The sequence below is a fragment of the Thermobia domestica genome, chromosome 8, assembly GCF_964235325.1.
Source record: "Thermobia domestica chromosome 8, izTheDome1.hap1.1, whole genome shotgun sequence".
Classification (NCBI taxonomy): domain Eukaryota; kingdom Metazoa; phylum Arthropoda; class Insecta; order Zygentoma; family Lepismatidae; genus Thermobia; species Thermobia domestica.
In genome coordinates this window covers 62,684,795-62,756,883 of record NC_137461.1, presented here as the reverse complement: position 1 = coordinate 62,756,883, position 72,089 = coordinate 62,684,795, and the positions used below count along the sequence as shown (strand labels likewise).

At 36.5% G+C, this 72,089-nt stretch overlaps 1 protein-coding gene across 1 annotated transcript; it reads left to right on the top strand.

Annotated features, from left to right (window-relative positions):
• Window positions 1-22,760: 22,760 nt before the first annotated feature.
• Nufip (nuclear FMR1 interacting protein 1) lies at window positions 22,761-67,449 on the top strand. The gene is made up of 8 exons (XM_081768541.1): window positions 22,761-23,625; window positions 27,912-28,103; window positions 34,887-35,149; window positions 36,324-36,448; window positions 51,541-51,705; window positions 53,064-53,243; window positions 55,124-55,680; window positions 66,265-67,449. Exons 1-8 carry the CDS (start codon window positions 22,864-22,866, stop codon window positions 66,484-66,486), a joined length of 2,466 nt encoding a protein of 821 aa, XP_081624667.1. The 5' UTR covers window positions 22,761-22,863; the 3' UTR covers window positions 66,487-67,449.
• The last annotated feature ends 4,640 nt before the right edge of the window (window positions 67,450-72,089 follow it).

Below are 72,089 nucleotides of genomic sequence, written 5' to 3'. Positions count from 1 at the left end.
TAGTATTTAATCTTTCTTTGTGTGTTGACTAATTAAGAGTTACCGCAATTTGGAAGATGTCCGAGAAAGCCTGTTAAAAAAACAAACTAAACGTTTAATTGAAAACACTTATCGAACCAAAGTTGCAGACAAGAAAAATATTCGATCATAACGCCGCTGCAGGCGTCATATACTTAATTCGGTCTAAATTTGTCTTGAAATTGGCACTAGAGCAAAAGAAAGCTTCCTGTCTGAAAGTCGTGACATGAACTTATGACAATGGTATAACCTAGAGCTCCTCCGTGGCTAAGCGGTTAGCGTACGCGCCTTTGCCGCGGGAGACCCGGGTTCGATTCCCGGCGGGAGCTCATGTGGTTAGGATTCCACGTTAATCAGTAGGTCCACGTCTCATATAGCCTCGCTGCTGAACGGGACGATAAACTCAAAATCAACTCAATGGTATAACCTAAGTTTGTTTATGATTTTCCGAGGCATCCAAAATTCGAAGTTCTAGGTACATGAAAACAGCTTGTCTTCGTATTATTGTATGGTTCATTTGTCTGTTCTTTATACTTAGCTATTAACGCTTCAAGTCATTGGTCATTGGCCATTGGAACATAGTTGAGTGATACAGAAGCTGAAGTACCAAAAGCAATAAGGTCGATATTACTATTATTATGGATACTAAATTCGACCTTATTGCTCCGATAGCAATTTCCAAAAATTGTCGAACTCACTACAGCATTTTAAAAATAAAAGGGCCAAAGACATTGCTGGCATCATAAGTAATCCTTTCTAATGCAAACTAACGTAACATTACCTAACTTTAAGTGAAAATTATGGGAGAAGCAAGTCGCACAAGTACGGTAATGCATTCAATTGAAAAGCAATCCTTACATGGCAACCTTCCATATTTCTTGCTTCTTGCTTAAGTACCAACAGCAACAAGGTCGATATTACCATTATTATGGATACTAAATTCGACCTTGTTGCTGTTGGTACTTAGGCTACTGTGTCACTCAACCTGTCAATTCTAAAACAGTCATGCGCAAGAGAAACCAAAATTAAACTTTTTATATTTTAATTCAGTTATAATCCCACAATAGAATGCTAAATTCATTTTCTGAGCAAGAGAAGAACAATTAAATAAAATTTGGAAGAGAGAAAAAGAGAAGTTGTAAGTTATAGGGCGGGCAACCTACAGATTCAGAGCAATTAATCTCTTCCTGGTTATGGGCCTGATTATCACAACAGCCAGTAGGCTGTGGTTCACGATCGATTTGTAACGTTAAAAGTCAAAATTTCAATCTTAAATTACCCTAATGTACTACACATGTTAAGCTCAAACGAGATATGTATTGTGACAGACGCTCATTGATATCATCGTTAAACTTTGTCCGAGGGATTGTACTTTTAGTTCAATATTCTTCAAAGGACATTCAACGAACAGCGAAAGGAAATGATGGATATTTCAAAACCAAATTGTGATTAATTAATGAATTATTTATCTGTAAAACTGCTATGTAATTTCGTCTTTGAAATCGTTGCCAAACACTGAGGTCAGCTAGCATTCACAATTCAACGTGTAAGATCATGCATTGACAAATATGATGACAGAAGTGGATTTCAGAGGTTCACGTCTTTACGTATTTCACCACGAGTATTGGAAGTTCCATAACCTTGCTTCGAGTCAAGTAACAAAATTACTGGGATTTTTGCAAAGTCAAGTCAGTAGTATCATCGAAGACCTATCAGGAGGAACACCTTGTTACCAGTGTGGATCATATTGTTTATCTAGACGACATCAATAAGCAGAAGGTGTGTACCTGTTTCATATTTGTCAATGCCTAGTCATGAGTCAGTGCTTGGGAAGTTTCAAATGGACAATACTGATCAAAATTACACACATTAAACACATTCCCCACAAATCCTATCCTTCTATTTCAATCGAAAAGATTAATAACAAATATTGGTGTACAAAATTATCGATGTCTAGATTATTAAGAAAGTTTGGTTATCACTATGACACTTCTTACATATCTCCCGTTCTATGTAAATAATAGATAACTCATACCACAACCGCAGTATATTTCTGTATACATTAAGTACAACCTCTGAAAGTGTCATAGTGATTGATAAGATCAAAAGAGAATAAGGTGGCGGGAAAAAATTGGTCCAAGTCATTTTTACTTGTTGTAGGTATCAGTCATACAAGTACAACCAAGTTGAGTGGTTCGGCAACTGTTCTCCAAAATGTAGCTCTCCATCCAGATTTATTTTTTTGTGGTTACTTCATTATATATATATATATATATATATATATATATATATATATATATATATATATATATAGATAGATAGATAGATAGATAGATAGATAGATAGATATAGATATAGATATATATATATATATATATATATATATATATATATATATATATATATATATATATATATATATATATATATATATATGTCCTGCTTGTTACGCAACCGATACATATGCAGAGAGTCAATGTAACTTGCATATAGGGAAGGCTATTTCATAACTTTCTGAATATATAACTATCTGATAACTATAAGGACCTATTTTCCATCAGTATTAAATGAAGAAACATTGACTAGTAAGGAAACCATAAAGCTTAAAAAGCATAACACAATATTCCCCTCATGGTTGGTATCTTATCTCTGGTTGTGACAGTTACTTTTATGTATACAAGTTTGATATTTTTAAGAGTATGATAAAGCATAATTTTCTAAAATAAAGCGTAAAGTGTAATGCTTGATTTCCATATTTGAGAACTGTGTTACTTGCTACAAAAGAAGAGTTTATTTAAAATGGCTTAGTAAAAAGAATGCTTCAAAGATAGAAACCACTTGTCAGTTGCTTTCATACGGAATTATGGAGAGTTCAGACTAGACAGTGTCCCCGTAATTTTTCAGTATTTAATTTATCTTCTGAAAGCAACAGCTGAATAAGATGACAATTTGAAACGAGTATCTTCTGGCAGTATTCTGAAAACGTTGTCGTAACTTCATTTTAGTATTTTCTGAAGTATAAGGACCGATAAATATAAATATTTGCCAAACCTGAAGCAAGAAATATGGAAGGTTGCCATGTAGTATTGCTTTTCAATTTAATGCATTACCGTACTTGTGCGAGTTGCTTCTCACATAATTTTCACTTAAGGTTAGGTAATGTTACGTTAGTTTGCATTAGAAAGGATTACTTATGATGCCAGCAATGTCTTTGGCCCTTTTATTTTTAAAATGCTGTAGTGAGGTCATGACAATTTTTGGAAATTGCTATCGGAGGATACTTCTATTTTAACTATCCAGTCCACGAAAGCATTAACAGTGCTTCTCTCTGTTGTCTAAAATGATAGAAACTTTTCACTCGTATAAATCTACATAGATCTTCATTTAAAGAAGAATATCTTGCAGTTTGCTTCCAGTCAGGGAGATATCAGCAATATTGGAAACGTCACAGAAGATGGCAAGAACGAAGAAGAAATATGAAACTAAAAGGAAAACAGTGAAAAGAAGAAAAGATTAGTTTGAAGTTATAGTATGGTTAAATGACTTGCGTCTATTCTACATTTACGAAATACAATTATTTGGAAATATCTGGTTTTGTGCAAAATTCACTATTCAAATTTTAATACAGAGAACTAGACATGTGCTTCTTAACTTTCACGTTTATTATTAAGTAAAGCATAAAATTCGTAAGATAATAATAATCAATATAATGAAACTTAAATAAATAACAGAAAAAGCTTATGGAAGCCCAATTTACAGCAGAATGAAACATAAATGTAGTTGCCCTATTGATTAGTGACAAAAAAGCCAATATCCCCGCAGCACATAATAATAATAATAATAATAATAATAATAATAATAATAATAATAATAATAATAATAATAATAATAATAATAATAATAATAATAATAATAATAATAATAATAATAATAATTCTCAGTGGCTCAGTGCTAGAGCGTTCACTTCTGGTACATGGGGTCCCGGGTTCAAACCCTGCTTCCGCCACGTGAACTTTTGGTGGACAAACACAGTGTGCGTGGGTTTCCTCGGGGTTCTTCCGATTCCTCCAACTTTCTTGATTCCATCATTTCATTTATTTCTCATCATCACCGTTTCCTTTATCCTAGCCGGCATAGCCGTGGGATGTAAAACTCAACAGGTCCATTTCATTTTTCAAATTATGCACATGAACATTGTATCATCTTGGCTTTATAAAACAATGTAGCATTTTTCGAAAATACAAGTATAGTTTCCTCTTAAATTCACCCTATCGCCTCTTCTAACACTATTATGCTAGTTTTAGTCGGAACCATATATCGTAGCAGAAATGCTGCCAAAAATCTTGTGTTATATTCTATGACATCAAAAGTAGCTATATAGTGCTTTACACGGTAGCATTTTGATAAGCATATTGTCGTGACGTAGCACAGGCACGTAGCCAAGGGGGGGTCCGGGGGGTCCGGACCCCCCCTTCGAGATCACAAATGAAAAAATTAAGGAAGGATAAAACAAAATGAAATGACAGAAAGAAGGATCAACGTTAAAAATTAAAAAGAAAACTACAGGAAGCTTTTGCTTACTCTTTCTTATGAGGAGATTTGTATCACTTGCAATATGGTGGCGAGGTAAGCGAGGTATTCTGGAAGAGTCAGGGAATTTGAAATTTCAAGAAAAGTTATGGAATTCTCAGAATTCCTGCTACTAGTCAGGGAGATTTCAAGCTTTCGAAAGCATAAGTGCCGTTGTGTAACAGCGTGGTCATTTTGAATCATAATTTTTCGTCATCGCATCCTTGCAGTATCAAACATGCTATTTTAAGGACAATTTTCTGTTGCTTCTTTAATCTGTCATTTAGAACCGACTGTAGTTGACGGAATAATAAAAACAAAAAATTATGTTGAAAGAAAGTTCTGTTAGCATTTGATTCAACAGAGAAAGGAACGCATATATTTTAAAACTAGTTGAATATACACATGCTTCGCACAGGGGCTGTATTTGGAAGTCAACGGCTGTGAGAGAATCACCATTGATCTCAGCGACCGCGAAAACTATGGATTTGATACTAATATCGGTCATTTTGGGCTATTTTTTTACATGTCTCGGTATCCACCCCCGCTGACTCCCGACCCGCATTCTTGCAAGTCATCGCTAATGGAAGTGTCACAATTGATTTCAGCAACCGCGAAAACTATGGATTTGACACTAATATCGGACATTTTGGATTACTTTTATATGTCTTGGTATCTTCCTCCCCCCTCCAGTGACCCCCGGCCAGGAGCCGAATAGCGTGAATTTGGAAGTTAATGCGACTGGAGTTTTACCATTGATTTCAGCGACCGCGAAAATATGAATTCGACACTAATAGCTCAAGTGGTAGAGCGTTGGCTTCGCATTCGGGAGGTCGTGGTTTCGAATCCCGCTGCCTACCATCCTGACTGAGGTTTTCCAGGGTTTCCCTCAGTCCTACTAGGCAAATGCCGGGATGGCACCTACTAAACAGGCCCTGGCCGATACCTTCTCAAATCCTTTCCATTGTTAATGTTGTTGGATATTCAATGTAAAATGGCCTCTGAGCTGTATCTGGTGATTGTTAAATAAATAAATAAATAAATTAAATATCGGTCATTTTCTAATACTTTTACATGTACCGGTAAACGCCCCCCTGAGACCCCTCTGGTTCGAATTTCGACAAAAACGTTTAACTCTAGAGTAGTAGTCCCCCCGTTATATTGAGCCGAGTCAGCAAAAATTTTTGTGACGTCATAGGTCAAAGGTCAATGACCTTGGCCCGGGGTCAATGACCGAGGGGTACCTAGGACCACCCCCTCTAAATTTTGGCAGGGGTACAATGGCCCACCCCTAAATTTTGGCAGGGGTACATAGGACCACCACCCTTAAATTTTGAAAATTGCCAAATCTAAAAATTTGGTATGGTAGGGTAGGACCATAGTATGTACCTCTATCAGTATTGGGGGTCTATGTCGTTCCCTTTCATGGGTAAAAAATTGCCAAAAATTCAAATTTCGGGGGTTTTTGACCTAATTTATCCCCTTGGATGAGGTGTTATTACCTTATATAGTTATATGGGCGTATACAGGGGTCCATTCCCTTTCATAAGACATGGGTATATTGGTGCACCCCTTGAAAAATTTGGGAGGGGTACCTTGGCCCACCCCTTAAATTTTGGAAATTGACCAATTTCAACATTGGGTATTATAGTACAGGACCCTAATATGTATTATGATAAATTTGGGTGGTCCACCTCGTTCCCTTCTAGGGGTACAAAATTGCCAAAATATAAACGTAAGCAATACGTAGTACCACGTGTTTGGTTTTTGGTCGATTTTATCCCCTTTGATGAGGTGTTATTATCCTATATAGTTATATGGTTATGTATAGGGGTCCATTACCTTTCATAAGATATGGGTATATTTGTGCACTCCTTTAAAAATTTGGGAGGGGTACTTTTGCCCACCCCTTAAATTTTGGAAATTGCTCATTTTACATATTTGGTATTATACTACAGGACCCTAATATGTATTATGATACATTTGGATGGTCCACTTCGTTCCCTTCTAGGGGTATCAAATTACCAAAATATAAAACGTAAGCAATACGTAGTACCACGTGTTTGGTTTCGACATAAGTTATCCCCTTGGATGAGGTCCTATTACCTTATATGGTTATATGGTCATGTATAGTGGTCCATTATCTATCATAAGACATGGGTACATTTGTGCACCCCTTTAAATTTTTGGGAAGGGTACCTTGGCCCACCCCTTAAATTTTGGAAATTGCCCAATTTAAACATTAGGTATTATACTACAGGACCCTAATATGTATCATGATAAATTTGGGTGGTCCACCTCGTTCCCTTCTAGGGGTACAAAATTGCCAAAAATATAAACGTAAGCAATACGTAGTACCACGTGTTTGGTTTTTGGTCGATTTTATCGCCTTTGATGAGGTGTTATTATCCTATATAGTTATATGGTCATGTATAGGGGTCCATTACCTTTCATAAGATATGGGTATATTTGTGCACTCCTTTAAAATTTGGGAGGGGTACCTTGGCCCACCCCTTAAATTTTGGAAATTGCCCAATTTAAACATTTGGTATTATAGTACCGGACCCTAACATGTATTATGATAAATTTGGGTGGTCCACCTCGTTCCCTTTTAGGGGTACAAAATTGCCAAAATATAAACGTAAGCAATACGTTGTACCACGTGTTTGGTTTTGACCTAAGTTATCCCCTTGGATGAGATCTACCTTATATGGTTATATGTATAGGGGTCTATTCCCTATCATAAGACATAGGTACATTTGTGCACTCCTTTAAAAATTTGGGAGGGGTACCTTGGCCCACCCCTTCAATTTGGAAATTGCTCATTTTATATATTTGGTATTATAGTACTGGACCCTAATATGTATCATGATAAATTTGGGTGGTCCACCTCGTTCCCTTTTAGGGGTACAAAATTGTCAAATTTTAGTACAACCACGTGTTTGTTTTGGCTCAATTTATCCCCTTGGATGAGGTCCTATTACCTTATATGATTATATGGTTATGTATATTGGTCCATTCCCTATTATAAGACATGGGTATATTGATGCACCCCGGGAGGGGTACTTTGGCCCACCTCTTTATTTTGGAAATTGCCCAATTTAAACATTTGGTATAATAGTATAAGACCCTAATATATATTATGATAAATTTGGGTGGTCCATCTCGTTCCCTTTCATGGGTACGAAATTGCCAAATTTTAGTACAACCACGTGTTTCGTTTTCACCTAATTTATTCCCTTGGATGAGGTCCTATTACCTAATATGATTATATGGTCATGTATAGGGGTCCATTTTCTATCATAAGACATAGGTACATTGATGCACCCCGGGAGGGGTACCATAGCCAATCCCTTAAATTTTGGAATTTTTTTAATTTAAGCATTCGCTATCATAGTACATGACCTCAATATGTATCATGATAAATTTGGGTGGTCCACCTTGTTCCCTTTCATGAGTAAAAAAAAAAATGCCAAAATATAAACATAAGCAATATGTTGTATCACGTGTTTGGTTTTGGCCCAATTTATCCCGTTTGATGCGGTTCTATTACCGTATATGGTCATATGGTCATGTATATAGGTTCATTTCCTATCATAAGACATGAGTACATTGATGCACCCTTTAAAAATTTGGGAGGGGTATCTTGACTCATCCACTCAGTTTTAGAAATTGTTTTAATATAAGCATTTGGTATCTTCGTACAGGTCTTCAATATGTACCACTATAAATTTGGATGGTCCACATCGTTCCCTTTCATGGGTAAAGAACTACCAAAAATCAAATTTCGGAGGTTATTGACCCCTATTTAGCACGTTATATGGTTTATTACCTTTATATGTTTATGTTCTCTTTTAAATTTGGGAACTATAAAATAACATAATTTGGTAAACGTTTTCTAGGACCCATTGGTGTTCCTCTTATGGCCAAATATTCAAAATTTAAAGGTTATTGAACGGCTTTATTATTGAATAACTACAGGATTTATTACTTTTTCATAAGACACAGGTGTATTTGTGTACCAATCTTAAATTTCGGGAGGGGTGCATTTCTTATTGTCATATCAATAATTGGTAATTGTTCTTAAAATTGGATAGTATTTCATTCATTGGGTAAATCATTATGATCACGTGATCAGTTATTGACCTATGATGGGATTAGGAGTCCAGGACATTGGTACATTTAAACTTTGTAGGATAATTTGAGAATGCGTCATTGGTATTGATTATTACAGCCAAATATAAACGTAAGCAATACGATGTACCACGTGATTGACCTTGATGAGGTAGTGTACAGGGATACATAGCTAACCTTATTGAATCTTATGACTCATAGTCTTAAGGGAATACATGCTACAACACTGGCAAAGTTATTGTTGATGTAATTTGATTGGTTGATCACTATCTTTCGTGCAATCTGATTGGCTGATCACTATCTTTCGTGCAATCTGATTGGTTGCTGATTTTCAAATCTTTGCTGCATTCAGTTTTAAGTTTTGTTTAACATTTAAAAATCTTGGTTTCGTTCAACATTTTGCACTCACTGATAAATATGATCAAAACCGTTTATTTGTTAATCGAATAGTTAAAAACCGGATAAAGTTTGACGGTTAACCGTGAAACGTAAAATTTTTAGTTTGACTTTTTTTGTTTGAAACTTTTTGTTTGAAAATTCTTGCTTTCAAATTTTTGTTTGAATTTTTTGTTTCAAAATTTTGTTTGACATTTTTTTTGACAACTTTTGTTTCAAAATTTTTTTGTTTAAAAATTTTTCGTTTGAAATTTTTGTTTGAAATTTTTCGTTTCCAAATTTTTTCGTTTAAAATTTTTTGTTTAAAATTTTTTGTTTCAAAATTTTTTCGTTTGAAATTTTTTGTTTCAAAATTTTGTTTCAAAGATTTTTGTTCTAAATTTTTGTTTCAAAGTTTGGTTTGACATTTTTAAAAGTTTGTGCACTCATTAGTAAAGAACCGGAACTGTTTAGAGCAAAAACCTTTGACAACATTGTGGTGCAATAGTACACGTCAGAACCTGGGGTTGTACTTGAAATGAAAAAACACAATTCATTGAAATGGATCATTTTATTACACTCCACATACATCCATACCAGATAGTGGTTCTGGATATTGTCGATACAATGTATTTTGAACTTCTTGCACTAGTTTGTCTTTAGCATATAATTTTAATTCCAATTGAAGTCTTTTAAGATCTAATGCAATATCAATTGGTGGAAACTCAATGTCCATTTGATCACAAATAAACTGTTTATCAATACAGGTATGCACCCACGAACGATGTTGACAACCATCACAATATCTAGATACATGTTGTACAATATGCATAACACATTTTTCAAAATAGTACTTTTTCAGGAATATACTAGCTTTGTTGCACACTTCCACTGCATGTTTCACACACTGAAATACGCTGATGAATTTGTTCCATTCAGTTTGTGTTAGATACACCATATTGCGAGGGACATTAGAATGTACTCTTTTTACGTAACAGCACCATCTTCTCTTCGAGGACTGTACGCAGCACCACTTCATGATTTGAGCCTAATGATTTGACTATGGTCACATTTAGCTCATCATGAAAATAATCGTTCATTTGGTCGATTCGTGAACATAATATTTGCCATTCTTCACAGGTCAGTTGTACACCAAATTGTTCTGCTTTGCCCAATCGAATCACAGGTTCAAATGTTCTAGCACTGATACCAATCATCACATGTTTTGTTTGAAATATATTTATTGGATAATAGCTTGCGAAGATGAACTCTTTATCGTTAGAAGTACACATCTTTCCTCCTGAAAAGCACTTGCTCAAATGATTTCGTGGGATGACACTGTATTTGCTGGTTTATAGTTATTGCTGACGTCATTGGTAAGGAATGTGCTGACGTTTGAATTCATGGTTTCATCACAGTTGCTGACGTCATGCTGACCAACCAAATTCATACAACTACGGCTGACGTCATTGGAAAGAAATGTGCTGATTCATGATTTCATCACAATGGCTGACGAATCTGGCTGTGTACTAAATTCAAGTTGATGACTTCGACCCAAGAATCCTTTGTAACATAAAGATACAGATCCAGTATTTAAGAAACGCAGCAGTTCTTCTTGTTTTGATGCTTCCATGGGTAAATATCTTGCTGGTAAAATTATATTCTTATCATTTTCAAGCTTCACTACGATTCTTAATCCAAACTTTGTAGGGATCATTTGGCTAGCTAAGATTCTATAAGGTACATTCTGTTGTAAATCAGTAATTTTGGTAAATGATTTCATCACATCACGTGTGTTTAGAAACTGCAGACAAGTAGCCATGATGACGTTATCATGAATACTAACTCCAACGATGATGCAAAACTGATGACGTTGCATTATCATGTTCTGACGTGCACCACAATGTTGCCAGAGGTTTTAGTTCTAAACAGTTCCGGCTAGTGCATACCTGTATTGATAAACAGTTTATTTGTGATCAAATGGACATTGAGTTTCCACCAATTGATATTGCATTAGATCTTAAAAGACTTCAATTGGAATTAAAATTATATGCTAAAGACAAACTAGTGCAAGAAGTTCAAAATACATTGTATCGACAATATCCAGAACCACTATCTGGTATGGATGTATGTGGAGTGTAATAAAATGATCCATTTCAATGAATTGTGTTTTTTCATTTCAAGTACAACCCCAGGTTCTGACGTGTACTATTGCACCACAATGTTGTCAAAGGTTTTTGCTCTAAACAGTTCCGGTTCTTTACTAATGAGTGCACAAACTTTTAAAAATGTCAAACCAAACTTTGAAACAAAAATTTAGAACAAAAATCTTTGAAACAAAATTTTGAAACAAAAAATTTCAAACGAAAAAATTTTGAAACAAAAAATTTTAAACAAAAAATTTTAAACGAAGAAATTTGGAAACGAAAAATTTCAAACAAAAATTTCAAACGAAAAATTTTTAAACAAAAAAATTTTGAAACAAAAGTTGTCAAAAAAAATGTCAAACAAAATTTTGAAACAAAAAATTCAAACAAAAATTTGAAAGCAAGAATTTTCAAACAAAAAGTTTCAAACAAAAAAAGTCAAACTAAAAATTTTACGTTTCACGGTTAACCGTCAAACTTTATCCGGTTTTTAACTATTCGATTAACAAATAAACGGTTTTGATCATATTTATCAGTGAGTGCAAAATGTTGAACGAAACCAAGATTTTTAAATGTTAAACAAAACTTAAAACTGAATGCAGCAAAGATTTGAAAATCAGCAACCAATCAGATTGCACGAAAGATAGTGATCAGCCAATCAGATTGCACGAAAGATAGTGATCAACCAATCAAATTACATCAACAATAACTTTGCCAGTGTTGTAGCATGTATTCCCTTAAGACTATGAGTCATAAGATTCAATAAGGTTAGCTATGTATCCCTGTACACTACCTCATCAAGGTCAATCACGTGGTACATCGTATTGCTTACGTTTATATTTGGCTGTAATAATCAATACCAATGACGCATTCTCAAATTATCCTACAAAGTTTAAATGTACCAATGTCCTGGACTCCTAATCCCATCATAGGTCAATAACTGATCACGTGATCATAATGATTTACCCAATGAATGAAATACTATCCAATTTTAAGAACAATTACCAATTATTGATATGACAATAAGAAATGCACCCCTCCCGAAATTTAAGATTGGTACACAAATACACCTGTGTCTTATGAAAAAGTAATAAATCCTGTAGTTATTCAATAATAAAGCCGTTCAATAACCTTTAAATTTTGAATATTTGGCCATAAGAGGAACACCAATGGGTCCTAGAAAACGTTTACCAAATTATGTTATTTTATAGTTCCCAAATTTAAAAGAGAACATAAACATATAAAGGTAATAAACCATATAACGTGCTAAATAGGGGTCAATAACCTCCGAAATTTGATTTTTGGTAGTTCTTTACCCATGAAAGGGAACGATGTGGACCATCCAAATTTATAGTGGTACATATTGAAGACCTGTACGAAGATACCAAATGCTTATATTAAAACAATTTCTAAAACTGAGTGGATGAGTCAAGATACCCCTCCCAAATTTTTAAAGGGTGCATCAATGTACTCATGTCTTATGATAGGAAATGAACCTATATACATGACCATATGACCATATACGGTAATAGAACCGCATCAAACGGGATAAATTGGGCCAAAACCAAACACGTGATACAACATATTGCTTATGTTTATATTTTGGCATTTTTTTTTTACTCATGAAAGGGAACAAGGTGGACCACCCAAATTTATCATGATACATATTGAGGTCATGTACTATGATAGCGAATGCTTAAATTAAAAAAATTCCAAAATTTAAGGGATTGGCTATGGTACCCCTCCCGGGGTGCATCAATGTACCTATGTCTTATGATAGAAAATGGACCCCTATACATGACCATATAATCATATTAGGTAATAGGACCTCATCCAAGGGAATAAATTAGGTGAAAACGAAACACGTGGTTGTACTAAAATTTGGCAATTTCGTACCCATGAAAGGGAACGAGATGGACCACCCAAATTTATCATAATATATATTAGGGTCTTATACTATTATACCAAATGTTTAAATTGGGCAATTTCCAAAATAAAGAGGTGGGCCAAAGTACCCCTCCCGGGGTGCATCAATATACCCATGTCTTATAATAGGGAATGGACCAATATACATAACCATATAATCATATAAGGTAATAGGACCTCATCCAAGGGGATAAATTGAGCCAAAACAAACACGTGGTTGTACTAAAATTTGACAATTTTGTACCCCTAAAAGGGAACGAGGTGGACCACCCAAATTTATCATGATACATATTAGGGTCCAGTACTATAATACCAAATATATAAAATGAGCAATTTCCAAATTGAAGGGGTGGGCCAAGGTACCCCTCCCAAATTTTTAAAGGAGTGCACAAATGTACCTATGTCTTATGATAGGGAATAGACCCCTATACATATAACCATATAAGGTAGATCTCATCCAAGGGGATAACTTAGGTCAAAACCAAACACGTGGTACAACGTATTGCTTACGTTTATATTTTGGCAATTTTGTACCCCTAAAAGGGAACGAGGTGGACCACCCAAATTTATCATAATACATGTTAGGGTCCGGTACTATAATACCAAATGTTTAAATTGGGCAATTTCCAAAATTTAAGGGGTGGGCCAAGGTACCCCTCCCAAATTTTAAAGGAGTGCACAAATATACCCATATCTTATGAAAGGTAATGGACCCCTATACATGACCATATAACTATATAGGATAATAACACCTCATCAAAGGCGATAAAATCGACCAAAAACCAAACACGTGGTACTACGTATTGCTTACGTTTATATTTTTGGCAATTTTGTACCCCTAGAAGGGAACGAGGTGGACCACCCAAATTTATCATGATACATATTAGGGTCCTGTAGTATAATACCTAATGTTTAAATTGGGCAATTTCCAAAATTTAAGGGGTGGGCCAAGGTACCCTTCCCAAAAATTTAAAGGGGTGCACAAATGTACCCATGTCTTATGATAGATAATGGACCACTATACATGACCATATAACCATATAAGGTAATAGGACCTCATCCAAGGGGATAACTTATGTCGAAACCAAACACGTGGTACTACGTATTGCTTACGTTTTATATTTTGGTAATTTGATACCCCTAGAAGGGAACGAAGTGGACCATCCAAATGTATCATAATACATATTAGGGTCCTGTAGTATAATACCAAATATGTAAAATGAGCAATTTCCAAAATTTAAGGGGTGGGCAAAAGTACCCCTCCCAAATTTTTAAAGGAGTGCACAAATATACCCATATCTTATGAAAGGTAATGGACCCCTATACATAACCATATAACTATATAGGATAATAACACCTCATCAAAGGGGATAAAATCGACCAAAAACCAAACACGTGGTACTACGTATTGCTTACGTTTATATTTTGGCAATTTTGTACCCCTAGAAGGGAACGAGGTGGACCACCCAAATTTATCATAATACATATTAGGGTCCTGTACTATAATACCCAATGTTGAAATTGGTCAATTTCCAAAATTTAAGGGGTGGGCCAAGGTACCCCTCCCAAATTTTTCAAGGGGTGCACCAATATACCCATGTCTTATGAAAGGGAATGGACCCCTGTATACGCCCATATAACTATATAAGGTAATAACACCTCATCCAAGGGGATAAATTAGGTCAAAAACCCCCGAAATTTGAATTTTTGGCAATTTTTTACCCATGAAAGGGAACGACATAGACCCCCAATACTGATAGAGGTACATACTATGGTCCTACCCTACCATACCAAATTTTTAGATTTGGCAATTTTCAAAATTTAAGGGGGGTGGTCCTATGTACCCCTGCCAAAATTTAGGGGTGGGCCATTGTACCCCTGCCAAAATTTAGAGGGGGTGGTCCTAGGTACCCCTCGGTCATTGACCCCGGGCCAAGGTCATTGACCTTTGACCTATGACGTCACAAAAATTTTTGCTGACTCGGCTCAATATAACGGGGGGACTACTACTTCTAGTCTGGAGCCTGAACCAAGGTATTCGTGACTAAAATTTGGTAACTCTCGGGCAATTTGTGTGGTTCCCAGGCCGCACACAGACAGACAAACACACAAACAAACTATTTTATTTATATTAGAAGATAGTTTACAAGACAGTATTCAGTATGTACTTTTTATAATAATTGAGGTCATAACGAAAGGAAAATGTTATATTTGAATAAACAGGAGAAGGACGTAAATATATCAAAATCTTTTTCAATACTTTTTTTTTATTATTTTGCTCGAAATTTCTTCATAGTTTACTAGCAGCGTTCACCCCGCTTCGCTGCGGTCACCCCGGAACGCAATAAACTTTGTTACTTAGATAATTTTTACTTTTTCGCTTTCAAGTGATATGATAAAAACCATAGAAGATTGCAGTAAATGTTAACATTATATCGCCTGTCATTTATGTTAACCCGCCCCGCTTCGCTGCGGTCACCCCGGAACGCAATAAACGTTGTTACTTAGATAATTTTTACTTTTTCGCTTTCAAGTGATATGATAAAAACCATAGTAGATTGCAGTAAATGTTAACATTATATCGCCTGCCATTTATGTTAACCCGCCGAGTGACACGGTCATGCGGGTTGCATATAAATACGTTTATTTTTACCTATGATGAACTAACAAAGGATTTGTACGTTATGGACACTTGAATGGTCAATTATCTCAAGACACTGGTAATTAAAAATTAAAGTGATATGATAAAAACCATCTAGGGTCCAAATCCTAATAACCCCCCAAAAATGAAAGAAATTGGTTCAGCCGTATTAGCGTGATGAGGGAACAAAGGATTTGTGCGTTCTCTTTTATATATAAGATTAAAATACTTGCCAACGTATCCTCATTTTATTGTCCTAACAAACCAATATATGTTGATAGTAAAGTAGTTTAGATTGGTCGAGCTCCTGGGCCTTCAGAATTTCATGTCATTCCCCCCCCCCCCGTTACGAAATCCTGGCTAAACGAACCAATATATGTTCCAGTAAAATAGTTTAGAGTGATCGAGCCCCTTTTGTGATGACCACAGTATTTCATGTCACGGACCCCCCCCCCTCTTCACGAAATCCTGGCTACGTGCCTGCGTAGCAAACAAATCACTGGAAAAGAGCGCAATTATGGCTCCGAAACTAAAGCGTGAGGTAGCTAAAGCTGTACTGGTTTTAACAACAGTTCTCGCCGGTTATATTAAAAAACAAACACCAGAAAGAAGTATGTGGGGAAAGAGTATCCCTACCCCAACTTATTTTTCTTTATTATAATTCAATTACCCACACAAAACAAAGAGCATGGATATTTGGCACACAATCTTTCGCTTCCTTTTAACACACCACGGCACTGCAGAAATGCTGGGGAAAATGCTACGAAATAGAGCAGGTTCAATCAACGAAAAATGCCATGGCATGGAAAATGCTATAGCATTTCCTACTTTACACGGTAGGGTATCGATGATACGATTTTTGCTACGAGAAATGCTTCCATCTAAAACTAGCCTTAGTCTTTGCGCTATTTATGCCTAAAGTTCAATTTTCTGCACTTTCCCGCGCTCATAACTCGGAAAGGATGCCATCTTCGATTTCGGTGTAATATACTATATATATATGCCGGTGTGTGTGTGTTGTGTGTAACAAGGGATGGAACCCACCTAAAAAATTGGGATTACATCACTGCATAAATCTATTTTTCTACATCGTACAGAAATACTTCTGCTGTGGAAATTAGTATAACACAGGAATCTTTATGCACTCATTCATTTTAACTTTAATATAGCCTTTATAGTTGTTTCACATTGTAAACATGAAATACTGGTTTCCTAAATTGTGAAAAAAAAAAAAATCCTCCTCCAGAATATCCTGCACAATTCTCTGTCACGTTCACCTCACCCATTTTAACCGTAAAATTCATGGATGTTATGGTAAAATTACTATTTTTGTAACGGACAATTCTTAATAAATAATAGATTGTATTCCTTTGTATCTCTACAATAACACAGTCTAGTGTTTGTTATATATCAAGTTTTAGTGGGTGTCTAACTTCTTGTGAACGATCAGACGATGTGAAGGATGGGAAAAAGGATTACGTTGTGAGCTTCGACTGAGTGTACTTCTGTGCTAGGTCTACAGCCGATTTTGAGTGCTCTTTAGTTTCGTTGTTCTCACATTATAGTGTCTTTGACTTGTGTTCTCTTCCTTTTATTTACTACGTGTGTGGTGCATTAGTGCAAGTTTTTTTTTTCACTTTCGTCGCTGCCAAATATGGCAGCCTCCTCTGACGGACATGTGCTCCAATCAACTAAGATGGATACTTCATCATCTACTAATTCTACTTCTCATATAACAACTGTGCCCTATGCACACACTACCAACAACAGTTATAAAAATCACCATCTAGGACCTTATGTCGTCCACGTGTCCTCCACGTCTGCCTTGGGCAAACAACATCCTATGAAGTTAGGTCGACTCTTATATAATAACAATCTTACAGATGTCACAGATATTCGCACTCTTGGCCCCCAGGGTTTAAAGGTCTTTTTTCGAACTGGCAAAGCAGCCAACGATTTCCTACAACATCCTTTATTAGCGGCACATAATTGGCGTGCTTATATTCCGAATTACGCCGTTTCATGTCAGGGTATCTTACGAGGAGTCGATCCGTCCTTAACGGACGATGAACTCATCACTGCGTTACGCAGTAGCGCTCCAATCTTACATGTTCGCCGTATGTTTCGTAAACGTTCTTCGTCTGATGTTTCTACAGTTCCCCCTACCTCTGACTCTTCTTTACCTCCAACATCCGATTCTCCACCTTCTGTTACGGATTCTTCCATCCCCACCGGCACAATTGTAGTCACTTTTGATGCCAACACTCTCCCCTCCCATTGCAACCTTTTCTATTTTCACCTTCCCGTCGAAACATATATTCCGAGACTCAAGCAATGTACTAACTGCCTTTTTTACGGCCATTTTAAGCAGGCCTGTCGTGGTAAACAATCTTGTGTTAGGTGCGGCCTACCCGGCCACCCCTTTTCCTCCTGCTCTGCACCTCCCAAATGTAAGCACTGTGCTGGTGACCACGTGGCTACCTTCCCTCAGTGTCCTGAACGCCTTATACAAATTCAAATTAATACTCTGATGGCTACAGAACATCTATCCTATACCGATGCCAAACGACGCTATTTAACCACGACCCCTGCACAGCGCTCCTTACAGGGAGATCCACTTCCCCATTCTACTTCGTCCTCCCTTGCCAATTCTAGCTTTACTCCGTCCTCTATCCCTACCTCCGCTTCCTTTTCATATTCAGCTGTTACTTCTCGGCCTTCCACTTCTCATTCTCCTTCCTCTCCTTCCGGTGTTAGAAAAAAGCGCTCTCTCAGTCCTCACTCTTCGCCTTCTTTTTCTGCCCGTCCCCCACCTCTTCCAACTGACCGATCCCCTTTAGCATTTTCTCCCCTTCCCAGTACTGTCACAGCTTTTCAGAAACCGTCAAATGCGGCAGATCCTATACCTTCTTTTTCCTCCGCTGTTTCGTCCATCCTTTCTATTTTAGAAAAATCGCAACATAAATTTTCTCCTCCCGACTATAAATCTTGCATCACCATACTCAAGCTATTACAATCACATTCACTATAAAATCATCTGGTTCCTGCTTTTCTACTCTCTTACAATGGAACATGAGGAGTTCTCGCAGTAAAATGTATGCCTTACATCACCTCATATCTCTATTTCATCCGTCTTTTCTCTTACTCCAAGAAACCTGGCTTACAGATTCCAACCGTTTTAACACCCCTTCCTACCATTGGCTTCATGATGTTCGCCCAGACGGTCGAGGGGGACTCTCTCTCGGCATTCATCATTCTTTACCTTACGTACTACACCCTCCTCCCATTCAATACCCAGAAGTTCAATGTCAAATGGTCACCGTTCACTCTCTCACCCTGGTTACCTCTACATTCCTCCTCACGTTCACCTTCCTGATCATCTCTGGCTCTATCTTTTTAATTTCCTTACTCCTCCCTGGATTGTGGGTGGCGACGTAAATTGTAATCACCTGTTCTGAGGGGCTCCTTTTTCCAACCCCGCTGGCTCTGCCCTGTATCGTCTACTTCCCACCTTACCCTGTACTCTTCTGAATACTGGTACTCCTACGCGTCTTCCCCGTCCCCGTGAACTTCCTACCGCACCTGATCTCACCTTTTGTTCTCCAGCTTACTCTAGCCACCTTACATGGACTGTTACTTCCGATCCCTATGGCAGTGATCACTTTCCCATCATTTTACATAACTCTACTTCTCCTTCCTTTTCATCCTCCTCCTCTATAGGTCGCCCATATTCTACTAACCTCGATTGGTCTCTTTATTCTTCCTGCTTTGCCCATTTCTCTCCCCCTCCCTCGTCTAGTGATCCTCTCCATCTTCACACTGCATTTTGTTCTCGCCTTTCTCAAGCAGTATCACACTCCCACCCTGATCCGTCTCCCTCCATTCGATCCTCTAATGTCCATTCGCCTTATCCTAAATGGTGGACTAGGGAATGTCAACAATGGATTTTCCGACGGCGTCAAGCCCTTAAAACATACCTCGCCACTCGTTCCTATTCCAATTTCCTGGTATATCAACAAACCCAAGCCACTACGACCGTATTCTTCAACAAACCCGTCGTAATGCCTGGCGCCAATTTTGTTCCAACCTCCGTTATGGTTCCTCTTTATCCTCCATTTGGAAATTTTACCGCTCCCTTCGTAACAAGACATGTCGTCCTCCCTCTGGTGAATCTATTTCCCCTCCCTGGCTTCATCAATTCCATTCCCAGTTAGTACCATCCACATGTCTCTTCCCTCCTCTCTGGCTTTCACCTCTATATTCTCCAGAACCATCAACCCCTATCCATCGTCCTTTCACTATGTCTGAACTTTCTCTCATCTTATCCCGCCTACCCAACTCCTCATCTGGCAAAGACGGTATACATTACCGCCACCTACAACATCTTCCTCCACTGTACCAGAACTTCCTACTCACCTTATATAATACTGTATGGTTTTCTGAACGAATTCCCCCTCAGTGGAAAGATTATGTCATTATCCCCATCCTCAAACCCACAAAACAACCAGGTATCGCTGAACATTATCGTCCTATTGCCCTCTCCTCATGTCTTTTAAAGGTCTTCGAACATCTCCTGAAACAACGCCTCCAATGGTTCTGTGAACACCACCTTTTATTTTACAAACAACAATACGGTTGTCGACTAGGCTCCAGTGTTTCTGACTGTCTGTCTGTTCTTATCTCTGATATTTGGCTTGCTTTTTCCCGTACCCAGTTTGTTTTTGCCGTATTTATTGATCTTTCTCAGGCTTATGACTCTGTTCCCCTTTATGATCTCATAGATATACTTTGGCAACAAGGCATCCCTTCGAAATATCTCCGCATCATTTACAACCTTCTGGTCCAACGTATTTTGTATCTTCGCCTCGGTTCCCAACTCTCTGAAGGTTGCACCACTTCTCAAGGTCTTCCTCAAGGTTCTGTATTATCTCCTCTTTTGTTCAACCTCTTTCTGGCCCCAATTCTTCGCCAAACCAGTAACACTGTCCGGGTTCTTTCCTATTGTGATGATTTAGTCTTCTATATTACTTCTCCCTCCCCACAACTAGCTATACCTCAACTCATTTCAGCTCTCACCACTTTCTCCACCTGGTGTTCTACACATGGCTTACGAATAAACTGGAACAAAACTTCCTTTCTAGTCTTTACTCGCAAACGCTCTCCCGCCCTACCCTCCCTTACTTTCACCGGTATCACTCTTCCTCGCCGTCCTTCAGTTAAATACCTTGGAATCGTTTTAGACTCTTCTTTACGTTGGACCCCCCATTATCATCTTCTACATCAAAAAACATCATCCTTCCTACGTTTAATTCGTTCTATTTCTACTTCTACTTGGTCTACAGATTTTCGTGTTCTTCTCCTGTTATATAAACAGGTTTACTTACCTATTTTAACGTATGGTGGTTTCTTTCTATCTCCATCTCCTTCTCGAGTCTTTCAAAAATTCCAATCCCTTCAATATACTACTCTCTGCCGTACTCTTAGTCTCCCTACCACCACTGCTGCCATTGCGCTTTATTCTGAGACCCGAGTTCCACCTTTAGCAATTCACTTGAAACACCTCTCCGACAAATTCTGTCTTCAACGTTTCCAATTTACACGATCCTCTCTCCTCCCTAAACTCACTCTGCTTCGACACCTTCATACAGGCCGCAAACGTTCTCCATATCTCGCATCTCTCCCCTTCATATACTCCAGTTATCTAGATCTTGCACCACATCTATTACACATCCAGCGCACGTATACTCTCCCTTGCTACTTGCATGACTATCCAGTTCTTTCCCAATCCTTTTCTATAATTTTTCCCCAATACCCTTCTACCCAACTTTTCCCTCCCGAAACTTACCAACATTGCTTTTCCTCATCCATTCCTCCTCTCCCTCAGGACACTGTTCATTTGTACTGCGATGGTTCTGGCCAGGGCGTGCATTTGGGATCAGCCTTCTACGATTCCTCTCTTCAACAATGTTTCAGCTTTCAACTGCCCCATTATGTCTCTACCTTTCTCACTGAAGCTTATGCCTTGTTTGCGACTCTTCTTCATTCACTTCAGCATCAGTATACATCTATCTGTATCGCCACTGATTCTAAATCTCTCCTCCAATCCTTACAATCTTCCCCTTGGACATCAAAATCCTCCTGGATTCTTTATGAAATCCGTTTTCTTGTATACCGCCGGACTTCCCTCAACTATACTACTTGCTTAATTTGGTCCAAAGGCCATGTCAACATCCTCGGCAATTCTCTTGCCGATGCCGCAGCCCGTTTCGGAGCCCTGCATGGAACTCCCATAGATCTTTCAGTCTCGCCTATTGACCTTTTTCCACGACTTATTACACTTCATTATCAACGCTGGACTGCTTATAATGCCTCCTGTACTAAGGCACGTTGGTACTGGCACCATCCTTGCTCTCTCCGCTCTCCATCTTGGTTTATTCAACATCCTTTCTCTCCCTCCTACCTCCATTTTCTGCTCCGTAACAGACTTCACATTCTGTATACTCCCCAACGCTTATATCTTCTCCGAAAACGTACCACTCCACTTTGTAATTGTGGTCTCGACACTGGCTCTATCGATCATCTCATTTTCTCTTGCCCTCTCTATCAACAATATCGCACGCCATTTCTCTCTATTCTTCATAAATTTCACGGTTCTGGCCCTTTTAATGTAGATTCGTTCATTTTCACCTTATCCCCACCTGTTCTAACTGCTTATTATCTTTATTTACAAAGAACTAAGTTATTCAGCATCTTATAAACATCTCTAAAGATTCATCCCAATTCCTCATCTTTTTCTTTTCATCTAACCGAATATAATTGCCGGGAGAGCGATTTTCGCTAAGGCAAGAAACAACCGCAGAAGAAGAAGAAGAAAAGATGTGAAGGATTGGTAATGGAAACCTTAAGTGAATTGTCTGAACGCAACCAAAACTTGATTGCTATCTGTTTTCTGATTGGTTGTGAAGCAAGGTCGGCGCTTTTGTTCCATCGTCTAGTAAGCCGGTATGGAATTGGTCGGCGGACGACGTCCATGTTGTGAAGTTAAGAAGTGAAATGAGGGTCGCTCGTGGTGCAGGTGGAATTGGAAGAGGTCAAGCAGGTATGAGAAAACCAATTGGTAAACGTGGAGGTATTGCCGGCAGAGGAAGAGGAGGTATTTTGCAGGCAAAACCAAGGGGGCGTGGAGGTGGACCGTTAAATGGACCACGCGCTCCAATAATGAGGCGTGCGGCTCCACCGCCGCTAATGCCGGAAATGGTTAGACCTATGAGACCACCAGGTCCTCCAGCACCACCTCCCCCACCACCAAGAATGAGACCTCCATATCCAGATATGGGTCCTCCTAGGCTTCCACCACCTCCTGCTTCACCAATGCAACCACGACCTCCAAGACCACCACCACCTTATCACCCTCCTCCTCCGCCACCTCCAGCCTCGGTTCGTGCTCCGGGTATAATGAATCACAGGCCTCCTCCAGGAGCCAGAATGCCGCCACCTGGTGGAATCCGACCTCCAGGTCCTCCAGCACCAAGACCACCGGGCCTCAGACCGCCACCACCACCTGGAGGGCCAATGAGACCACCACCTCCACCCGGTATGGGTCCAGGCATGCGACCACCACCACCGGGACCTCCAGGTCTTCTCAGGACTCCTGGGCCACCATATCCTCCACCAGTTCGTCCAGTAGGACCTCCACCGCCAGGAATGAGCCCCCGTTTCGGATTTGGAGCTAGAAGGCCTGGTCCAGCAGGACCTGGACGAGGACCAATTAAGAAGCCCATCAAGGGGAAAATAAAGGGAAAAACAAGCATAGCAGTAAGTACTTTTATTTCAAAAACTATTTAATATAAGCTATGTTGTACCACTGTGGCATTTTTTTTTTTTTGGAAGAATAGTAATTGTCTCTAACCCGCCTTCACTCGCTCACGCTCGCTCGGCAATAGTATGTAAATTAAACATTAAACTTTGGTACAGCAAGGAACCAACCTAGCTACTGACCTATACGGGGGGACCTGTGTTCTAGAACCTTCCCGGTAGTTTAGAACCAATTATGGAGTTTACTTCACATGCTGCAGTTCGTGGCTAATGTTTAGCAGAAGGGGTCCAACAAGTATTTCTAAAGAAAAAAATGTCACAGTTTCGGTAATTTCTGTTCACATTCGGTTAGTTTAGGTTATGCTAAGTTAGTTTATGTTAGATTATGTTAGTGTAGGGGCCCAGCAATCTAGAACCTTCCCGGTCCAGCATAATTTTCCAAGAAATGATAGAATTTCGCTTATTTCTGCGTATATTAGGTTAGTTAACCTTAGGTTAGATTTAGTTACGTCATGTTAGGTCTAAGTACTTGAATCATCCATTTCTCCTGTAAATTTTGTGTTTATGTGCTCCTGGACCCCTTTTGCTAAACATAACCCGTAGATAAGGATGCTTGTGCAATTATGCGAAAAACACTCGCTAACATGTGCTACGTAGTTGTTGCAATCTAAGATTGCATCGCGAAGCAGGAGGGTCCACGTGAATATCCATACATAGTGAGCAGGCGGGTTAGGGAAAATTTTGTTGTTTCAAAATTCGCTAATATGAGTGCGTGTCCCCATGATTGAAAGTAGTAATATTGTTCGTATCCACATAAGGACACCAACGGAACAGACTTAACCTATTCCATCGTATGCGCTAGTTATTTACATTATTATGTACCCTTCCGTTAACACGTGAAAAACTGAATGAATGCGTGTTGATTTACACAACGCACTATTTTGGTACACACAACTACAATTGTTGGTCAGTTGCTTGGTCTTTCGAGTTACATGTTACTTTCCATATGATGTTGCTGCTGTTAAATGCTACATTCCAAAGTAATGCATTTTATCTACAGTTTTCATACATTACATCATTTACCTATACCTACACCAATCTGATAACTAAACCCCTAATTAATTGATAGTAAGGAATGTTACGTCTGGGTTTTATTTTGAGGCAAAAGTAGTAATTTATCAATAGTACAACTTTCGAAGGATATACTTAATAGCAGAGGCGGCTCGTAAGAGTACAGTAATCACACAGGTAAAAGTTAGTTTTATTGCTTGTATCTAAGGGAATAAAGGTTATCTGATGTATTCATCACGCAAGTGTAGTTTATGCACACCACTCTAAATAAATGATGAAAAATCATAATCCTTTCACTAATTTCCATATTATTGTCCTTCAAAAGATTTGCGGTGGGTGACGTGATATCCGACTTACAGCGAATGGAGTTTAAGAGAGCCACTGGAAGTAATTGTTGAAAAATTAATGGTCTTTCATGATTTGTATGTAAATACAACGTCCCGACATATGCCATAAAAACTATAGTGCAAAAGACAAATCAGTCTTTGCTAGATTGCCACAAAATAGCACGAATACTATTTGAGTCAAGACAGGGAGAAGCTGGTGGGCCCCGCGGGTTTGAGTCCGAAAGGAGCAAGCACGTCAGTGATGGTGGGTATACACATAAACATGAGAACACATTGTTTTTTCGCTGTGATACAAGTTCCTACAACACTTGCAATGGTTTCACACTTGCAACGCAACACGTGTAAGCAAAAATGCAGCATTTGTACACTGCAGAGATACCCCGTTCAGCGGAAAATAATATCTAATACCGTTATTTTCAGTCTCTTGTAACTTCGTTCGTATTAATATTAATCTAAAATCCATCATATCATAATCACAGTGTTAGACTCTAAAGTACTTTGGATGTGCATTGACCGGTCTCACTTGTGTTATTACTACTATGCAGGCTACAAAAAGTATTATGTTTGTGATACTGTTGCGTTCTTAGTTTGCAACACTGAATAATAGATGTAACATTGCAAGTTGATGTAAATTTGAAATGTATAATAAGCTGATATGCCATTTTAAAATAATACAATTTTTTATTTGGCTAGCAACATTGTTACCCTTGTGATATCACAGAGTATGCCAAACAGTGCCACTTTGCCGATATTCGCATGGTAAATTTCAGAGTTTTCTGTCGTATTAGAAGTTAAAAGGGTATATCAAGATAAATACTCAATCCTGTATATATGCTACTATATATATATATATATATATATATATATATATATATATATATATATGTGTGTGTGTGTGTGTGTCTGTGTTTGTTTGTTTGTTTCTTTTGGGATAGGTAGATAGGAATTTTGAGCGCTGTATGCATTGATGCAAACCGAGAGAAGAGTTAGTTTCATGAGCATAGAGGGCTAAACAGCGGGTACATATAAGGATGTAAATTATTTAGAATTGCTACTATCGAAAAGGCAGAAAGTGTGTGTTACCTTGCTGATCGGGTATTAAGAGGTTAAACTCTTATCCAATATAGAAAAAATTTCATTTCTGGGTTTAGATGCGTGTGTTGTAGGCGACCATTTCTCCTTATGAGAGTGTGAAGGTTGGGAGTTCTTTGGTGAACTAATAAACTAGCTCAGAATGAGTCGGGGAAACAAAGTACATATCTCCCAATTCCTGTGCTGTGACTGTCTTACATCTTTATGCTTTTCAAATGCAACCTAGTATTGATTATATATAAACTGAGTGTTAATACGAATTGAAAGTCTTTCGATTGTATATACATTGGTGAAAAATCGTTTAAGAATACTCATTTGAAATTCACAGATCTGTCCTACAGTTGAGGCATAGTGATTTCAACATGACTCCCGTGGGGCATCCCAAACGTATTAAACATATTAAAAAGAAAAAAAAAAAATACACTGTACTCATCTGAAGCATTTCCAACTACTACAAACCACATTTACATGCAACTATTCGGGCAGATAGCGGTCGTACAGATGCTGAACATTTGTTTGGGATAGGATATGTGACACTTGCTGTAGATTTTAGCATAGCTTGGTGATGGTCGTTGCTGAAGTCTGTCTGACAGTCAGGCGCGGTCTGCCACGCACTACGTGCTCGATAAGGCGCAGATCTGGATACCTAGCAAATTAGAAGACATATCTCGATGGGTTGCTCTCCTACTTGACAGAGCTCTCGCAAAGTGTCCAGGTAATGTCGGAGGTTAAGGGCGTCACTACTATACGAAAGGTTCACTGGTAGTGCTCACTTAAATAAAGACCAGAGGAGAATGAGATCTGTTAACTTATTGCTCCATACTAGAATAATAGAGGTGGATCCTGTATGGTGAGTGCGCATCGCTGGATTTTTCTGTTCTCCAGCACACTTCTACAGATATGCACACGACCATTACTGTCTTCTATTCGCCACGTCAATGCAATCTCTTCAAAGGTGATCTACGAGGGAAACGTAATGTAGGTCTGCCTCCAATAGTCAATCGTTCAGTGTTCGTGCTCAGATGGAGGTCACGATGGGTATGATTACACCGACAGTCTGTTGTGTCAGTTAAAGTGACCCGAACGTTTATTTGTCCAGATGCTCAACGATAAGACGCAGAGACATTGGAGCACATCTGTGAAAACTCTCTTTTCATGTACATCACAGATGGACCACTGTCACTCACGACCCACACGAACAACAGTTTTACTGAACAATCACCTGGCCTCTCGCAGCCCCACTGTAGACCAGCCTTGAAGCTACTTCATTGCAGAATAGGCGTCGTTGTATCATTACAGAGGCAGACTGTGACTGCACACACATCCATACTCATTGTGTTATCGAGTGATCTTCAGAGTATTATCAAAATTTCCTTTATAGACTATGAAGAGCCTGCCTTCTAGATGACCAGTGTGTTGGGACTTTAAACAAGATTAACGTGCTGTATACACACATTCTTTGGTGCCAATTTTGCTTGAGTTGGTTTATGTGAAGGGGTATTTTTGAATGTACTGTTTTGGCGAAGCTCTCACTGACAATTGAAAACTTTCAGGTACTTTAGATCACTTCAAAAATATAAAAATGTAAATAAATAGACAATTACCTTCATATTAGTCAATTGAGGCAATGATCAAGTGTGGTGATTTAGTAGCAATATACCTGTCTACACGTAAAATACATGTAAATGTTGGTAATCTTATTATTGACAGTTATCTTAGTGTTTGAAGATTTTTATACGAAACCTTATTTTCATCATTATGATATAATTATTATAGGACACAGAAATCAATAAGCCGTGGATTACAGAGGCCATGAAAAACGAAATATTGAAAAAACATAAGTTACACCAGAAAGCGAAACGTACGAAGAAACTAGAGGACTGGGATGCATTCAAAGAGCAGCGGAACCGAGTGACCACGATGATTCGCGAAGCGAAATTGGAATACATAGGAAGTCATCCAGAAGAGGTAAGGTGTCGATAATACTTTGGTTAGGATGATTGTTCATCTCGTACAGTCGCTTTTCTATGACATTTTTGGCGTTAATTATTTTACCTCCTATGATTTTAGGTTTGAACAGTGTCTCTGTCATCAAAAATTAACAATGGTCTGCTTTGGCATGCTTTAGTCGCTTTCGCAAGAATGGTGGACTAATTACAAGCTAGTTTTCTAAAAAAATACCTTGAGAGATTCTATTTGGTATAGTTGATGCTTTAGTTTAATATGTTGTTATTCGAAATTTAAGCTTTACCTGTGAAGTAGGAAACAATACCAGCCCCGCCATGTTCTTCCAGTTAAACCGAATCCAAAAAAAAAAAAAAAGTTACGAACTTCTGTTTGGAATTGCACTGTTGTTCCGATTCTTGTTCAGTTCCATTAGAGATGTCTCCAAGTAAATTAGTAAGTTTTAAAAGAACATCCATATTATCATTAGATAAATAATTTTAGTATTGAGTTTGTGAATTCTGGTAGCTCTTTCGGGTTAAGTGGTTGGCACTTCTGATTTTTATACTGGAAACATAGGTTCTATGTTCGAAGATAGTACATGTATCCTGCTCTCTCTATGTGAGCTTTGTGGTGGGCAAACACCATGTATGTGAGTTTTCCCGTTGTTCATTATACCATTATCATCCATCTTATCTTCCTTAGTCCTCTGTGCATAAACGTGGGGCGTTAAATTTGAAGAAAGAAAAAAAAAAAAAAAAGAACAGATCGCACGTTACTCATGTGAGTTTGATACTTACATGACTCGTTAAATTCCAAATTAATAGACTTCTGGAAAAGTATCAGTGAATCACATAAAGCATAATTAACTTTTAATATAACCCTTCACTGTATCCATTACGTCAATATATTTTACGTGTTACTAGTAGTTCTTATTATTCATATTTTACGTATTATTAATAGGCTGTTCCCTGGTCGGCGAACGATGATTTCTGACAGCTTAGCTCGCGAGGACGACTGAAAAGTGCAGTGTTGCCATGTGCTTCTCGTGCAAGGGGAGAATCGTCAACTTCCTCGTTGAGGGCGGCAGGAGTTTTAAAATTCCATACTAATTGTTAATGAAACAACGAATGAAAAACACAATATATTCTATTATATTAATTATGTCTTGGTCGCCCATATACGATAACAGCAATACGATAGAGTGAAATCTACGGTGTATGTAAGAAAGAAAACCACAACAAATTTTAGTGTGAAAAACCCTACAGCGAACATGAAATATAATACCCATCAATGTAGCTTTTTTTTTAATTATTATTATTATACATAATGAAAAACTATTTCTATATACCTTTTACTATCACTGCTGCTCTAGAGGGAAAACACCACAATCTTCGAATAATGCATTCTCGTCCGTGGAAACACTTTCCTCTTCAGTTGTTTCAGCCTCAGAATCACTATCGCTGTCACTGTAAGTCTGCCTACTCTTTCTTGTAAAATTCCTTCCGATTCCCACGCTCTTTTTATATCACCCCATATATGATCAATTACTTTTTGCCACTGTTCGTGAGAAACTTTTTCTATAGCTTCTACGAGGTTTCGCACAAATGTTAATGAGACGGCTGCCCTTTCCAAGAGGTGTTTTCGTTGTGCCTGCAATAGTATCATCCGTCCACCCCTGCGACCTAGTATGATTTGCATTAACCCATGTTTCATCTATCCACACTACGTTTTCTCGATGCTCTTGTAAAATGTCCCGCAAAAACTGGCATCTTTTGGCAACCACATTTGTTCTTTTCAACAGAACTTTTCGCCCAGAATACTTCTTCCACTTGAACCCAAGACCCTTCAATACCAACGATAAAATTGTTTTACTCCCATCGAAGAAACGACTATCCTTAAGTGAAACAAGTACTTTTTTCCGGGTGGGAAATTCTTTTCGCTGGTAATAGTCATAAAGATGCCGGCAGATGGCATCTTTTTGAAATGGATCCAGATTTGTCACTCTTGAAGGTCTTTTTCTTCTTATTTTTTTTTTCCGGAGTTCTTAACACCTCTGAAGGCTCATTCGAATTTTCTGGGTACTTTTCTTAAGTGATCCTTGTCACTGTGGCTGTTCCGATATGCATGCAGACACGCATTGCACAACGTTAGGAAGCGGAAGTAATGGCTCTCCATTTTCCCTTTCTCTCTCAAAATATTTCCGCAGGTTATACACAAGTCCCCGAGATTGACTATTTAAAACAACACGTTTCTCCTTTCTGCTTGCAGATGCCATTTTCTCTCAAGGTCCACGTTTATACGAATCAACAACAAAAATTAACTCACCCACACAATATTCACACAACATGCCAAAGCGGAAGTTCTAAACAAAAGATAAGCAAAGGGACTTGACTGAACAAACAGCGAAGGGGGGAGGGGGGGGAGTGAAAGTTTGGCAGTGTGCTGTGGTTAACATGGAGACGCGACAGGCTCTGATCCTAAGGTTTGTGGACCTGCTGTATTCTGCTCGCTCGCCGTGGCCTTGTGCAAAGCTATCAGAAATCATCGGCCAGGGTATAGAAGAAACTGTTTTGATCATTCCAATAGTTTATTCAGTATAGTGTGGTTATCTCCTTCAATAAGTATTCATACAGGAACAGTTATTAATAAAATTGATTTAAAGTGGGGCTTCCTTAAAAATGAGCAAGGACAAGAAATTTTCATAAATTTGTCCATCATCATATGGGATAAAAGAAAAAGGATAATAATACAAAAACGAGAAAGATATGAAAATCTATCAAACTGCCACGTTGTTTTGAGTGCCTGATGATTTATCTGTCTTATGTGTTCAAAATCATTGAGGAAATCAAAATATATTTCCTAAATTTCCAACCTTTATTATTTACAGAAATTTTCACCTTCCGTACCTGTAGCACTCAGCTGACGATAGAGTAGGCTGTTATTACTCTAGTTTAACTCAGAACATGATCACTTGTATATATTTTCTTTAAGTTTCTATGTAATACTTCTTTCTTCACATTAAATGTGTAAGGTTAGATTCTTAGAACAGAAACCAGAGAAAAGTATCAGAACCTGAAGAAAGACACACACATTATCTTGCTTTAGAAACCGTTTTAAACTGAAATGTGTTTGAAGTTCAGGATTGAAATATCCCACTAAAATATATTTTTTTGTTAGTGGCGCATAAAGTTACTTCGCCCAGAATTGTTTGTAGTTGTAACAAGTGAGAGTTTGATGTTGAAATTGAAATTCAAGGAACTAAAAGAATAAACTTATTTTCCATAACTTGCATCAGTTAGTTTTCCGTTTTCATATTGGACAGACTCTTATTTAATGTTGTAATTACCTTAGTTTTTAAATTGTACCGTAGAATTTGCATTAATGAATATTTAGAACTATTTTGAACAGCAATGCTTCGGGGCCAAATTTGTTGCAGTTTCGTGTATTCACATTCATACCTCATATGCATAAAAAAAAGTAATTAAAAAACAGGGTAGGGACTGCTTATTGTTGTAAATATTGAGCTTTCAAAGCACAAATGTAAGTGTAAAGTTAAGATTTGAATTGGGAAATTGCTCTTCAGGTGATTTTTGTATTGCAGTGTATGTATGTGTATAAGTAAACAGGAATGATAATGTATATAAGATGGATTTGTTTCGTCTCGGGGAGCTGTTATTCCGTTTTTCTATACTAGTCATTACTGGATACCTGTACAGTCACACTCGAAATGGTCAAAATCCTCTGATAAAATTGCATCCTATGGTCCCTTAGATTTGTATTACATACGCAGACACCACGCTGTTTCTTGTATATACAGTAAGGTTCAAATTCCAACTCCGTTCATAAACGGTTAATACACACGCGCTGAGAGGTTCGAAGTTGTTTTCATTTATACATTGTAAAACATTGTAGAGTCGAGAACAGACATGACCAAAAGTCTTGCGAATGATCAATGTTAAAACTTATTATAATACAGTTTTCGCTCAGTGTGAACAAGTTTGAAGTCGTCTATGCAATGCTGTAAAGAAATAGACGAGGATGCTGTTTTGAATGTGATTGTACATATATGATGGTGTAATATTAAATTTGCAATATTTTTTAATTACAAGTAACATGTTGGGCTTAAACAGTAAGATATTTTATGGGAATTGGATATTGTAGTATAATTTAATTGGGATTGCCTTTACAGTGTGAGGTGTGTATGTTTTCTTCTTGTTATCAGACAGAGGCACTGTTTTGTATTCCGGTATCGTGCATAAGATTGTGATTCACTTTTAAAATTTATTTCTCCCAAGCCCATCTACAGCTCCCCGCCCATGCGAAACGCAAAGCTGGCGTAACAAACAAACATTATGTGTGGATTTCCTGCAGTTACACATTGCATTTTTAAATATTACATATATAGTTCTGACTAAAGAATAATAAAAATAACTAATTTTAAATAGAGAAATTGTTTTGCTTCTAAATATATTTTGAGCTTGAAATCAGTATATACCAAATTAAAATTTTAAAAACTATTTTGTCCCCTGTAAGAATTGATTCAAATGATTCCTTCTAAATTTCATTCATTGAACTAATTATTGACAAACGTAGAAATTAATTCTTCATTTTCACATGGAATTTAATTCCAGGATGTTGATAAAATCATGGCTGAAGTCAACAGTAATTGAAGTCACGGCATGAAGCCTGTATCCAAATTTTGCTGCTCTATTAAGGCACACCTGTAATTTAGATTAGTCACCTATTGTTTCAGTGATGCTATGGATTGGTGTTACGTTTAGTGTTTGTATTCAAGAAGCTCTATGTGTGTGTCCTTACATAGTAAACCTGTGCAGTTATCTAAAAATACATTTATATATACATTCGTATATATATATATATCTTGAGAAAAATAAATTACATCTGTACGAATAAAAAAAAAGTCAATACTAAGTGAACATTCATATTCAATTAGTGTTAGATACCCGATATGAAAGCTAATTGTAGAACTGTGCTTGACTAGAACTTTGAAATATATATATTTCAGATTTGTTTATTTGTGTTTAAAATTTAAATCTTGTAGAACAAGTACAAATAGGCTAATCAAGATGTATTTAGAACTCATTTTGATTGACTTAATAATGCATTAAGTATTTTATTGCAAGTAAGCATCTGTGTTTAATCTTGAGACATTGACAGAAGTAAGACTACCTGATGTTTTTATTATTATTATTATTATTATTATTACTTCCTTCTCGAAACTTAGAGTTGAAAAACAATCAGAGAACAAAGAATGATCTGCCCAAAAACAATGCATTTGTTTAGAAATGTTTATAAAAATAAAATTGAAAAAAAAATTACAAAATCTTGTATTTCTTTGTTATCATGTGTACCTTAACCTTGCTTGACATGAATAGTTAGTTGGTGCACTTCTTATTCTACTGACAATTTCTCAATTTAGAGTTTAAATCGTGCATTTGCTGTAATTAATAAATACTATTATTTCCTATTTCATTTTTGGCAATGAATTTTATAAATTATTTATATAAAGACGTTAATTTTATGAAAAAAATTATCATGATGTTAAAAAAAATCCACCTAAGTATATTTTTAAATCTTATTTACAGTAGGAAAGAAGTCGGGTTATAAATGTTTAAAAATATTGGATTGGCCCTGTGTAAAATAAACTAAAAGAAGATTGGATATTGTGTAAGGATGATGATCATTATTTTGTTTAAATAAACTACTTTTTCTATACTTGATATAATCTTTTAAAAAAGTAAATACTTACTCTTCAGCTAATATGCATACACATGTATATTATTAACATGTCTTAGTGAATAAATATCCAGTGCAATTTTTTTTCGTGTTGTACAAAATTTTTCAGTTTGCTCTCCTGTGAATTTAAATTTTCTCCATGCATACATATTACGAATTCTGATAATTCCCTCTCTCAGTTTCCAAATACTTATGATAATTAATATTATTTTGAGTTTCTCCCATGCTAATGAATATTATTTGAGTTTGTGGGAAAACGTGCGTGCAAGTTTTTATGTATTATATTGAAATCAAGGAAAATTTAAACCAAGACTTCTCACGTCGTTAAGCAGCTGTAAAGTTTTATTTCCTTTATATACTTGATTATTATATTTTTTGTGTGGGAGAGGATTTTTTTTTTTATTATATATATTAAGAGTTCAGTTGGAGAGCAAGATCTTGTATCTTGTCCTGGATCATCAGCAGAAGCTGTTACACGCATAAGCGTCCAACTTACATCAGCGTATGCTGTGTAAAGGAATACTAACTTGCAGGAGTATCACAGTAAGTCCTTCTTCATTGATTTTTTATTGACTATGTATTATTTTTTTTTTTTTTTTGGAAAGTCAAAATGTTCTAGATATGTAGTGTATTACGTATTTTTTATTTTCATACAAATTAAGAAAGCCAGCTTTGCATGTAGATAAAGATTTTAACGTATTATTGCTGCAAGTACTTTTTAAATTTTCTCTAATTTCTTAATAGTAAGCTAATTATTATTATTACTATTATTATTATAACTATTTATTATTAACCAATTCATTTAGATCGTCCTATGATGAATGAGGCTGTAGTCGAAAAGAGAAGATAGGTAGTGAGTCACAAAAGTAATTATTATTTCCTCATTATCAATGTTGTCTATTTCACAATATTATTTGAATTAGATTAATTGTCTTGAGGTTATAGTAATAGATGCAGTGTAAAAACATCACAGTTTTTTATGTATCGCAAGTTTTCTTTTTTGTTCTTTTTGGATAAACTTGTTTTAATGCCAGTTATTTTCTGTAGGCCTTCAGTGATAATTCGAATGATGAAGACGACGATGATAAGTATTACTGCGATACGTGTGACAGATCCTTCAAGAATGAAGAAAAGTTTTCAGAGCATAATGCCGAGCATAAGATATGTGGTTTAGATGGTTGTAAATTCACGGCTCATCCCAAAGTTATTGTGAAGCATGTACAGATGCAGCATGCTACTGGTTTAATCAATAGAATAGCAAAGTTGGAAACCCCTGAAGAAATAGCTAAATGGATAGACGAAAGGAAAAGGTAATTTTTTTTAATTTTCTCTTTTTATTTTTAAAATTTGTACCTGTCTACGAAGAGTATTAATAAAACAATGTGAAATTAAAAATAGCCTACAAATGTAGGTTATCAGCTAAAATATTTGAGCAGCACGTAATTGTGACACCTAAACTGAAGCTTTTTCCTATATTATACAATCGAAAAAATATAATTAAATTGCAAATGATTATGTCAGTTAATTAGAACTTGCAATTTGGTGAACATATGTTGTTTTTTGTAAACCTACTATTTTTTAGTGACTCCATGGTTAATTAGTGAACTAATATGCAGAATACTGAGATAATTTATTTTTAATAGCTGTATTTCATAATCTTTGGTTTCAGTCATTAGACTGACATCATAAGGCATTTTATTTGTTAGTCCAACAGAGAACGGAATTTTCCTAACTTGTTGGCACGATGAGGAATGTAATATCTTGTAGTTTGTCGGACATGAACAAAGCAATTCAATTCTGTTGCCTTGTGTTGTTTGGAAACTATATTGCAATTAAATTTGCCTAACCAGATCAAGAGAGTTTGTGGTGGACAGAATCGTTTCCGTGGGTTTTCTCTGGATTTCCCCGTCTCATCTCACGAATTGTTTCAGGAACATTCAGTTTAATTAATAATCCGTCTTCTTGAGCTATCAGGCAAGAAGCGTGGGATATAAAATTTAAAGATTTCATTCCATTTTAGAAGCTCAATACAGATTTACTGTAGGATGATAGTTTTTTTTTTTTTTTTTTCCTAAACTTATTCATTTTGCTGTGTTGTTCGTTTCTGAAACCTCCGATGGATTTACACATCATGTGACATTTTCAGTTCCATATAAGAAATCAAAAGTATAGAGCATACAGTTAACTATACGAAAAGTACCGGCAAAGGTATTGGCAGTGTTAATTCAATCTTTGTCGTCGAATGTTCAGATATCTAGATTTAATTTACATTCTGTCTATAAGATTTAGTTTTGCCTTTTCAACTTATTTTGCCATACACGCTTTAAAATAGTCTTACATTGGTTTTAGAGAGAGAATTCGACTAATTGATTTTATTTATTATTATTATTTTTTTTTAAAGAAATGTTTTCCAAGGTTGGTATTGAATGTTACTTGCTCTTTACTGTAACATTATGAGTGTTGCTGATACTATTATTATTTTAGGAACTATCCATCGAAAGAAAACATAGAAAAACGGCAGGCAAAACAAGATGAAATGATGAGAAGAGGAGAAAGACTTCAAAATGATAAAAGCCGGTTCGATAAGAACGCTAGACTGAAGCGAACAGGTAGTTTCTTACTTCATAATACTTATCAGTTAAGTAAGTGTGGAAACCATAAAGACAAGAATATACGAGGGGGGGCCCAAAACAAAAAAGGGAAATTCGTCATAACTTCTTTACTTCTTAATATTTTTACACCAAATTTTCATCACCTTCAAAGTATTGTCCATGGACCGCAACGCATTTCTGCAAACGATCCTTCCATTGTTCAAAACAGTTTTCAAAATCACTTATCGGGATCTTCTTTATGACCTCCAGCGATTTTTATTTTACCTCCTCCACAGTGGCAGAACGCTTTCCTTTCATGTCACGTTTAAGTCTGGGGAACAAAAAGAAATCACAGGGGGCTAGATCCGGTGAGTAGGGGGTGCACAATCGGTGCAAATCTTCTGATAAAATCCTTTGAATTGAACTCCACGATATTTCAGACATCTCACAGAGTTGACCAATGGTTCGGCGACGATCTTCACGAACGAGGGCATTGATTTTTTCGACGTTTTCGTCAGTTCTTGCCGTTGAGGGGCGTCCTGAACGGGGTTGGTCTTCAATTGAGATTTAACTCCATTTTTAAAACGTGCAAACCACTCGTATACTCTGGTTTTACTTAGGGCAGCATCCCCATAAGCAGTCTTCAGCATTACAGTAGTTTCCGCGGCCGATTTCCCCAACAGGAAACAAAATTTCACAGCCGCCCGTTGCTCTCGATAATCTGCCATCACGTTTTCGCCGAACTGGAAAAGGTTGTTTTACTAAACAAACTCTCAAGAGCGAACCGATGCACTCACAGCGACACAACTTCGCACACTGACGCAGGTGGCGTGATCGTAACGGGTAACTGGTACAACAATGGGTTCCCCCCACTCCCCCTCACAATTCCCGTTTTTTCGGGTCCCCCCCATATATACATTTTTCCATGCTCAGTAAATTTAAAATACTTGGATCAACCAAACACTGAAATTAACAGCGCAAAATATCCATTTCCAAATCAGATGGAAATAGAAATATTGCCTTGAACGCTTCTATTAAAAGGATCATAAATAATGCCTTTCGTCTGGTGATGCCGAACATAGTCAAAGGTAAAGAAACACGAAAAAAGGACGTGAAGAATGAAACGAAGAGCGGGATCGAATCATAGTGGAGTGTCTAAGCTACGTGAGAAACAAGCACATCTAACAAATGAAAGTGAAGAAATGTTGCCGGTTTCTTTATCTAGAGGTGCAGGTCAATTTAACTCACATACTAAATTCCAGCACTAACACTTCATTTGTTAAGAATCTATCAGTATTAATAAAAACGGTCATATTTGATTCAGGCACCTATATTATTTCTCTAAAGTACACTTCACAAAACAAATATTCTAATCGTAAAAAAATAACTGTATACGAGGTTTGTAAATACAGTGATGAGACTTTTCCGAACCTAACCTTTATTTATAATAGTGAGTTGATTAATTGATTTATTCTCTCGCATTGTTCACTATCTGTTCCCAAGGTTCAGGCAGTGTCTGATGAAGCCAATATGTTCAGTCAGTTGGCGAAACTGTTACACGTGTATTATTTTTTAAATAAACGTTGCTTTGTTCAGCAATTAGCATTTCTAGTTTTAAGTTATTACTTAAAATAAAACTTAAGGTAGCAAGAACTAGTTAGTGACCAATTGAGGAACACAATAACTGTCATATCTAATGGAATTTAATATTTTAACTGCAATTAAAGATATGAGATTTATCCCAAAAATTTACAATAATTCAACCGAGGTTTTTATCCAAGAATGTCGGAAAACTAATTGTTGTAGATATGTTATATTCAAATTTCTATTTGTATATACGAGTATATTCATATAAAAAAAAATGTATGGAAAACATTGTTGAATATGATGAATAAACTAAATTTGAATTGAAAATAAAAAAAAATAAGTGACGTACATAGGAAATTCACGTAATGAAATTAAACATTATAATTATGATTAATGAGATTTACGTAGCTGTAACTTTCAACTGACAATCGTTTGCAATTGTGTATCGGTTACTAATGGAAATTATCAGCGAGGATTTCAAATGCTCCCAGCTAACGTGGATCTATAAATGTTTGTTATATAATTAATTTTGAAGATTTTTTTTTCCCTTACTCACATAAGTAGTTCCGAAAATGGAAAGAAAGCCATGAGCAAGTTTGTGCAACTGATCAAACTGTGTGAATTTTCAGCAATGAGAATTTAAATATTTTTTATAAAAAAATATCGCTATACTACAAATCAGTCATTTTTATTTGAAGTTCTGGGGCAAGGATTTGTAATTTGGCGTTGAAAGAATTTTGAAAAATCTTAATGTTTGAAATTGCGTCAAATCTGAGAAACGAGACTCAGAATTTATTTTTATAGCACCCAAATCTTCAGTTGCAAAATCTACCGGAAATGGAGTCTCAATTTGCTGACTGAATGTTTGGCATGTATTGAAATAGGTGAAACATTTTTTTAAATTGAGATTGAAAAAAAACAATTTCTTTGTCGACATGACCTAATGTGAGTGTATAAATCAGGCAGAAGCTGGTTTTCTCCTTGTAATTTTAAATTAAGGTCATTCATGGGTTTAGTTAAATCTGTGCAAAATGCTAACCTCCTTAACCATTCATTATTATGTAACTCAGCCAGAGGACGATTCTTTTGATTCAGAAAAAAAAAAAAAAATCTGTTATGGTTCGGAGTTTAAAAAATCGCGTTAGAACTTTTCCACAGCTAAGCTAGCGTACTGCAGTATAATATGATAAGTTATTTTCTCCAATCTCTCCAATAAACTCGCGGAATTGACTATGATTGAATGCGTGTGATCTTGTATAATTAACAGCTGGCATAACTGGCTTTAAAACTTCTGACATATTCAGGAATTTTTCACACGAAGACTATTGATGAATGATGTAATGTACAATTAATGGTTTTGAACCCCCGTTATTTTGTACGGTCTCTGATACGAGAGCAACGACACCTTTATTTTTCCCCCAGATGTTTTTCCCTACACTTTAAGTTGTTCCATTGAAGAATGTTTTTCCGAATACCATTTTCAACTCCTAAAAATATCTTCTCCAATGGTTGTGCCGTGAATGCCATGTTTCTCAAGAAGCTCTTTATACACTTCATAATTTTTATTTATCCCTCGAATAAAAAGTAACATCTGAGCTGTATCTGAAACATCTGTTGATTCATCCATGCCCAGAGAATCACTTTGTGTCGATTTGTCAGACAATAGAGTTAATATGTTTTCTGCCATATCATCTACTCTTCGAGCCACAGTGTTTGCTGACAAGCTGATGTTTTTAAATAAATTAGCATTTACTGGACATTTCTTCTGCAGCTGCAATCATGCAATCCTTGATTAATTTCCCATGTTTCGTTATTGAATAAGCCACGCGGAAACTAGCATTTGCTGCTACTTCATCAGAATTTACATTTTTAAATAATAATTGCTGAGATGTCAGCTCGCTTTTCAAAGATTCATATTTTTTTAACCGTAGGCTTCCTATAAATTTGTAGTAATTCTAAGAATGTTTAGGCTTATAGTGGCATGTTGTATTTTTTAATGAAGTGAGAGTTACACACATTGCCTTATTCTTATTATTTGACCCTGTCACGAAATATTAATATCCCGATTGTTGTTTAAATGTTCCACACTTACTATTTATCTTTGGTTTCTTTTCCATATTTGTACAAATTCTCACGAAGGCACAACTTTCTCATTTGATACTTCTAAGAGAAAGTACGATGATCATTTCATAAATAAAACTATCACAACACTGCAGAGTGGATGATGAAATCAAGGTAAATATTTCGTTACTTGAAGCTGAGGTCTTGAGGCAGCAGGACATGTAGTTGTGCCCTCTCTAAGGAACAGTGTGGTTGTGACAAGTATTGGAGGCGGCAAGTGTCTATTGAAGGTTACAGGTCGTACATACAGATTGAAACTTTGTGGCAAAAACCCTACAGAAATTCATAATGCCTTACGTGAAATTTGTGGTGGGATAACAGTGAATCGTAGTACAGTTTCTCGGTGGGCTATTCATTTCCGTAGTGGTCGTGCGAACATAAAATATAATGCAAGACTAGGAAGGCAGAAATCATCAACCGATGAAATCAGATGCATTTGGACAAGATCGCCGTGTTACATGTAAGAAATTTTCTGGTAAAGGGATTCCATCTGAGTCAGTATACCAAATACTGAAAAGATTTACAGAAGAGAAACATTTCTGCCCGTTGGGTCCCCCACTTCTTGACTGCTGAACAGAAGCAGACATGTCTGGAAAATGCAGTGGTGCTAAAACAAAAATTTAACGTTAACCTTTTCAGGACGAACGGCTCAACCCTTGAGCCAGCAATTCAAACCTCTCTAGCTCAGCTCCTATTTAACCTAGAGATATGATTTTGGTATGTATCTCTTCAGAAAGGATGGAACTTTCTAGTCATGTGTATATCATTCATGTAATGGGTCCCGCCGTGAAGGGGGAGGGGGCAAAGTTGGGTGTTTATAGTTTTCCCTCTCTCCCTTCAGAATTTGGGGGGAGGTACCCTCCCTGGTGGAGCTACAAGGATAAAAAATGGCATCCATAGAGACAAATGAACATACTAACTAGCCATACCCAGTCCATGACTTTTGGGCTTGCGAAGGGTGAATAGGAGGGGTATTGAATTTACCCTTTTTCTTATTGTATATTTTCTTATAAAGACAAAAATAGTATATTTCAAATTTGAGGAACTCGGGCAACACCTGCAATAGTTTATACGTGAAGGAAACGCCGATCATGTTTTATTCTGTATCTTTTTACTTCCCAATAGCGATAGCCGTGCCTTTTTGTGAGAAATTGCAACTTTTTTTTTCTGCCATTTGTAAAAGTATACTCAACAAGAATTTCCCTACACTTTAAGACATTTTAAGGAAAAAAAAAAAACTTCTTTCCCCTCTGCAAATTTTGAGCATTTTCCCTACGCCGAGGGAAATTTCCCTCCATCTGGCAACCGTGAGCCGAAGTGGAGAAAGATTCTTTGCTGTTTTCTCATCGTTACTTGATATTAATACTGTCGAATTTTTGTGACATTTGCGGTTTTCGTTTTTTGAGAAACCGGTTTTCTGAAAACCGAAAACCGCAAAAGCTGTTTTCAAAACCGAAACCGACATTTCAGTTTTATGAAATTTCACTTTTTTTTTCAAAAACTGGTTTTCGGTTTTTTCAAAAACAGATTTCGACAGCACTAGTTCAAACCCTGCCCAAGGATTTTTTTATTTTTTTAAATTTTCATAACACATTTTTCATTAAAATAAGCTTGCAGTTTTACTATATGGATCCATAGTAATAATAATAATAATAATAATAATAATAATAATAATAATAATAATAATAATAATAATAATATAATAGTAGTAGTAGTAGTAGGAGGAGGAGGAGGAGGAAAGGGGTTAGAAGCCCCGCAGGGGTTGATTAGGTTCTGTTCTCTTGCCCAAATTTGTCTGAGCATTTTACATGACCATACTGCTGGCTAGGGTAGCGCGCGAATACTGAAACTCTTGGGATCGGCGTAAATGCAAGAGGGCTTCGTGATAGACAAGCACCATGTGTGTAAACTTTTTTCGGGACTCGTCCGTTTCCTCCCACTTTCTTTATTCTACATCATCATCCATCATCACGGTCTCCTTTAGTCTACACGGCATAGATGTGGGACGTAAATCTGAAATATTTCATTTCATAATTGAAATTTAAATATTTATGTGGGGAATTTTGTAAGTGAACTATCTGAAATACCCAGCGTTGGACGGGAAGAATAATGTTTATGCACAGTATTTGAAAATAATCAACTGAGTAGAATAAATAATGACAAGGAATGCCTTCGGCATTGCCCCTGTCAGAAAATAATGAACCGAGTGGAATAAAGCAGAAGTAACAATGCGTTGTCCCCGTCAAAAGTGAAGATTTGAGAAAAATAAATAATTACGAGCAGCGCATTTGGCATTGCCCCCGTCAATTCTGGGGTGTCACTTGTTATGTCACAAGGTTTAAAAGTTAACAAAAAAGAACTAAAATATTAAACAAAAACTTGCATCTCTAAATACACACACACATATATATATATATATATATATATATATATATATATATATATATATATATATATGAACAAATATAGCAAACAATAACAAATAATTAAATATTTTAATTTTAAATTTCAAGATTTCAGATGTCCATCATCATTTGTATTCTTGTAATCTTAAAAATATTTTAAGAATTTATTTTTGTAAATTTTTCATATTTTAGATTATTTTGAATTATTTCGTAGCTACGAAACCTCCATTCAATCGTTTAACGACTTCCAGTTTTTAAACTTCAAACCACTGAATATAACATCATTCGTAGTCACTGGAATTTCCACCTTGCAAGCTTCGACTGCAATTGTTTTTCCAATCGAGAAAGGCTTTCCTAGACTTCATTCATTAATATACATGGACGTGAATGGACAATAGGATGATATTTTCTATAACCAACATTCCAGACTCTTCATCTAACAGCATAATTGAACAGCGTAACATATGACAACTATCACATAAAAAGGACCAGCCTCTGTGAATTCTAAAAACGCAAAGATATTACATCTTATAATAGAACATTTGAGATAAATACAACTTTTACAAAAATATAATTACCGGTATTTTCTGTTTACAAACAAATAACTAATCTATATATTAAGTTTAATCTTTACCCCGTTTTAATTTATAATTAACAGTACAGTATTTTAATTATCTAGCTTATCCTTAGGTCAATGACCAATATAACATTAAATTCTTCTAGAGAAGATTTTTTTTACATCAAACAAGTGAACACTACCTTGTACATTTTCATCATTTACACCTTACACAAACAAGGCGTTCTTGGTCAGAAACGTCTTAAATGTAGAGAGACCAATCCAAGTAAATACTAGACTCTCTGTTACCTTATCCTTTAACAACAATTTTCTGTGGTTTTGTTTATTAATATTAGGTCACTCACATTCAGATTTATTTCCACACGCGTTCGTTCAAATAATTTCTTTTTGTCTTATTCCAAAATTTTTGCATATTGTTCATAGCAAACTTTCATACTTCCCTTTGATTTTCATCTTGTATTTCAGCTTCTGTTACACGTCATCTCACCTCTGACTTATCATAGCTCTCCCAAGGAATAACTAACCCAGCTGCCTTTAACTCATCATGTTGACACATATTCATATTATATTGCGAATCTTTAACATGAGCACTCTATTTGTCTTAACACTCAACAATATTTGCCTCAGTGTGATAAGGGCTTAGTTTAATACGTATAATATATACCCAAGTTGAAAGACAATTTCTCAAACATTTCCGAGATAAAAATAGAAGTATTATCACTCGATAAGGATTCTATAAACCCATATATCTAGAGAGTTGTCAACCACTACCAACATATATGAATATTCATTTGACTTCGGCAAGAGCGCTATAATATTCATCAACCAACTGGCATTAATTCTTTTCTGATTTTGGGCCTCTAAAGTATCCATGTTTGCCGCATTTGAGGGTTTAACCTTTGACAAATGTCACAAGTCCTCTCGTAGTTCTTTACATCATGTATTACCTCGTCCCATATAGTGTAGGCACCTGCTACGGTTCCCTCTGACTTCAGATTCATGTTTGGGGTGGTCCACTTTTTTATAAAAAAAATTAGCCATATAATTTGGGTGTGGTCTATAAGGTTCCATCTTGGATTCCAATATGGTCGGTCTGTCACCCTGTATAATTTGCATTTATGTCCACTTTGTCGCAAAATTTCGCGTTCGACAAAAATTTTTCATCTGAACAGAATTGAAGGAAATTAAGTTTACATAAATGCTTTCCGATTTCGATTCAAACAAATCAGCAGTGTACATTTCTTTTGTGTGTTGTAGGCTTCTACAGAATTACTAAAAAAAAGTTCAGCTGTTGTTACCAGACAAATTTAAAAATATCTTCACTGGGTTGGCAGCTTTCCACTTCTCAAAAGAAATCATGATCTGTCTCGGTCATTATCTTCTGGCTAGTGATGGAGAAAATTTATCTTTTGAGGCTGAAACGTTGAAACCACACGTTGTAAAGAGTATTGTAAGTAGAACGCACTATTCACGAAGTTGAGAGGTTTCAGCTTCTTATCAGAATCAGTGCTGCGCTTACAGTGGTTAGCATTTCCTGAACATAGAAACACAACGATAAGTACAGAACTGGCAGCGTCAGTAGCTCTACTAAATTTATCTGTTGATTGCAAATGTGTAAGTAAAACGCAGAAAAATGGGTATTTCGTAAACGATCAGTTGGCTGCTTATGATGAATCCTTCAGACATTTGTGGATAATGGTATGCAGAATTGTGATATATTCAAATACTGGCATGAATTTGTGCCTTACCTTTATCCAGTGTTATGAAACTTAACTCGTGCACTTAGGGAAGCAAACCGGGAACTATTTGTTGGCACAGTGACCAAAACAGTTCCCTTGTCGTTGATTTAATAAAATCAACTATTCCCGGTCGGGATCAGTGTTTCTACAGGCCTGTCTCATGCTGCAAAACCATTTCCCTACAATATACGATGACTTTGATACTGGCAGGTTTTTAGTGAATGGCTCTTCTCGCAAATTCAGTTCTATTCCAGTTGACCAGGGGTTGGAGCAGCATTACAACAAACCAGCCAAAGGATATGGAGGAGATGGAGGTGAAGAAAAGAAGCAGTTGCTCAGCATGATATAAATAAGCATTCAAAAATGCTTACTTTTTCCGCAACATGTGTGATTAGCTGCAACAGCAAGAGATTAGAAACGTATTACTGCCATTGTGGAATTCATTCTGGAAAGAAAAAATACATTTTTGTTTGATGAAAATAATCGGGAAAACTACAAATTAAGAAACATCATTACTGGATAGGTGGTGGATGATGATGCAACCTCGTTTTAAGTGATTTCATCCAGGAACATGTCACCATAAAATTAAAGGCATTAATGGATCCAGTTAAGAAAAGAAAGTTTAAAAAAAAAAAAAACTGAAGACAGAAGTCACTTCGAATGTGCCTAAGGGAAGTTCCGTTGTTTTTTGATATATTGGCATTGTGAGAGCCAAGGAATATGACATCAACAGACTGTTTAAGTAAGAAATCACACCAACAAAATTTTCTCTTATAAAGGACGGGTTCTGGAGAAAGCCTCTTAAATCCAAGTTTTTCCACGGAATGACAGAAACAACCACTTCCACATGAAGTACCTTGTGTCCACGGGTCTCACTATTGTTATAGATTTCATGGTTTTGGCAAAAAAAAAAAAAAAAAAAAAAAAAAAAATCCTGTTAAAAAACTGAAAATGAAGATGGAACAATATTGGTCTTCTTTTGGCAATGAGATGAAATTTCAGTAGTTTTTCATCGTTTGGGTTCAGACAGCAGTTGGCATTCCAAAGCACGCATACATCTATCTTGGAGGTACTCGTGCTGACGACAATGAAAAATGCAGTTTCCTAAACGTTGCAGAAAATAGACAAACCACTCCTACATTGTGCTCACGGAGAGCGGATGACCATATTCTAGTGCAAATTCATCATGCAGCGACAGTAAAATCAAGCATTCACGTAACTGTTTCCTCTCCAGACACAGGTGTTTTTGTAGACACACTATACTATTTTCAAAACAGTTAGAAAATCCTTGGAGTCCTGGAGTTGTGATTTTTATGTGGGTCGGACAAGATTGTGAGGGCTGTTCAACTCCACTCATTAACGAATTTCTTACCTGCGTATGTTATTTTCATTCTTCCTGCAATTCACGCGTTAAGTGGCTCTGGTACGACTTCCAAAGTTGGGACAAAACAGGCAGTACTGATAGGTGGAAAAGACTGTGGACAACACTTTCTCGAGAGATTTGGTAGAACAGAGCTGTCTGATGATATGATAAACAGAGCTGAAACATTCCAAGCGTGAACTCTTGGTTCACAGTTGACTACATTCGATTAGCTACGTTAATATCAGTTCCATGCAACATAAGTCTCCAAACGATGTTCACGGATCTAGTTTCTCCGATCACATCTTCCACTTCCATGTTAGAAGAGCGTACTTTCAGTTGTACAAATGGTTTCACGCAACCGATAATGCATCCAACTTAAATCCTTGTCAGTATGGATACAGCAAAGTAGAAGAAACTTTTAATGGCCTAGATTAACGAGGTAGACATATGAAAAAAAAAAAAACTTTTTGTAATGTCCAAACATTTGTTTGTTTGTCACATGGGCTCGGAGCTTCAGTTTCTTATCGTTTTAATTTCAGATTATGTCAAATTTACCACAGAAGAGGGTGGAAAACTCAAAGGAAAGAACAACTAACCACTTCAAGTTTCAGTTTATGAATATTCTTTCAATCTCGAAACTGGAAAACATTTGTATAAACTTAATTTCCTTCAGTTTTGTTCAGATGAAAAATTTTCGTCGAATGCGAAATTTTGCGACAAACTGCTACATAAACGCAAAATATACAGGGTGACAGAGCGGTCATATTGAAATCCAAGATTGAGGCCTTATAGACCACACCCAAATCATGTAATCAATATTTTGTATAAAGAAGTGGATCACCCCGAACATGAAACTGAAGTCAGAGGATACCTTTCTGTGCACACGGGACCAGAGCACCCTACCGCTTGGCCGCCATATTGATGACGTCGTTGTAAGTCAATGTCCAGTTCTATTTCCGCTAGGAGGTGCAGGGTTCCTAAAATAATGTATTACAATACTAGTTACTTTTTTTTTCTTTCTTTATTTGTAAGAGTATTTGCGCATGCCACTTTATTTAGTGCTATGTAAGTCCTCAGAATCCAATACCTTGGGCTACATAAAATGGCCTAGCTCCCTCAGTTTTTAAGATACAGGAATAATATAGGTACCGTTTGGAAGGTGAGATTCTACTCAATAAGTTTACTTCAAGGTGTTTTTCCGTATTTCTTGAGTTTCGTAGTAATCCGTTAAGACACGAATATAATGAAACAAAGTTTTTTTTTTTCTTTTTACAATAATATCCGTCATATTTTAAAAATGTCGGCAACGCAATGGAACGATTTTGACTAAAATAATTTGAAACATACATTATCTTTAATTTGGCACCAGAATGATGTTTTTATCTAAATTTTGAGATGAGATATTACTATATAAGCATAAATAGATGTAGTCGCGCCACCATTATATGAGAATTCAAGATGGCGGCCTCATAGACCACACTCAAATCATTTGACCAATCTCTTGTATAAAGAAATGGACTACCCCAAACATGAATCTGAAGTGAAACAGAGGGAACCTTTCAGTGCACATGTGACCATAGCACACTACCGCTTTGCCACCATATTCATGGCGACATTGTTAAGTCAATGTCCAAATTCTATTTCTGCTAGGAGGTGCATGGTCATTCTTATCTGTACAGTACAAGTACAGAAGCATAAAAAATCCATGAAAGTACAAATTTCATCAACTCAATAATATACTGTACAGCACATACTACTTCTTTCTATTTAGTTACAATCAACAAATTTACGCACACACACAGACACCGCTACGAAGACCCTCCTCGCGTTTTCAGTGTATCAAAACCCACTAAAAGCATTCAGTACCAATTTAATTCTCGTTCGAAAGAACACTCATGTTTATCCAACAACAACAAACACCAAATATGAACAAGAAAGGTCTCCGAAAAATCAACATTTTAAAACAACCTTCTAAAGTCCATCAAGTGTGGATCAGTAAAATTACGTAAGATTCATATTTACTCTTGGCACTCTTAATTCCTACATGGATACAAGAAGTGTTGAAGAAAAAGGGACATACTTAAAAATACTAAAATTATGTTCGTAGTAAGTTTGTTACGTATTTATGTGTGCGTCATTTAAATGTGAATGAAGTCTTTGTAAGTATTCAGGAATATTAGTCAAAACATTCAATAAATTTTGAATTTAAGCATAAAAATATTTTTTTTCATCATTTTCGAAATTTTTGGCCGTGACTGTATATATTCCGTTGAAAAGACAAACATATCGGTGTGTCATGGTTATTCCTAATAGTTAACAATCACGCTAATAGGCGCTAGCTACATTCTTGCCTGACCATATATACAGGGTTTTCATAAAGCCTGGACGGATTTAATAGCTTATAATTTTCATAAAAATGCTCATAATGAAATCAAATAAAGTGCAAACGGTAGCGGAAGGATTAAATTTTTAGTTGGCAACACTGTTAGATAAGCGGCAACTCTGAACACGTTGAGAAAGGGAGAGGGAGGGCAAGGGTCAGTTTCTTACCAAATTCCATCCAATGTTGTTTTCATTGTTGTTTCAATGTTGACTGTTAAAAGTAAGTTGTAAGCTGTATTGGTGTGTGTTTTTTAAAGAAATAAATAAATGAAAAACTCCTCTGAGAAGACTATTTTTTTACCGTATCAAAGATGGTGTCGGTGAAAGAGAAAGTGCAATGTGTTCTGTGGTATGCAGAGCTAAAATCACCAATTCTGGTGTGTCGAAAGTTCACTCGACCTTACCCCCTGCGACTTCTGGCTTTGGGGTCATGTGAAAATGGAAGTTTATGCAAAGAAGCCAAGTGGTTTGGAGAACTTAAAGGACAAAATCAGGGCGTCTGTGGCTGGCATTTCGGATCAAACACGGCGGAATGCTGTGAGTGGATTCCAGCGCCGCCTACGCGAATGTGTGGACGTAAATGGCGCCCAGTTGGAGGTGTGGCGGTGAATGAACTGAGCTGGTGCAGATTACAGGTAAAAATTTAATCCTTCCGCTACCGTTTGCACTTTGATTTCAATATGAGCATTTTTATGTAAATTATAAGCGAATTAAATCGTCCATACTTTATGAAAACCCTGTAGACTTTGAGACCCTGAATATATGAGTATTCCTACAGTAATATATTGTGACGACTTAATTGTAAATTAAACTGTATAGTTTCAATGTAATTATTGGAAAGTGAATAATAACTAGGAATGCAATGGATATACCCGATTGCAATGAAATGAGCTGAGCGAGCTTAAACTACGTAATCAGGAAGCGTTTTTCGGTGATTATTCCTCGATGGTACATCGGATTTTTGATTTCGACCTATGTTCTCACTCAGCACGACATACTCTATCAGCGTGCTAAGTTTGGTTGAGATCGGCCAAACGGTCTAGGAGGAAGCGTTTTTCGGTGATTATTTCTCGATGGTACATCGGATTTTTGATTTCGACCTATGTTGTCACTCAGCACGACATACTCTATCAGCGTGCTAAGTTTGGTTGAGATCGGCCAAACGGTCTAGGAGGAGTTCGCGGACAACCAAACGGCTAACCCGAGTATAAGAGCTTCGCTTCGCTCAGCTCAATAATAATAATAATAATAATACTGAAAATGAACACGCTTTCCTGTTTATTATTAAAGCAACTGCAGTAACCATATTAATATTTCTGTATCTGCAAGTTAATTAGTGAACAAACTAAAAGAAATTGTTAATTGTAAGCAATAGAGCTTTTTATTAATCATTATCAATGACTAAAGTATAGTATATAGCAAACCAAAGGTTTGGGCAGAACAACTAGTATCTTTTTTAAAAATTTTACATAGATCATCTTCTTTCCGTGTGAAAAACAGGCACTTGTGGTAGTTACTAAAAACAGAATTAGATATTCATTTTATCCTGATCTTTCCAACGATCTAAAACTTATTTTACGTTTTGATTTCAACTTTTATTTTTTAAAATATGGAAATTTCTCTTACCAAATAATCTTATATTGAATATAATAAATAAAAGAAATAAATAAGAAACAATTAAGAAACATGGCAGTAGTTTATCTGAACACTGACAGTAGTGCTAAAATTAATAATAATAGTACTGAAACAGAAGGTAATCATTATAATTAAATGGCCGCATGGGGGATATTCAAAATTAACAAAAAATTGGCTAGTAGCCAATTTTTTGTTAATTAAGAAGGTAATCATTTTTATTTGAACTGATGAACCAAAACTAAAACAGAACCACCGAGATTCCATCTTTAAAAGTTTTCTTTAAGAAATATAAACATAAAATTCACAAAACCTATCTTACTAAAACATCTGACAACACTCTATCACACAATCTTTAGCTGACCGACTTCTTCTTATCAGACTTTATAGTCCAGTGTGAAATTGATTGTTTTTATCACCTAACCCCACCTTGCGGTATCTATCCTTTGACTATTGTTTTTAATGAAAGATCAAAACTTGAACCTTTTAAATATGTGGTAATAATCCTTATTTTTGGTAAATTTTAATGAGTATTTGTTTCCTTATTCAGTAACTTTAAATGTTACAACGATAATATGTATATATTACTATGGACAATGATCCGTAGTGTATGATATCATTTTCTTTTATGGCTAGATCTGCCTACTTATGTTAATTAGTTTGGGCCAAACATAAATACCAATGCGTTATACAGTTAGTTTAGAACGTAAAGGATACACGATTATGAAGGAATGTATATTCGTGTAAAAAGAAGATATTTTGTTTAAAAAAATAAGAAGATAAATGATAAACTATTTACACAAAATACATAAATTCGCATATATTGTATTCTGTGTTATGTCATTTTGAATAATTAACTAGTGAATTAAGTTAAAGTGATTCTTTAGTACATAAAAAACAAACTTAGGATGTATATACAGGGTGGCCCAAAAGTAGGAATACACCCCTGCATTGATCAAGTATAACATTCTAGTTTATGGGTTTATTTGATTCTGCTCTTCCGAGCTTAAAATGTAAGTAAAAACACATTCAGAACAAATAATAAAGAAACTAAGTCTACCTGATGGATAACAATAAGAAATGATGTAAAACGCAATGAGTTGATCAGTACGGTACTGTATACCTACTTTTGGGCCACCCTGTATATAATGAAGTGTGAATGGAAGTAAACGTTATAATGTGAATTGTTATTATTTACTTAGTTATAATACAAAATGGCACAAATCATTATTATTAAAAAATAAAAATTACTGAATGTCTTATATTTATTTTGTGTGCTGAATGCATGAATTTCTCGTATCTAGGACCGTTTGCCGAGAACAGGAAAAGAAATCGACGGCGAGAACGTTGGCAAAGAAAAAAGGAGCGTGAGAGAAAGGAGAAAGAAAATGCTAAACGAACTGAAGACACTTGCCATGGTGTTTCGAAGGAGAATTGGAATGGAAATCTACCTCCATTTTGCGGAACTGGTAAGTGAATACATTATCTTCAGTTAATAATTCATCGGCATTATGCAATTGGTAGGAGAATCAATGCTCACTCTCTCATATTTCCGGAACAAGAAGTAAGCTTAGAGTATCTGTTTGTAAGATCTGATTTCAGGATAGTTTTGAAATTTGAAAGATGATCACTGTTCTGTTAGGGACAGTTTTAGTTAAATTGAGTGGGCGCTTCCTAACATATAATGAAATGCTAACCAGAAAATAATGAAAATAATCACAACGTTCAAAAGGTACACTAATATATGCTTTCGCTAAAATGCTTCAGTTAATTCAGAAAGCGTATGTAATGTACTTTTTTCTTTTTAAGTTGTGATTCTATCTGAATGCGTGTTTCTCTTGTTTATTCTATCTTCAGACTTCATTAGTAATCATAGTTTGTCAAGTGTGTTGTGCTAAGTTAACTTGGAATGATTCATATTATATTATTTTTAAGTTGTAGGATTGTATCACGAATTCAAAATAAATACAGGATGTCCACAGTAAGACTCCAACATTGTAAAACAAGATAGCAGAGAGGAAAATGTATGTATTATACTTACTATACATGAAAATGATAATGCAAGTCGTCAGGTTTTCATAGCAAGGCACATAAACACACAAAGTTCAGAACACTTGTATAAGGGCACTTCGGGTGGCGCGAAGAATGTCAAGCCGATACTACGCCATATGTTGCGGAGCATGCCTTCTGTGACAGAGTTTATGACAGCTCTTATGCACTGTTTTAAGTCCATTAAGTCGTTTACTCTTATAGCATATGCTCTGTATTCGATGTACCCCCACAAGAAGAAATCTAGTGGGGTAATATCGGGTGAACGTGGAGGCCAAGGAATTAGACCGGCACGGCCAATCTAATGACGTGGGAATGTGTCATCTAAAAACTATCGGACTACATGGCTCTGTTGCACGGCAAAATTTTCCAACATATCCAAGTAACTGTTACCAGTGACAGAGTCCTCTTAGAAGAGAAACAGCCCAACAATTCGATTTTCCATCACACTACACCACATATTCACTTTCGGACTGTCACGCATGTGTTCTATAATGTATGGGGATTTTCTGTACACTAAATATGCACGTTGTAACGATTCCTGTGCACGCTCCTTGACAGTCTCCATTTTCAAACAATCGATTGTTGCAGCGCCACTAATGCTATTGCGCGCACTAAAACATTACCATATAAACTTCGAGTGCTGCTTCTGCTCCTTCACGAATCACAGCTATACAATCTGAAATGAAAAAAAAATATAGATTTTCAAAATGTTGGAGTCTCATTGTGGCACGCTGTACTTATAATACACTTCAACGAGAATATTACCTCATTTTAGCTATGTATAAAGAAGAACTGAATGATTCAGAAGACGAAGTAGAGAATCAAAATGAACAGAAGTTTAGTGATGATGAGTGGACAGCAGAAGTCGTACATACAAAAGTACCTGAAATGCCTGTGTTAAGCAACGCCCTGGGGTTACTAGGAGCATACAATACAGAAGACTCAGAGCTTGAGGGTAAGTTTCGTCCAAGTTCAATAAAAACTCATACTTTGCAAATTTATGACAAATACATTTTTTAGAATTTATTAGAAAAATAAACACACTGCTGAACAAGACTGCAACACATTTACACGTGACGTTTCGATCTTCTAGCCAAGATCCTCATCAGACGTACACTCATCCACATCAGAGTACGTCTGATGAGGATCTTGGCTAGAAGATCGAAACGTCACGTGTAAATGTGTTTTTATATTAAATCAGTGCAGTCTTGTTCAGCAGTGTTTATTTTTCTGATTTTATTTGCAAGACGTATGACTATTATTGTGTGTCAGTTAGAATTTACTGCATGTAGGTTTTTTGTTATGTATTGAGCAGAGCATTGAAATCGAAACTGCTAAAATTATGTGCAGAAGAAATATGTAGATATCGTTCTACTAATAGAGCTGGACCTCCTGCTATATGGTTAGTATACCTGCCTTCGGCATGTGATACCCAGGTTCGATTGCTGTGAGAGCTCATATTCGAATCCTACGTTAAGTTATAGACTCACAATTCGTATATAGCCTCGCTACTGAAAGGGATGCTAAACTGAAATCAAACCAAACTGGTATGGGCTTTACAAATTAATGTATACATGTATGAGTCTGTACAGTAATCGACAAAAGAAAATAGCGTATTTCCCATAAAAATGAATAATTCAATATACTATTTTACGTTTGTCGCACATTTTACAGTCCCCATGAAAAATACGTATTTCATAGCAAGTATAACCAGGAGGGAATATAATTTTCACTGAGTTAAGGAATGTATACTGATATTCTATTTTTCGGAAATTATTGAGAAAAGAACTTTAGATGTGTACTTCTACTGATAATTGTTCATGTAAAAGTGTTATGTACGGTATTTAATATTTGCTGAAGCCGTAAAAGCTCACGAACTTTAAAAACTACGTAGTAATTTCAAATTGCCTTTAACAGTCAAAGGAAGTTTGTTGACAGTCTCTTGTCTAAAAATGCAGATTTTTCGCTTTAATTGGCTAAATGCAGCCAAGACACAAAAGAATGACAAATTGAAAGGTAACAGGGATAGTATGGGAATCAAAATGTCGTACTACATTAAGATGTATTCAGATATTCCCTGTTGCCTTTAACTTAATCGTGTATTGAGAATGTGAAGTACTTTTTTTCTAGTTAAAATGGTACCAATTTTTCTCAAGTACGGCAGTATAAACTTAATTTTGTTTTCTTTCTTTCTTCCTTTCCCCTAATAATTAAAAAAAATAAAATAAAATAAAATAAAAAACTCGTAAATTTGTCGTAGTATAGTCGATGTACATTCTTTTTGTAATGATTCATGACTCGTCTATTTCATACATTGTTTCTTTCAGTTGTATAAACAGACCTGATATGTAATTACTAATTGATATGGTGAGATGCATATTTACCAACTGGAAATTAAATTTTTCGTACCTTAAAACATCCGAAACACACAAAATCCGCGTGTAGTTCCAAGTCGCCGAAACCACGTAGATTTTATAACTTTGGGTCCTTAATTTCAGTTAGACCTGACGTCTTTCGTATTTTCCCTCAAACCATCATGTGATTCCTTGTTGCTATTTGTATCTATGATTCATAGCACAAATGACATGAACTCTTAAGAATCAAAATTGTTGAGTAAAAAAATCTTATGTGATCATTTAACTTGTGAAGACATCTGTGCCATAATTTCCATTTTGTTCTCATTATCTTTCGATCCTTAGATTTTTTATAATCTTGAGAGTGCTTTCAGAATTAGAATCAGAGTGCTTTCAAAATTAACTTTTCATACATAAGGAGCAGTTCATTAGTTGATAAACCAATTATAAATCTTTTTCATTTTTATCGTGTTTATTTCAGATGAATCAGTTGCTGCGCAAAACGAACCAACATCTATGCCTGGTAGTGATCCTAACAGTATAATAGAACCTTGTAAACAAGACACTAATAAACATGTTTCTGATGAAATGAAAAGTGAAAGTGCTCAATCTGTTAGTGTTGATAATGGTTTTACTGTAAATAATAGTGATAATATGGACAGCTCTCTTCCTCCTTGTATGGACGTCCGAACTAAAACGGATGAATCAGATGATAGTGCCCCTGAGGAGATTCCTATAGGTCGTGCAATTGAAATTGATTTGACGTTGGAAAGTAATCGTGTGCACTGCAATTCAGAAATAGTTCCAAATCAGAATGAATGTCCTAAAAGAACTGATGATGAACCACATGAAAAGAAAAAGAAACGACGTCGACGCTGTAAAAAGCAACAGCATACAGAGATTGAAGGTAAAGCTGTTGTGGATTCTGCGTCAGCAGTAAAATCTGTTCCATCCAAGACTGTTGCACTATTATCCCAAAGAAATCCTCAGGCTCGTCTGCAGCAATATAGAAGAAGACGGTTAACACTTCTTGAAAAGGTAAGTATATATATATATTTAAAAAATCAAATAAATTATATACTAACAGCTATGTTCAGTTGTCTCCAAAAAAAAAAAAAAAAAAAAAAAAAAGTTTCTTCTTGCGTTACTAGTGTTAATTAGAATTTAAACAGTTCATTATATATACAGGGTAGCGTACGAAATATCATACCATTCTATCACTCCATAAAATCGTTAAAATTATAAATTGAATGTTAAAAACTCGTAGGTGCTTTTGTTTATGGAGAATCCAGTAGGTGTGAGAAGTTTGTGTGGGACTCATATTTACCACAAAACAGCAGTTTGCAAGATGGCGGATAACGGCCGGTTGAGTGTTAAAGAAAAGACGAAAGTTTTTTTTTTTTTTTAATTTTTTTTTTAAAGAAACCTTGATACGGACATACTTTAATACAAGTTGCAAACGGAGCATTCACACATTGTGTCAGCAATTTGAAACCATTGGCTCTGAGTTGGGGAAGAATCCATATCGCCTGTCGTGTTCATACACCTTGAAACCTTGGAAACAGTTCACGTGGGTTTTACACGAAATCTGAGCAAATCAACAATGAGGACTGCTGCTGAGTTAAGAATATCTTGTAGGTTAATCCAAAGGATTCTGCATTCTGATACTCATTTGTTCCTTACAAAGTGCAAGTTATCTATATATTAACGGTAGAGGACAAGAAACAAAGGCTTTAGTTATCTTCGTGGTCCGCACAACACATGGTTTATTGACTAGGCGTATTTTCATTTAAACGATGTGAATAAGCAAAATGTTTGATTCAAGGTAAGTAAGTGTCCTTACATACTGCATGAAATTGAAAATTGTGAAGGAAAGGTCAGTGTGGTGCAGCAGTTTCAAATTAATAAAGATAGATCGGTACAAGAACTTTGGAGTTAAGTTTGATTCTCAGCCCTTGGTAACAGATCCCTCTACACAGTAGTTCATGCAAGATGACTCCATCCATACACTGCAAATGTTGTCATGATTTCCTGTATAAGATTTTTCATGTGCGTGTAAAGTCACAAGGGTGGGAGACATTGCCCATATATTAATGTATGCGATTTCTTTTTTAATTGATTTTTTTTTTAAAGCAGATATTCGCAAGGAAGGGTGCAAATGTAGCGCACCTCAGGGCTCTTATCTTGCAATTGTGCCATTCAATTTCGTAAGAGGGGGCGCGGTGGCTCAGTGGTAGAGCGTTCACCTCTGGTGCTTGGGGTCCCGGGTTCGATCCCAGCCCTCGCCAAGTGAACTTTGTGGTGGACAAACACCGTGCTCGTGGGTTTTCTCGGGGTTCTCCCGTTTCCTCCCACTTTCTTCATTCCACCATTTCACTCATCTCTCATAATCACCGTCTCCTTTAGCCTAACCGGCATAACCGTGGGACGTAAAACTTAAAGATTTCATTTCATTTTTTCAATTTCGTAAGACTTATGCTGGAGGGTCGTGACAAATGCAAATGTTCGCTTGCGAGAGGTTGTGAAACAAAATGGTGGACACGCTGAAACAATTAAGTATGCATTAATTTTGTAATATTTTGATTATAAATAAATGTGTAATAATGCAAATTGTATGACTTTTCGTACGATACAGTGTGTGTATTGACTATGCACACCCTATAAACAGCCACTTTTAAACAGTGGCAAAATAATCTTCAATGCATTTTGAATATGTATGTACACGTGTAGATGCGGGTAAATCTATTTAAAATCACCCAATTTGAGATTAAAAGATTACTGACATTTTTATAGCACTATATTTGGAGAATTAAAAACAAGCATTTATTCATTTTTTAGATGTCCAGTTTTTGTTAGAGAGTCCGTTTTGTACAGGCGCGTAAGCGTATTGTGTATTTTTCAAAGATTTGCGGTAAATATTCTAGCTTTGTTATTTTTGAAGATATCAACTTCAAACAAAAATAATTTGAAAGAGGATTAAATACATTCATGTCCAAAATGATTGTCGCATATCTATAACTGTCTCTTTGTGGGAATATAATTTGATAAAGATTTTGCAGGGTACTTTTAATATGATACTATGTGTATAATCGTGAAGTGTATATTTGTGGTAAATTTCATAGGAAAACAATTATAAATACGAAACTTAGAATGAGTAAAACAAAATGTTACTAAATGGACAAAAAAGTTTTATTTTCGTTTTATTGTTCTTATTTACTGCTCTTTTGACATGATATTTGCCACATACATGTCTTTGCCGATTATACACATACTAACATTAGAAGAAATACTGGCGAATTCGTTATCAAATTATATTCCTACAACGACATATTTATAGATATGCGACAATAATTTTGGACATGAGTGTACCATATTTTATGTCTAGTGCACATCTAAGCCTATTAGAATACAAATATCATTTAAAAATGTATTGAAAGTTGAAGTTTGAAAAACGAAAATTGTCATTTTTGAATTCGAAAATTTCAAAGAATAATCTCACCGTTAATTTTTTAGGCTCGCATCCTTAAAAAATAGCGAAGTAGCTCAAGTGGTAGAGCGTTGGCTTCGCATTCGGGAGGTCGTGGGTTCGAATCCCGCTACCGACCATCCTGACTGAGGTTTTCCAGGGTTTCCCTCAGTCTTACCAGGCAAATGCCGGGATGGTACCTACTAAACAGGCCCTGGCCGATACCTTCCCAAATCCTTTCCATTGTTATTGTTGTTGGATATCCAGTGTAAAATGGCCTCTGAGCTGTATCTGGTGATTGTTAAATAAATTAAATAATTAATATTTTTCTAAAATCGGGTATGCTCTACCTAAAATACCTCAAAAAAAAAAAAAAAAAAAAAAACCGAAAAATCTCGAACTTTCACAAAACAGCTGTTATTTACGTAGTAGTAACAACTGCTTAAGGTTTGATCACTGAGACGTTGCTAGTTTTTGAATTAAGTGTTGCTTCATGTGGCGAAATTCGATTTATTAGTGATTTTGGTACAACTAAATTGATAGTTCATTCTACAACCAAACTGTAAGTAAATAATTGCGAAAAAATAAAAGCTGTTTTGTATTATATAGTGTTCGAGCTTATTTTTGTGAGTAATTTACATGGAGAATCGAAGATTACCTCCGCCCTGAGGAAGAATAATCAGTCTGTGATTGTTAATAAAAATTTATCCACAGGTATAGGAATAAATCCCCTCCCCACAACGGAACCAATCCAAGCACTCTTGGGTATAACAGTAACTTACGATCTAACCCTGAATATGGAGGCTGGTGAAATGAAAATCTGAAGTTTCAATCTAACAATTTATTTTTAACAACCTAAGCGCATAAAAATGCAAACAATTTATTTTTAACAACTTAAGCGCATAAAAATGCAACCACCGACTGTCCGTGTTTCTGAACGGAACGCAAAAGTATGGTTTCAAATGATTTTTCCAATAGTGACAAAATTTTCTATATCTGTTTCTTCGAAGATTTCTATGTCTATGTCTGTACTTAACTTTCGAAAATTTCTTACTTAAAGCCAATAATATATCTGTACCTTTTATTTTATTATTTATTTATTTATTTATTACCAACATGCTAAAGACTAAATACCAAAGTACGTTTTATTATTATTATTATTATTATTAAAAAAGTTGCTTCTTATGCAGTGGTCTTTGACTCAAACATGAAGTGGTACCCATAGTAAGTATTGAATAAAACTGCCTTAATACTAGCTGATTCCAGAGCTTTGTTTTTTTTCCCCTTGAACGAGAAGTTGATAGTGTTAAGTTGCATATTTAAAATCTACTCTTTCAAAATATAAATTAGTTCAATAGAATCCTCTGTCAACAGTTTTCTCTTCAAATTATTTGTGCAAAGGTTACGCAGTAACTTCACTTTTCATTAACAAATGGCACATAACTTGTCCAATATAGCAGAAAATTTCAGATGCAAAATTTATTTCTATTTTATACAAAACTAATTCAGTTTCGTCATTCAATTTGCATTTAAATATATGTCTTCATAACATCCACAAATGCTACCAAGATTTAGAAGACAAAACTAATATACAAATTCTGTCATTCATTTTCCCTTTTCCATTTCGACAAATTTCCATAATACATGTCACATTAAACGTACCGATTCAGGATGGCAGCTAGCAGCTCACGGGTTACGTACAACAGACTGTACATTCAGCTGTCAAAACAGCTAGAGGTACTATTGAATCTCTCCGTAGTTTTCCCAGCTAGCAAGCAGATGAAGTGACCTACCCGAAAGTATTAGTAATACTCTGCTTCAAGCAATTACATAAATCTTCTTTAAGTTTAAGATATTTTGTTCGACATAAAATTATGTCGTTATGTAATTCAATTCATGAAGTGGTCAAGACCACTTTATTAATAGGAGGTCTTATTTAGCTTACCGTTTAAAGAAAATACAAAAGAAATCAAACGAATAACACCTCCTTTGAAGTCGGCATGGCCTGTTATCTGTTATCTTTGTATTGGTGCGAAGACATCTTCTGTTTACCAGAGCTTTCTCTCTTACTTTTAAATTCTGAGGAAAAGATCTTGTCACCCTATGCCTGCTTTACAATTGTAGTTTTCTGCACTTCAGGCAAAGGGGCTAAAATTATCTGCACATTCGCATATATACGGCCAAAGTTCAAATATTTAAAATGCCTTAATTGATTGCAACAACACGTCAGGGAAACGCATGTTTCGTTTATGGCTTGTTGGGAGAGTTGCTGTCAACAGAAGATGTCTCAACATGAATACAAGGGCAGCCAGTTAAGGACCGTTTGGTGCCACGGATGGTACAGAAGGTGGTTTTTGTTTGCATTGTTTTGTATTGTGCTTAAATAGTAAGTTAAATGGGATCTCCTATTAATAAAGTGGTCTCGCCTACTTTATGAGCACAGAAACTACATATGACAAAACAAAATTTACTTTTTAATAATTATGTTCTTCACAAGTAGTTTATCCCAGTAAAGTCTTATTACAATAAAAGAACATGCATAATTGAGATGAGCTATGTTTTAATTCCTAACATACATAGTTTAGTTATAGAATGAACCATCTGTTTAGTTGTACTTCAGTTGCTAATAAACCGAATTTCATCACATAAAAGATAAATAAATAAAAATAAAACGCAAAGCAAAAACAAGTTAGATCTGAGTGGTCAAATTTTAACTACTTTGTTACTGCAAAAATAACGATTGGTGTATGAAAAGAGATTTTTCCAGTATGTCCCTTCTGAGATATTCCAGGTTGAGCTGTCCGATTTTCAAAAAATCGCAATGTGTGAAGACCTATAACAAGAAAAGGATGAGACTATCAGGTGTCAAACTCTTTTAGGGGGTAGTATTCTGCAAATCGTATATCTTAGAAGAAAAATTAACGTGAGTCTTATTTTTTTCTTTGATTTTTTTTTTTTTTAAATTTCAAGAATAAGAATTTGCGTTTTCCAAACTTCCAGCACTTGAAGGCAGTTGCATTCTAGTATAAATGTGTATTGAACACACAATATAGTGCATTTAATTCTCTTTCAAATGGTTCTTGTTTGAAATCGATATCTTCAAAAATAACGCAGATATCCGCAATTACCGCAAATCTTTAAAAAGTACAAAATAGGCTTACGTACCTGTACAAAAATGGCCGCTCAAACAGAAACTGGACATTTAGAAAATTAATAAATGCTTGTTTTTTTTAACTCTTTGAATAGAGTACAACTTTGTGTACAATAAAAAAAGTAAATGTTATCAGCAGCCATTGTTGGTTGATTTGAGATGGACTTACACATGCATGAAGTTTTCTTGGTCTCCAACAGTCACATATACAATTGTCTAGAAGAAAATTTTATGATAGCGAATTGGGTAAGCTAAGAAGGAATGTATAATGTGTATGATGTGAAAATTTTGTAGTCCATAAGATAACATTTAGATTTTTATATATGTTCAACTCTGGTGTGATTAATAATGGGTTTTTACCCGTAGATTTACATCAAAATATATAGTTGCACAAGAAGAAATACTTGAATCATGCCTTGTAAAACAATCATTTGAAAAGGATGTTGTCTATTTTGATGTCCTTAAAATCTCTTTGCCAGTTTTGAAAACGAGAATGTATAACAGTTCGTTAGAAAAAAATGTTCGAAATAATTTATTTATTCAATTACAATCGATATCTGAAAGGACTTAGTCATCAGTTTTACCAGTCATCAGTTTTACCATGGCTAGCACGCGTACCTTTGAAGCGCATGGTCACCAGTTCGAAGTTAATGAAGATGCATCATTTACAGTTTAAATTCAGTAATGTGAGACAACACTTCTTCAATTAGAAGACTTCTAACTGCAGTACTGCAAGCAGAAGCAGTAGCGATGTTTTTAGTTAATATGCTGACCACACATTACTGAACTAAAAGCCGTCTGGTCGACCATAGATACTGGATGTAATTTCAGAGATCATTTAGGGCTTGTTTTTAGGAAAGGAAACCTTTGATGTTTCCAGTCCGTGAAGGCTAAGGTCAGGCAGACGATTTTTAATGAGTTACGTGATGTTTTATGATTAGCACATCAGTTTCCGCCGCCGTTACTTCTGAATTTTAGACAGCGTTTCATCTTAGTTCGCCACCACTTCTGAATTTTAGACAGCGTTTCATCTTCGTTCGCCACCATTACGGTGGTTTGGATTCCACCTTAAACTAGGGGCCGCGGTGGCTCAGTGTGCTTGAGCGTTCACCTCTGGTGCATGGGGTCTGTGGTTCGATCCCAGCTCGCGCCAAGTGAAGTTTGTGGTGGACAAACACCGCGTGCGTGGATTTTCTCGGGGTTCTCCCATTTCCTCCAACTTTCTTCATTCCACCATTTCATTTATTTCTCATCATTGCCATCTCCTTTAGCCTAGCCAGTATAACCATGGGACGTAGAGCAGAAAGATTTCAATATTTTCCAACTTAAACTGTAGTTCCACATCTCATATGGCCTCGGCGCTGAAAAGGGATGCTAAGTTGCGATTTAAAAAAAAAAAAAAAAACACCAACAGTTCTTCCTTCAGTTTTTCTTGTCAACTACCTATGTACGCCTTCTCTCATTTATTGCATCTGCATCTTTTTCTTCCAACGACAGTGCAACAATAATCAAACCACTGTCTGTATAATTTCTGAATACATTTCTGGAGCCGTAGCTAGGGAGGGGGGCGAGCGGGACAGTTGCCCCGGACGCTGATAGCAAGGGGACACCGAACGAGCAAGAAGAAAGAAAAAATGTTGGAAATGAGTAAACTACGAGTCGGCCCAAAAATTTATTGGCGCCCTATTAAATCAATACTGTTGTCGGTATGCAAAGAAATAGATTTGTTAAAAATTTTCTTGATCGCTACGCTTACAATTCAAACGTAAGAGTCACAACAATGTGTCACTTGTTACTTAAAGAAAATTATTATATATGATTTGTTAATGATAATGTGATACACAAGCTGCCGAGTAATGACTTAACAGTGTACGCAATAGTGTTTCCAAAATCAGAAACGGTCAACGGTCAAAATCTGAAATACGTGTTCAGCGTTTTGGTGTCTACTTTACGTTTTGGAATTGTGGCTTGTTTGATCATAGCAGGTCGGAAGACTACATACGGCACGTCATGTATAAACTTCACCAAGGACATTCAGCCAACGTGGCAGCATGAAACATCAATGGCTCATATGGTGCTGTGGATGTGCAGAAATGTCAGAGATGGTTTCAGAGATTTCAGTCTGGAGACACCAGCCTCACTAATAAGCCACGAGAAGAAATATGTGTGCAGCTGGACAGCGATGTCCTGCGAACAGCGTTGGAGGCAAATCCCATGCAAATTCTTAAAGAATTGACTACTATCTTTTTCGCAGCCTCCAAAATCACCTTTCCGGGAAAACACATCAAAATGAATATGACGTATGACGAACAGTGACCTTGTTCTTTCCCTCCAAAATCAGGAACTTCCTTCAGCGATGGATTTAGTACCTGGTTGACAAGCAGTGTGTTATGGGGTCCGGTGGAGACTATTTTCTTGACTAAGGCAGTGTTCCAGCTAAGTTATAGTTCTTTTCTTGATGGTGCAAAAATATGACATTACTTGCGGGATGAGCTGGTATTCCACTTACTTCCACAAAACTATGATCTAACCACAATGTAAATAAATAACTACATTTAACATTATTCTTTATTGAACGAAAGTAAATGCAAACATTGTTTCATTTCCTTCCACATAAATTCCTCCTACTAAAATTCACTGCTCAAAAAAATTAGGGGATCAGTTGAGATATCACACAAGACCTTAAGATAGTGTATGGATAAGCTTGTGTTTGACTCATATATATCATACAAGAAGGAATGCTTTAAGATACACTAGAAAAATGGGGCACATACTGGTGTTGGGGCACGAAAAATCTTGTTCACATGGCTAATGAAACAAGACGGTTGTGTGTGTGCACCTCTCGAACTGCTCACAAACAGGCAAGGCAACAACACTGATTGTTCTTTAATATGGCGTATGATCATCTCGAACAGCCAACACAGCCTCGCACCTGCGTGGCATGGATTCAATCAGATTATCGATTAGTTCTTGGCGGATGTTGTGCCACTCATCCAGAAGAGCGACTTCCAGCTCTGGAATGGTTGTTGGAGGTACTGGCCTAGCATCAATTCGTCTGCCAAGCATTTCCGAGACATGCTCAATAGGATTGAGATCAGAAGAGCATGCTGGCCACTTCATCCGCGCGATGCCCTCAGCTTCCAGCACCTCATCCACTAACAAGCTCTGTGAGGACGAGCATTGTCATCCATGAAAAGGAACGAATCACCAATGGCACCAGCATAAGGAAGAACAAGAGGTTGCAGGATCTCATCCCTATACCTAAGAGCCGTCAAAGAGCCATTTCGGATGATGTGGAGCTCAGTACTCCCACCAATGCTGATTCCTGCCCGCACCATCAGTCCACCAGCATGATACTGGGATCTTTCTCGCACAAACATAGGATTGTAGTGTTTCAAACTCTCTCCAGATGAGGGGGCCGCGGTGGCTCAGTGGTAAAGCGTTCACCTCTGGTGCTTGGGGTCCCGGGTTCGATCCCAGCTCCCGCCAAGTGAACTTTGTGACAAACACCGTGCGCGTGGGTTTTCTCGGGGTTCTCCCGTTTCCTCCCACTTTCTTCATTCCACCATTTCATTCATTATTCATCATCACCGTCTCCTTTAGCCTAACCGGCATAACCGTGGGACGTAAAACTCAAAGATTTCATTTAATTTTTTTTCTCTCCAGATGAAAACCGATTATCAGGCTCCACACTGAATCGAGACTCGTCAAAGAACAGAACATTGCCCATTCATTGCATCCCCACCCACGATGTTCCTCCACCCACATTCTTCGATCAACACGGAGTCGTGCAGTTAATGGGACACACACCATAGACCTACGTGCGTAGAGGCCACCTCGAAAGCGATTGCGGACCGTTTGAGTGGATATTGTGCGTCCTGTTGCTGTTCGGACGGCTCGCTGGAGGAGAATTGCATTCTGACGCCGGTTTCGACGGGCTGTTAACAAAAGATAACGATCGTCTCTGGCTGTGGTTGCTCGTGGACGGCCCTGTCCTGGTCTTCTTCGAACACTTTCAGTTGCTTGAAATCGATTTCACAATCGGGAAATCAGACTGTGCCACTCCTATGGCATTTGCCACCTCCCGCTGTGACTGACCAGCTTCCAACCTGCCGACAGCTCGCCATGCCAGCGATTCTGGCAAATCATGTTGTTGCGCCATTGCACTACGTGGATTTGTGTTGCACTAAACACTCACAATGAGAACAGAGATATCCTGGAGCTGGAATGTGTTGGCAGCGCCACACTACAAAATGACCTCTGGTAGCGCGACGTCACCGATCACAGGTGTTTCAAACGGTTCGTTTGCACGTTGTGCCTTCATTCTAGTGGATTTTAATCCGAACTGGACCAGATACAGTGTTGTCACATTATTCGTAAGAAGTTTTACATGAGTTTTCATCTGATCTTTTTTGACCAGTGTATGACATACCTAAAGAGTAAAATGCTGTCAAATGGAATCCTTGTTAAAAGAACACAGTGGCAGTTACAACAAAAGTAGTGATAATGTCCAAGTATCGATTTCTACCTTTTTGAAGCCGTGACAGTTAATGGGAACGAAGGCGAGGTGTTCCAGTGGTAGAGTGCTCACCTGTTTTGTGTGGTGTCCCTGGTTCGGTCCCATCTCTCGACAAGTGGTCTATGTAGTGGACAAAACATCGTGTGGATGGGTTTTCTCGGAGCTCTTCCGGTTACTTGCACTTCCTTTGTTTCACTATTGTATTGATTATCATCACCGCTGTCTGCATTAGGAGCAGAGAATAGTCTCGGACGTTAAAGAAAAGAAGTTAATGGAAAATATGAATAATCTTAATTAATTATGGCTTTTGAAAAACAAATAAACCGCTTCAATCCAATATAGAAAAATGAAACGTCCGTTGTAGTTGTATATTCTTTGTTGTTGTTTGGGACAAAGAGACGGATGACCTCCCAGTGAAATTTTTGAGTTAATGAAAATACTTTAATTGAAAGCTATGTATTTACCAGTTTTCTCTTCTCTTTATAGTTGCTGCAGAATGAAATTCGACATGAAAGAAACCTAATACTGCAGTGCGTGAGATACATAGTGGAACGAAATTTCTTCGGTATTGGACAGACGAAAAAATTAGTGGATGATGTGAAAGAATCTAAAGATACAAACGAAAAGTCTGTAGTTACTGACGAAAAGGGTAATTCCATATCATGCAGTGAAGATCAAGTAGATGAAGTAAATGATTGCATTAGATGACAAATCCATTCATTGTGTCACATTAAAATCTTGTCATACGTAATGATACTTGAACAGATGACAAGCAAGATGGCTTTTGATTGGCGAATTTTTTTAGTTGGAAGAAAATGTAAAGTATCACACTAACCTTTTTCAAGATCCATAGTATATTTTTAAATTCGCAGTGGCTTTCGAACCATTTGCGTCTATGGACTTCTTTTCATTAAGGTTGGTTTAAAGGGACAAGTTTTGCTGATATATGGCATTAGTCTTCGTATCTCTCCTATGTATTTTTTTTTATCTTTCACGAAAATTCACGATTTCTCTTACAAATTTCAACCTACAGACTTCAAATTTTTAGAAAAGGAACTTTATAATCTATCGAAGGCAATAATCCGTGCCGATTCTTTATTTAGAAATTTCTTCTTTGTTGAAATGGATATCCAAACCTTTAAAAATGGAACTGTTTCAACAATGCAGAAAATTCTAAATAAAAAATCGGCACGGATTGTTCCCTTTAATAGGTTATGAAGTTCCTTCTCTAAAAATTTGAAGTCTCTAGGTTGAAATTTGTAAGATAAATTGTAAATTTTCGTGAAAGGTAAAAAATACATGGGAGAGATACGGACTGTAGTGACATCTATCGGCAAAACTTGTCCCTTTACACTAACCTTAAGCGAATTCCTTATTTTTTTTAAATGAATTTTATAGTTACCCAGACGGTCCGAAAGTTCAGTTAATTTAAAAATAATAATATTGAATTTAAAAAAGGTAAGTGTGATATGTATTTGTATTTCGTGTGCTTAATAGGTGTCATTCAAAATATAGTATTTTTGTTAATGTAAGTTGCAGTGCAAAAGAGAAAAATAAGAAACTGTAATTTGACCTGTGAAAAGTGATTGAAGAAGAAGAAAGGGACAAAGCAGCATATTATGAGATTTTTTTTTTTTAAATTCTGTTATGTAATTACTTATGGTTGTGTTTTTTGTACATGAAATGAATGAAAAGAAATTGTTAATGCATATATATGATTTTCATTTGTGTGTGTGTTTATTGATAAGTCTTTATCTATATATTCATAAGAAAAGTTTCTGATCTTGTGCCTACATCTTCGCTACTTTAAGTGAATATTTCCTTTCTCCCTGAGAAGGTCATCAGCACCATTTTTAATTCTTTGACATCTCCTATTGTAAGTTCGTTTTCTTTAAAGAACAATTAGTGCAAAGTATTAACTTTGACCACTACTTAACTTTGGTTTTGATTGTCCTCAAAAATTGTCCCTCAATTCACTTTTTTAATTACAAGAACACAATTCATATTAATAATTTATGCGGAATTCCTCTATATATGTTTAATTTTTGCACTATCTGGTTGTGCCTCAGTTTATTTTTGGTTGTTGTAAACATTAATTGTACTGGCAATGAATCCTATATTGTTATGTCAAAGAGGAACATTTCAGCTAGGGTTAAAGAGCATATCATGGATGCTAAGAGAAAACCTCCTCCCACTTCCGGCCTCTCGAAACATCTGCAAGATACAGAACATAACGCACCACGGTTTTATACCCATGTTTTGATAATACAGAAGAAAATCTTTTTGAATCCTTTTTCACCAGGACCAAAAAAACTTAAACTGAACTTAGATAAAAGGACAACCTAGATCACATAAAATTAACATTACCTAGATCACGTTTTAACAATATAATCAACATCTTAAGTAAAACATAAAATGAATGGACAATATTTAGTTACATTTTATGACATTATTTATATTTTTGTTACAGATCGTTTCCAGTTTACAGAACACCGGGGCAAAATAGAATCTCAACAGGTGTTTTCTGAGGATATTTACATTACTTCAAAAATTGTATCTGGACCTACTACCCTCACTTGGACTTGAATTGTGAATTTAAAATTACCTCACAAATTCACATTTAGTGCCACAAAAAATGAGGAGCTAGCTTTCAGAAAAAAAATCTCATTGACAAACTACACAAGCCAAAATAAGTGTTCAACCACCTTAGTCCTAAAATTCACAAAATTTGCGCAAGTTAAATTCCAGTGGAACATTTACAAAAAAACAAAAATAAACTAAGAAACAACCACATAGAAAGACATATTGTGGAATTGCCCATAAATTATTAATGTAAATTACTATTATTATAAGTTTTTCCCTCTTGTTTGCTGGGGTAAGCTTTTCGGATCGCTGACTTTCACCTGTTTCTATCTTGTCATATCAACTGTGGCACCACATTGTACGATATCGTTATCCTCAAAATCTCCCCACTTCTTGGGCCGGCCTCGCACTCATTTCCGATTCAATTGTATAGCATCCACTCTGTGAACTGTGTATTCCGAAGGTCGTCTTCTGCCCAAACAATCTGTCTACTTTCTTTCAGTTTTTCTACTACCGGTCTCACCTTTACTGTTCCCCTGATCACATTCTTATTTTGTCCTTCCGCGTAACTTTACACACCGAACGCAGCATCTTCATCTCCGCAACATGCAGATCCTGTTCCTCTATCTTCTTTGTCGTCGTCCAATATTCCACCCTGCATAATATGGTAGGTCTCTCTACAGTTCTGTAAACCTTTACTTTAAGGCGTATTGGTACTTTACGGCCACATTGCCGCTACTCACTGCCACTACTGCCGCTTCTCTCGATTTTCACTAACCGCTTCCAATTGTGTTGTTTACATCTTCTGTTCCTGCAGTATCGATCCCAAGTATTGAATTTCCTCGCCATTACCACCACTTTTTTTCGTCTAGTCATATTGTATTCTCATTACATATTTCCTGAAAAGATAATGTAAATACTTTGTCTTGCTTTTACTAATTCTAAGCCCTTTGCTCTCTAAAGCCCTTCTCCAGGTACCTAATTTATCTTGCATCCCTGTGAACTCTTCTGTTATTCCACATACGCTCCTCACTCCTGTCCTACATTCGTCATACATATCTTGAATTCTACAGATGAATATGTTCGAAACACACTTCGTCTTTGGTACCCACCAAATAAGATCCGGAGTCATTTTATCATCCGCTTCTCTAGGTCGCATATTGAGATCCTTCTGGTATTTTCTGTACTTTTCCATTAGCATCCTAAGTGTAAATATTGCATTTGCTATCGACCGCCCTAACATTAAACCAAATCGTTTCTCTGTTGTATTGGTCTCTCTCCTCAATCTTGCTTGTCATTCTCTCTCAGAGCTTCATTGCATGACTTATTTGCCGCATTTCTGCACATCTCCGTTCTTTTTAAAAGCCGGTACAACGTAGCTGCTTCAACATTATCTTGGCATATTTCCTGTTTCCAATATTCCATGAAGAAGTGGAGTAAACCACTGCACTCCTTTCCCTAACTTTTCCATGCTTCGATAAAGATATTATCTGGTCCTAGGGCGTTACCACTTCTCATGTTTTTCTTGCCAGTTTCTACATCTACCATAGTCACAGACTGAACCAGGCGCTGATTTCCCTCGGGTTTTGTTGATTGAGAAGTTTCTGGAAATACTCCTACTGCGTCCTTATTTTCTACTCACTTGTCAGAACCTCGTTATTTCCATCCGCAGCAAAAAAACTGCAACATCAACATGTAAGTTTATTGTGAAACGATGAAGTTTTTTTGCTCCAAAACAAGTGTGAAGGGGAGGACGCCGAGGTTTCTCCTGGCGTGATTGTGCCACTTACAGCCGTGTGCACCAACGAAGTTTAAACGAGCGTTCACTTAAACGCGTTCAACATTGAACTTTCCACTTTAAACTTGGTTCCCGGACTTTTGTTTCACCATTGAAAATCGAAGTTCAGTAAACTTCGGTCAATTTGTAAAATCGACTCTAATTGGTTGTCGTCTGTTGTCTCTAACCTTCGCTTAACAAAGTAACAAATGAAGAAAGCGTACCGGGGTTTTGGACTTTCGCGATTGTATGTATCTCGACTGAATACATCTAAGAATAATCTAATAAATTCTACCTGTAATAAAATAAATGAGTGATACTTGTTGTTGCAATATTGGTAGTAGATTTTAGATTAGATTCTAGCCTGTAGTTTTACTATACGGATCCATAGTATAAGTAGTAGTAGTAGGAAAGGGGTAGAAGTCCCGCAGGGGTTTGTTGGGTTTTGTTCTCGGTGCAGTTTTACTATACACAGATTGTAAAATGTATAGAAAAAAATATGGGCAAGTCTTTAATTTGCTCATTTTATTTCCAGAACAGAACCCATGGCTACGTAGAGTAAAGCTGCACGCTGTTCTCGACATAAAATTGGCAAATTAAAGACCTGCAATTTTTTTCAGTATATTTCACAATCTGTGGGTCCGTATAGTAAAAGTGCAGCATTAAGATTACACTAAACTTATAACAAAGAACAAATATAATGTGGATCTATGTAGACCAGTGGTGATTTCAGGATTTGGCAGGGGGAAACTTCTCCCCGAGAACCATGAAATTCCCTCGGGACCATATATCCTATGCTCAATGTGGATTCCCAGTATTTTCGTTACTAATACATTTCATCCCCAGTATACTGAAATTCGACACCACTAGAAAATAATAATAATAATAACTTCTGGAATCCACTGATGGGGAAAATTGATTCAACAGTTATACATATTTCATCGTGAAAAGGTTATTCTAATGTCTTTTACATCCTTTTTCCTTGTTGGCGTTTGCCTACAATTTCCAGTTAGCATAGATAAAGTTGAGGAGCGTTACCATTTATTCTTTCCACTATGATCTAACGTCTTCTGCATTCTTAGTCCAACAGCTGCATACACATATATAATGTGCTTGCAAACTTATATGTTATAAATACAATAAGTGCAAAAACCACGCACAAATCTGTGCTAAGTGGCCAACACAACCTAAGTTTGTATCTATTCCGATTCCAAGCAGGGCACAATTTGAGGGATAGCTCCTGATTTTGTCCGAGAAAACAGACACATTAGCGATGGTGGTGTGTGCATAAGGAAAGAAACGTGTGGAAAATATCAATCTCCTGTTTTCTGGTGCAATTTCTCAAAATACATTCGTTACACATGTAAGTAATATGTGATTATAGAAACAGCATTAAAATGTATGGTTCATAATTATACAATTATAATGGAAAACTAGCTTGTAGTGATCACCTACTACAGATTGATACGTATTTTTTGTTCTGATTTATTCATTACTCAAGCAGACGGTTCTACCAAATTTTGACACGTTCTTACATTTCCAGGTTAGGTTAGAGCTTTCTTTTAGCAGAGCATGCACTAAACGAAGAGCTCCATTACTACTTGCGGGTTGACTTCAGGATTGCTCAGTATTGTATAAATAAAGTGTGGACGTACAGCCTAAAAACTACTGTGTATAAAACACGAACCGTCTTGTGCTACGTGGCCACCAAAAAGCACGAGTGCTATCTAACCGAGTTAGAGTAGGAGTGCAGTAGAGGGGCCCGAGCGACAGCGAGCGGTTGTGTCCATAGGGAGCAGGCGCGTCGACGACGGGGTATATGCATAAACAAGGACAGTGTAAGAGCACAATTACACATACAATAATTTCTTTATCACTAATAATTCATTTTAATATGCTGTTATAGATGTTAATTACTCATTAATTACTTATTCCTTCATGAAAAATATTT

What these genes read in the sequence shown, in the direction of transcription:
- Nufip (XM_081768541.1), top strand. Translation starts at nt 22,864, where the DNA reads ATGAGGGTCGCTCGTGGTGCAGGTGGAATTGGAAGAGGTCAAGCAGGT. An exon ending in TAGGAAGTCATCCAGAAGAG is followed by an intron (nt 28,104 to 34,886) that starts GTAAGGTGTCGA and finishes TATTTTCTGTAG; the next exon opens with GCCTTCAGTGATAATTCGAA. An exon ending in CGCTAGACTGAAGCGAACAG is followed by an intron (nt 36,449 to 51,540) that starts GTAGTTTCTTAC and finishes TCTCGTATCTAG; the next exon opens with GACCGTTTGCCGAGAACAGG.